At 43.1% G+C, this 69,506-nt stretch overlaps 1 protein-coding gene and 1 pseudogene across 1 annotated transcript; both read left to right on the top strand.

The window, feature by feature from the left end:
- Positions 1 to 10,250: 10,250 nt before the first annotated feature.
- Positions 10,251 to 45,638, top strand: SLC18A1 (solute carrier family 18 member A1). Its single transcript, XM_064368697.1, has 18 exons — positions 10,251 to 10,334; positions 13,996 to 14,096; positions 14,200 to 14,433; positions 16,425 to 16,671; positions 18,396 to 18,759; positions 19,389 to 19,447; positions 23,093 to 23,176; positions 24,434 to 24,526; positions 26,029 to 26,118; positions 26,377 to 26,420; positions 30,747 to 30,807; positions 30,890 to 30,985; positions 39,881 to 39,959; positions 40,898 to 40,949; positions 42,581 to 42,644; positions 42,938 to 43,057; positions 43,257 to 43,390; positions 44,509 to 45,638. Exons 4-18 carry the CDS (start codon positions 16,548 to 16,550, stop codon positions 44,620 to 44,622), a joined length of 1,578 nt encoding a protein of 525 aa, XP_064224767.1. The 5' UTR covers positions 10,251 to 10,334; positions 13,996 to 14,096; positions 14,200 to 14,433; positions 16,425 to 16,547; the 3' UTR covers positions 44,623 to 45,638.
- A 23,207-nt stretch (positions 45,639 to 68,845) lies between these two features.
- The window catches only part of LOC105705310 (large ribosomal subunit protein eL30-like), a 7,296-nt pseudogene continuing 6,635 nt past the window's right edge, over positions 68,846 to 69,506 (top strand).

Raw genomic sequence — 69,506 nt, 5'->3', positions numbered from 1 at the left:
CGCCTAGGCTGGAGTGCAGTGGCGTGATCTCTGCTTACTGCAACTTCCACCTCCGGAGTTCAAGCGATTCTCCTGCCTCAGTCTCCCAAGTAGCTGGAATTACAGGTGCCCGTCACCAGGCCAGCTAATTTTTGTTTTTAGTAGAGACGGGGTTCTACCATGTTGGCCAGGCTGGTCTTGAACTCCTGACCTCAAGTGATCCACCGGTCTCAGCCTCCCAAAATGCTAGAATTACAGGCATGGGCCACTGCACCCAGCAGATTATAATTTTTAAGTTTAATGTCCAAAGTTGGCACTAACAGAAATTGTAATACTTTATTGATAAGAGCACAATTGGTGTAATATTTAGAAGACCAATTTGATGGTATCTCATTCAAATATTTTGGTGCTAGGAACTTATGTTTCTCTCTCTGTGTAGATATATCTATATTTATCTATGCACTCAGTACAAATATTTTCCATACATTACATCATACGCTATATGGTATATATTTATATATGGTCTACACACATATACATTTATGTATACATACACACGTATATTCACTGAAACATTTTTGTAATAGCATAAACCTAGAAATAATCTAAATGCCCATTCACAAGTTATAGCCTATTAAGTCAAAGGTATCTCTCAAACTTTTGAAAAGAATTCAGTGGAGCCTCAAGTGTTGAGATTTAAACAACAGCAACAAACCTCCAAGAGACATTATTAAGTTTAAAATAAAAAAGCAATTGCAAAATGCCATATAGATTAATATGTGAACTGGTAGGGGAAATTTTACTTTTAATTTAACAATCTTTCTCTGTAGTTTCACTCCTTTAACACGTTTGTACTGATTTTTTCAAATATAATTCATGACAACTTTTTTCTCAAAATCACAAATCAAGTCTTCTCATGCCAAATTTTCACAATGGTACGTAAATTTCATATATGAATATCAGACGTAGTTATTACAATTTTTACCTTGTTATTTGAGGAGTAGTTCATGGCTTTTACTTTTAAAAAAACCTTATTTTAAAACTTTTTACTCTGGTATTGGAAATTAGTTCTGGTCTAATGTGTATAAGCAGAGTGGTAACCAACATTTATTTAACAAATACCTGTTGAGAAAATACACATGTGTATTGGGTGCTGATCTAAATCCTGGAGATATATTTGTAAATAAACAGTCTGTCCTTCTGGCACCTATTGGAGGAAGAAAGTCAGAAAACAAACATGTAAATAAAGTGCCTGGTAGTGATAAGTATGATGACAAATAATAAAACAGGATAAGGGGAAAAGAGTGATCAAGATGAAGAGAAGATTTGAGATGATGTGATCAGGGAATGCACCTCTCAGTCATCTGAGACCTGAATGGAGACAGAAAGCAGATCATGGGAAGCTCCAGGAGACATGGGCTCAGATAGAGGGTTTGCAAGTGCAAAGGTCCTGAGACAGAGGAAGGAAAGTGGGGCTAAAATGGACACAGCTAAGCAGAGAGCATCAGAAGAGAGGGCAGGGCCAGATCACGTAGAGCTTTGGAGGCTATTCGATAGACGTTTGAATTTGATTCTTAGAGCGATTGTAAAATTTTACAGAGGAGGAACATGATCTGATTAGGCTTTAAAGGGACATCTTAACCAGGCATGGTGGCTCATGCCTGTAATCCCAGCACTTTGGGAGGCCAAGGCAGGTGTATCATGAGGTCGGGAGATCGAGACCATCCTGGCCAACACAGTAAAACCTTGTCTCTACTAAAAATAGAAAAATTAGCTGGGCGTGGTGGCACGTGCTGTAATCCCAGTTACTCAGGAGGCTGAAGCAGGAGAATCGCTTGAACCAGAGGGTTGGAAGTTGCAGTGAGCTGAAACTGTGGCAATGGACACCAGCCTGGCAACAGAGCGAGACTGTCTCAAAAATAAAATAAAATAAAATAAAATAAAATAAAGAGACATCTTGTTCTACTGGGCAAAATATAAACTGGTGCAGAAGGCAGGAGAAAAATTGAGAGGCCAGCTAGCTATTGTAATTTTCTGGGTGAGCAACACAGACTCAAACCAGATGATGGCTTTCCTACATAGTACGCTGATCTTAGCTCTGTCACAGAACTGTTGCAATAATGATATCATTAAAAAGTGGCCATTTATATCTTTCTCCTCCACTTTTCCACTCTGTAACCTCAGATATGGAATGAGGGAACTGGCAAGCGGGGTGTGGAGCACAGTACAGCTGGGAGAAACATTTCAATGAAAAAAATGATAGAAATAAGTCCAAGATTGCTGTAAAACAGGGTTACTAAGTTGGGACCCTTACAAGTCTGTGAAACCTTGTGCAAAATGTATATACATTGGACATTTTCCATGGAAATGACCCACAAATTTCTATCAGATTGTCAAAGAAGTCCAAAAGTCTTAAAGAAAACAACCAGATAAGCATCACTGACTAATTGGGAAAGGGGTTTTGCCATTTATGGAATCACAAGTGTTTAATCAATTTGCTACATGGTTGTATCAGATAATTGGTATAAATTGACACCATCTCTAACTTCTCAGACAGCTATATTTTTAACAATTGCATAATTTCTTTGTATCTTATGATTGTACTTGTGCAAAGTGCAGGTAAACCAAAAATGTTAGTCAATTGAAATTGAGAGTTTCTCAGAATTATTTAACAACATTATATAAACACTTCTCCTCGGGTTTAAAAAAAAATATCTCCTTAATATGTAAGAAAGACAAAGAATAAATCAAGTGTTATGTACATAGAAAAACACATTTAGGAAAACAGAAAATTTTTAGTTTCTCTAGTAATGAAGAAATTAAAACTAAAATAACCATGAGTTTCTACCATATCTGTTAAATTAAGAAAACTAAGCAAGTGATTTTTTTTTAAGTGTTGGCAGGATTCAGGGCTAAATGTTGCATCAGCACATTTCTGGTGGCTTTGGAAACTGGCCAGTCCTTCTGGAAAGCAACCTGGTATAGCTTAGGGATCATAAACTTGTTCACACAGTTTGCTCCAATAATTTGATTCCATAATCTCAATAATGGGATTATTAACCAAAGGAATAAATGTTTATAGCTTGTTATGGCAATGCTCTTCACCATAGTGAAAATGAAATAGTAACCTAAATATCCCATAATAGTAAACTGCACCAGTACTGTATATTTAATAGATACTGACATGAATATGATATATAGCTGGTGGAATTTGAGTATATGGAACTATTTATAAAAAATTATATTGAGTGAAAGCTAAGCACAGATATAGACCAGTTGCAAGAGTGTAAAACATGTTTGTATGTTGGTAAAAAGCAGGAGATTGTGCAGTGATGCCAATAATTGGTGCTGCAATTTGGAGAGAAAAATATTTTTTTCCTCTAACATGTGTATTAAATATCCACAAGTCACATATACTCACACAGAGAGTATCACCTGGGGGTGGGGACACTTGCATAATATTAAGGGTGAGAGGTGCTAAAACAAACTAAATATGGCCCAAGAAGGATTCTGTACTTCTATATTTGAGTCTTTGTGGATGAAATGCAACCTAACTTAATACATAGACAAAATTGAAAATCTAACTTAACAGTTTGCACCTGTAACTGAGTCTTGGCCAATCCCAGCAGTGGTATTTCAGCCACTCATACACTGTTGAGCGTTCAAACTGTGTTCAAATAAGGCAACACAGACCTGTAACCAATCCAGCTGTATCTGTATCTCACTTCTGATTTTTGCAGGTCACTTCCCTTTTTTATCTATAAATTTGTTCTGACCATGAGGCATCCCTGGAGTCTCTCTGAATCTGCTGTGATTCTGGGGGCTGCCTGATTTGCAAATAATTCATTGCTCAATTAAACTCCTTTAAATTTAATTCAGCTTAAGTGTTCCTTTTATCAGGTGCATGGGATATGGACTCTGAAGTCAGACTTACTTTCAGTCCTGAGTTGATTAGTTCTATGATTTTGAATAAAATTCATTCTCTCTAGGTCTCCTTTTTCTCATTTATAAAATGAGAATAATAGTATCTTCATAAAATTGTCATATTAAAAGAGCTAAAGATAAAGGCCAATAGCAAGGGCTAGACATGTCATAACTAACATTGTTGTAACATTATTACATGCTTCCATTTACTGATTAATAGAATATTTATGTATTAATATGTGTCAGGCTCTTTTCTAAGAGCAAAATGGCATGTCTCCTGGACTAGTTTGTATTAAGCAGGGACTATATCTTATCATTTTCTTGTCTTCTATCTGAAGTACCTAGCAAGGTAACTTACACAGAGTGCTTAATAAATATCTATTAGATAAATGAAAATGTGTTGCTTTTAAGAATGAACAGTTGTCCACCAATATTATTCTTCCATAGGGAGGGTTTTGTGGGTTTTTTTCCCCTAAGGAAGAATCATCCTACTGATACTGTACACTGGTTATTGTCTTCCTGTTATTTGCTGAAATCATACCCTTGTTTTATGTTCAGGAAATGCAGAAATCTCAGGAATTCCCCAGGAGTAAGGAATATGGTCAAAACATGAGACTCAGAATCACCAGCCTGGTTTCAGTGATGACTGTCTCCTTATACACAGTGTAACCCTGGGCCAGTCCTCAATTCCTTCTGTCTTTGAATCTAGGAAGATTTCATGTCATGCCTGCTTCTCAAGAATTTAAAAGGAGCTTCCAGAAATCAACACCTTAGGAAGAAATCCAAACTCTTATTCTTTTATTACAAGTGATCATTGGGGAAGAAAAATAGAGAAGAGAGGGGTAAGAAAATCTCATGCCAGTGACTGAATTTTTCCCGTTTAATGTATATTTCTCTTTATTTGCTGGAAAATTCTAATCAAGGAAAATATTATGAAGACACACCACAACAGATTAAATAAATAGACCTATGTGTTTTTATGTAACAAGGCATATGCCAATATAAAATCATCAATACAAAATTTCCAGCATAAGATGGGAGAGGAAGCTAATTTATTTCTTATATATTTTGCTGTCTTTGTTGTGTTGCCTTTTTTTTTTTTTTTTTTTTTTTTTTTTTTTAATGAGTCAGAGTCTTGCACTGTCACCCAGGCTGGAGTGCAGTGGCATGATCTCGGCTTACTGCAACCTCTGCCTCCTGGGTTTTCAAGTGATTCTCATGCCCCAGCCTCCTGAGTAGCTGGGATTACAAGTGCCCACCACTGCACCCAGCTAATTTTTGTATTTTTAGTAGAGACAAGGTTTCTCCCTGTTGGCCTGGCTGGTCTCCAAATGCTGATCTCAGATCATCCGCCTGCCTTGACTTCCCAAAGTGCTGAGTATACAGACGTGAGCCACCGCACCTGGCTATGTTGGCTATTTTTAGATTCTGACCATCAGATGCAGAGTGAGGTTTATAGGCTGAAAACTGTACATTAATCTCCCAAAACTGAGATCTCTGGTTCTCTTCCATATCCCATGTTAGTTTCATTGTCACTGGGGTCACAGATGTTCTGTAGAATAGAGAGGAAAGAGCAGAGGGTCCCCTATGATCAGAACAATGGCTACTTAAGAGAGCGATGCAAATGTTTAAGTATAAAAACCAAGAAAAGGCTGATGAATGGAAGGTCTCTCACTGAGGGCTGCTTTCCTGTTGCCTGGCCATCTGAAATGGGGACATGTGTCCTTGAATCTCCAAATGTCCTTTGTCACAGACCCTCTTTTGTTCCCAGATCATGACAGCCTTTTCACATCCCAAGTGTTCCAACAAAAAAGATCAGATACTTTGACTTGATGGAAAATTATTCAGACATTAAGATGAACAAAAAATAGTTAAGCATGGGAAAATTTTCACAACACAGTACTGAGTAGAGCATTCTATATGAGTGGCATACACAATATAATTTAATTATTTGTCTTCCCATATACTTGGAAAATATTGTAAAGAAATGTATACTGATATTAACAGTGATTACTCTGAGTTATGAGATGTTTTGCTTTCTTTTTTAATTTATCACATTTTTGACTTGAATATTCCTTATGCTTTTGAATCAAAAGTACAATGAGAAATAGTAAGGTGCTTCTGTTTAAAAGGGTATAATTTTCATTTTAACAGGGAACAGGTTTTATGGCTAGTGGTAAAATAAGCAATCAGGTAAGTTAAAAGTTCTATATTATGGAGGCCTGATAGAAATCAGGTCAAAAGAGTTAGTAGCAGATGACATAGAGTCAACATTAGATGAGCACTCATTGTTTTACCTCTGAGACCAGTATGTTTGTAAAATCTAGAATAGATCTTAGGACTCAACTAAACTCCCTAATTTACAGACGAGGAAACTGATTCTTAGGGAAGTAAAGGGATTTTCCTAAGTTCTAGAAGTGAGATACCAGCAGTCTAAGCTTTCTAGACCATAGTCCATTCCTTTTTAACTCCCTTGCCTCTGAAGCCACCTAGTTCTGGCTCCATTGCTTCTGTACGAATTTGGGTAAGTCTGGGAGATCCTTTCTGATGCACAGTAATTATAGAGGGTTTATTCTAACCCCATCTAAGGGAACCTTTGGAGATCGAATTAATTCTAAGACAGTTGTGGGTGTTTGATCTTCTGAAATAAAAATCTAAAGCCCGGGCTCTGACCTGGCATCTGCCTGAAGCCTCTTTTCTGCGTCAAAGATGTCCTGGGGACCACCTGGACTGATAACATCAGACAGCATCTAGAAAAAATCTTGGGACATATTCAAATTTGGATAATTTCCACCAGTTGTCATGGCAATGTAGCAGCACTGTCTCAAAGTCTGAATCTGACCATTGCCGGGAAAGGCCTTAATTCTTGGCTTATTTATGATGTGTTCATCAGAGAAGTCAAAGCACTTGAATGACGTTTTCTATCAAGTACATACCGAGTGAGCATTGCTAATGAACTCCACATTATGCTGAAAACTGCAGATGCTCAGAAGGATTGTAGGACATATTTCTGCTCTCAGTGGTAAGTACATTGGACTGAGATTGGAGAAGCAGCCTCAGGTTTACTCCTAACTAACTCTGTGCCTCTGGGCTTGGGTCGCTGTTGAGAAATGTTAAGTTGTTGAGAAATGTTAAGTTGTTGAGAAATGTTAAGTTTATGAATATTGCGAAATGGTGAGTGTATGGTGGAATGTAATGTTTGCTAGGAAGAAGGATGGCAAAAAAAACCTAACCGTGCCCCACCCTTTAAGTAGAAAACTACCTGGGGCATTCCAAAGTGGTAGGACAATGTATTAATATCATTCACCGGTTAAAACAATTCTTTTAGATATCTGCCCCTGCCCCTGTGGCTCCCTCGTGGAGAATACTTTTTAGTTTGTCTGTGATCAGTGGTAAGCGGGCATCAGCTGCCTACTTGGCATATTTTGTGTTATGAGAAAACACCAAACATCTGTTTGTTAATAACGATCACCTGTTCAGAGAGAATAAATGTGTGGGTCTGCGTCTACTCCGGGCCCTTCAGCCTGAAATGCTGTCGGCCCCTGAAGCTCTCAGCTCAGAAGGCTCCCACCCCGCCCCTGCCATAGACCCACTTTGCTATTCTATCTGGGTGTTTGCCTCTCAGTTCCTTCAGCACAGCCTGGGTGGGGGTCTCTACGGCCAAGCTGGCTCTCGGTAGGTCGCATCTTTAAAGCAAAGGCAATGTGGCTGTATAATACACTATTTCAGAGCAGCGAAAGGCTGAATTGTAGAGATAAGATTAACACACATGACTTTCCATCCAGAACAGTATGGAAGAGGATGCTGAGTTGTCTACCTGATAAGAGAAAGGTCAAAGAGGGTTGGCTTAGGTCAGGTGGTTCTCATAGCGGGTGGCGGGGGTGTGCCTGGGGAGGAGAGGTGGGCTTTTTCAGTTAGACATAAGTTGGGAAGGATTTGGATTTGAGGAGCAGTATTGGGTGGAAGTAAGTCTTGAGCAAGGCTTGCATTCTCATGGTTAGTATGAAGTAAGCGTTCTGAAGCAGTTCACAGTGAATGTTGCATTTAGAAGAGGAATTTATTTTAGGGAACTTAGTGTTTGGAAATTCTCTCAACAAAAAGAGGAGTTCAGTGAGAGCAGAGTCAGTGTTTTACTATTTTTGTGATAAGTAAGTGCATAAGGTAAATATTATGTGCCTACTGTGTGCCAGGCACTCTTTTAAGTGCTAATTGTTCATTTATTTCTTGGATCTTTGCAAGAACACTGTAAGTCAGCAAATGTAAGTACCGAGCAATCAGGTAGTTTGTCCAAAGTCTCACAGCTAAGTGAATGGCAGACCTGAACTGAAACTAATCATTCAGATGCTCCTTTTCTGTGTCTTAGTATTTCTAATAGGTATTTGTAGAAAACATGGCGTTTGTCTCTAAGAGACATTAACATAAATATCCATAATTTCAATGGAGCAGACATTAATTTCCTGCTCCATTGAAATTATGGATATTTCCACGGACTCTCAGGTCACCCACCATGATTTTTGGGGTGGTAGATTTTCTATATCTTGCACATAAATTAAAGTTAACAAGGAGCTATTGAGATCAAGGCTAAGATCTCAAGAATCTGTGGTGGATTTTAAGCTTCTCAGCTCTGCCTGTGGAATTCTGCTCACACAATCAAGGATGGGTGGGTTTGGCCTGCGTTCCAAGTGGAAGGTGGAATTTCCTCATTCCCATTCTGAAGCACCAAGGCTGTAGGAGGTGCATGTCTCCTTCAAAGCTTCTAATACCTCGCCAGTCTTATGTGATGCTCAGAGAGGCGAGCATGACTCCCCATCATTACCAACAACAACAATCAGCAGTTATTGATCACCACGGCTGGGCCAGATGCCTGGCGCTAGGTGGAATACCAAGATGGGTAGGATAAAATCCCTGCCATTAAATAGTTTAGGCTCTAGACACAGATGACTGGAATCCAGGGCAACATCTCCCACATGTCACAGAGCATGATATCTCTGCTTCTGGATCTGGCCAGTCAGCTGCTTTTTTTTTTTTTTTTTTTTTTTGAGATGGAGTTTCACTGTTATTGCCCCGGCTGGAGTGCAATGGCGCCATCTCAGCTCACTGCAACCTCTGCCTCCCAGGTTCAAGTGATTCTCCTGCCTCAGCCTCCCAAGTAGCTGGCATTTGTATTTTTAGTAGAGGTGGGGTTTCTCCATGTTGGCCAGGCTGATCTCAAACTCCCAACCTCAAGTGATCCACCTGTCACAGACTCCCAAAGTGCTGGGATGCCACCGCCTCCAGCTGCCAGTCTGCTTCTTAACCATCTCCTGCATAGCTTCAAGGTGAAACGAAGGGAGGGAGGTAGAAGTTCTGGCCAGCAGATGTAACTGTGGCTGCATTCCCCATGGGAAGCAGGCTTGAGTCAAACTAGGCAGAGATGATCCACTCTGACAGGCTGACACTGGATAGTTAGAGAGGGTTTTTGAAATGGTATGCAGTCATCTCTCAGTATCTATGGAGGATTGGTTCCAGGACCTTCTGTAGGAGCTAAAATCCATAAATGCTCAAATTTCTGATACAGAATAGTGTGGTATTTGCACATCTTCCTGTAGACTTTAAGGCATCTATAGATTACTCATAATCCCTGATACAAGGTAAATGCTATGGAAGTAGTTATGGTACTTTATTGGTTTTTTATTTGTGTTATTTTTTATGGTTGTATTGGTTTTTGTTTTTTTGTTTGTTGGTTATTTAGATTTATGTTGTTATTTTGTTGTTTTCAGACATGGGTCTTGTGCAGTGGTGCGATCATGGCTCACTGCAGCCTCGATTTCCTGGGCTCAAGCAATCCTCCTGCTTTGGCCTCCCAAAGTGCTGGGATTACAATTGTCTGCCACCACACCCAGCCTGTATTGTGTTTTCTTTTCCAAATATTTTTGGTGTTGTGAAAGGATGCCAGTTTTGGTGGTGGGTCAGGGGTAGGGCTTGAATTTCCCTATCTGTAGTCCACTGACTGACTGCTGTGTTTGCTACCAGTGTTCCTACGATATAACTGTTCAGTGAGATTCCAGCTGATGTTGATTTTGCTTTTTTAGAGCCTCTTGTTTTCTTGGATCTGAAACCAGCACCTCCCTTGCTTTACAGACGTAGCATTCCTGATCTTTATGGAGACATATCCTCTCCTACAGGGTCCACAGTGCCCTGTAGATCATGGCCGTAAAGTTTCATCCCTGACTCCTCCTCGGCTTTCTTTTCAGAAGCCCATGACTTCCGAAACAAAGTCAGTCTCCAATTCAAGGCTGGGATGATGGCATATGCTGAATGTAAGAAGTTGGAACTGATTGTTAAATATTTGAACAGCAAGGGAAACAGGAAGCAATGAGAAACAAAATCACCCTCCAGCTCTGAGTCACAGGACCATCTCCTCTGGCAGGCCCTGTCAGCCACAGCCCAGGGTACGTGTAATTGGGTTATAGATATTATTTGGCCTGGAGAAAAAGCTGTCTGTCTGAGGATGTTGTATGCCAACCACTTTAACTGGAAAGATAACAGAACCACTATCAAAGAGTCTCAAACTTCAATTTCAGTCTGAGAAAGGTCTCAACAGGATGCTCTGGCTAGAAATTATTCTTTCTTTGCAAGGGCTCAGAGTCCACCAGTACACCTACATATAGATTGAGCTCTTACTTTTTACTGACAATGTTTCATTTTTAAATTTTGTTCACTATTATTTAAATAATAAATTAAAAATCTTCCATAATTTTGCCATTGGGCCTAACCACTTACATGATCACAATGTACATAAAGTATTGTTTTTGTATTTTTAATTGCGGCAAAATACACATGACATAAAATTTATCATTTTAACCATTTTTAAGTGTGTGAATCAGTAGTGTTAAGTATACCCACTTTATTGTGCAACTGACCAATCTCCAGAAGCTTTTCATCCTGCAAAACTAAAACTCTATACTCATTAAACAATCACTTCCCATTTTCCTCTTCTCTCAGATCCTGAAAACCACCACCCTATTTTCTATTTCTATGAAATTGACTCTTGTAGTTACCTCATATAAATGGAATTATATAGTATTTGTTCTTTGGTGATTGGTTTATTTCACTTAGCATAATGTCTTCAAAATTCATCCATGTTGTAGCACAGGTCAGAATTTCCTTTCTTTTAAGGCTAATATTACATTGTATATCACATTTCATTCATCTGTTGGGGGACATCTGGGTTGCTTTCACCTTTTAGCTGTTGTGCATAATGCTACTGTGAATTTACATAAAGGGTTTTTTTTCTTTGTTTTTTAAGACAGAGTCTGACTCAGAGTCTGACTCTATGACCCAGGCTGGAGTGCAGTGGCACAATCTCAGCTAACTGTAACCTCTGCCTTCTGGGTTCAAGTGATTCTTGTGCCTCAGACCCCCAAGTCGTTAGGACAACAGGTATATGGCACCAAACCTGGCTAATTTTTTTTAATTTTTAGTAGAGACAAGGTTTTGCCATGTTGGCCAGGCTGGTCTTGAATTCCTGACCTCAAGGGATCCACCTGCCTCGGCCTCCCGAAGTGCTGGGATTACAGATGTGAGCCACTGCACCTGGCCCCAATTTACATAAAGTTTTATATTCTACTTTTTTTACCTTCTGCCATAAGTGTGTGTATATATGTTATTATATATGTAATCTATAAATATAAATTGCATATTTATTTATATATATAATTTTTTCCAGCTTTGTATATATAGTCTTCATAATAATCTTTTTTAAAAATCTGTTTTAATGGCAACATGACAGTCTTTTGTGCTCATGGACTTGAATAATTTCTACAGTTGGACATATAAGATGTTTCTAGTTTTTCTCTAAATCCTATGATAAAAATTTTGTACCTATGATTTCCCTCCCCCTGCCCATATTTTAGCATACCTTTTTAGATAAATTCCTAATAAGTCAAATTACTGGGTCAAAAGCAACATACATTTTATAACTTAAAAGGCAAAAGATAGAAAGCCACATTGCTTTCTAAAAGAATGGCATTTGCCTAACTACACTAACGGTGTGTGTGAATTTCCATTCCACTATACTCACAGCTTCATTTTTTTTTACATTATGTGATTAAAGGGAGGAATATGAGAGCTCATTCATTTTTAATGGACAGCACTTTGATTATTAATAGTGATGGGCATTTGTGAGGAAAGCCCAGACTTGGCCAACCTGTGAATACCAGCATGGTTACAGTAAACTAAAAAAAATAAAATATACATATATATGTATGTGTATATATATATATGCATATATATGTATATATTTGAACTACTATGTATTATGAATATAATATATGAACTGCAAAAATATATCTATTTGATATGGGTATGTATTAGAAACATGCCCAAATAGTAGGTAATCCATAAATGCTAGCTACTGTTATTGTTGCTGTTATTATTATTGCCCAGCATATGATGATTCTTGGTCTGTACCTGTTTTCCCAGGTCCTCAGTTTCCCCAAATCATGATTTCCCAATTTTTGGGGGGCATCCCCAGTTAGGTGGTGTCTCAGAACAGCTTTTCTTCCCGGTGAGGCCTTTCTACTGCCCAAGCCCTCTGCCTCTGGCGCCTTCTATGTGGCACAGCTGTATTCTGCTGGTAGCTGTCACCCCTCAGAGTTCCAGTACTTGGGGCAGAGGTACATAGTGGCAGAATTGTCACCTGGGCTTCAAAAGGGATGCTGCCTTATGCCCAGAGTCTTGCCAATATCTTTATTAACACAGCTCCTTCATTCTTTGACCCTAACCCCCTCTTGCCATAGAGGCTCAGGCCACAGGGCCTGCATGTAAAGGGGGGCTGTGTGCCATGCTCCCTGTAGGGAGCGGGGCAATGGCACTCCAGAGATGTCCACCTCCTAATCATAGAACCTGTGAGTACGTTACCTCACATGGTAAAAGGGATTTTGCAGATATGATTAAGGATCTAGAGATGTGGAGATGATCTTGGAATATCTGGGTGGGCCCAGTGTCATCCCATGAATCCTTAGAAGTGAAAGAGGGAGGCAGAAGGCTCAGAGTCAGAGGGAGAGTTGAACATGCATTGCTACTAGCATTGAAGGTAGAAGTGGCCAGGAGCCAAGAAATGTAGGAGGTCTCTGGAAGCTGGAAAAGGCAAGGAAACAACCCTCCCCCAGAATTTCCAGAAGGAATGCAGCCCTGCCAATGCCTTCATTTTAACCCAGTATGAGGTATTTCGGACTTCTGACCTCCAGAACTTCAAGATACTAAATACGTGTTGTTTTAAGCCACCAGTCTGTAGTAATTCGTTACAGCAGCAACCTGTAGGAACTAATACACTCTGCTGATGTCTTTATTTCCTCTCCCTAGTTCTCTCTCTAGGTTTACATTTTAAAACTCTTTCCTTCTAGGCCAGGAGCTGTGGCTCATGCCTGTAATCACAGCACTTTGGTAGGCTGAGGCGGAAGGATCACTTAAGGTGAGGAGTTTGAGACCAGCCTGGCCAACATGGTGAAACCCTGTCTCTACTAAAAATACAAAAATTAGCTGAGCATGGTAGCATGCATCTGTAATTCCAGCTACTCAGGAGGCTGAGATGGGAGGGTTGCTTGAATCCAGGTGGCAGAGATTACAGTGAGTCAAGATCATACCACTGCACTTCAGCTTCGGTGACAGAGCAAGACTCTGTTTCAAAAAGAAAAAAAAGTTAAAAATAAAAAACTCTTTCCTTTTTTAGCGTTAAATCGAAAGTCCTCTGGTTAATTCCCACAATTAGGAGGGCCCACCAGTTCCACAAATAGGAAACCTCTGCACTGCTCTTTCTCATGAATTGTATTTGCTGTTTCATAAATTGTTTATGTTCTTTGAGCCACCAGTGATTTAATGTCAGAATAATATAGATCAATAGAGCCTCTCAAGATCCTACAATGCGGTGCACTGTCTTCTGTAGCCAACTATCCAGTCGTCCATACAAGAAGTATTTATTGGCTGCCACCATGTATCAGGCATTGAGCCAGTACTGAGATGTGAAGACACAGTGCACTGTCTAAGGCTTTACAGAGGCCATAGATCTTGGATTTTTATGGCTTGAGAACAACATGCATTGTTTCTTTCCAGGAAGCTAATTGGGGTACATGGAGCCTCTTTGACTAAGTAGCAAGGAACGGGAAATGCACTCTGGTTTCTTCTTGGCTTCCAGTTCGTGTGTTCAGACCCAGGTAAGAGTTAAAAGAGTTTGATGATAGATAAGCACAGATGCAAAACAGTGCAGTCTAGTGCTTCTTTGCTTAGGATAGTATCTCCCCTCTCTATCCTCTCCAGTTCTGCCTTCCTGCCTTTGACGCAGGGAAATAAGGGTCTGAATAAAACCTGTTGGAGGTTGCAATTAAATCTTTGTGGACAAAGGGCACACACACGCAAATGTACACAGCATCCTCAGATAACAGGAGGCAATAAATCCATCAGCACATCCACATTCAGAGAACGGCATCCCTGCTGTCTTGCTAACAGCTGCCAGTACCTCCCTGAGTGCCTCACACCGAAATGGGATCTAAGGTAAGATTTTTCTCTCTCTGGACAAATTTAATCTGTCCTTGTCATTTGTATCTCTCTCAGAGGATTTTGACTGTAAATAAAGTTTACTGTTGATTTGTTGGCAAATTATTGGTTTTGTTTGTTTTTGTTCTGGGATTTTGGTGTGTGTGTGTGTGTTTTCTGTCTTTGTAGTACTTACTTCATTCACTGTGTCTTTTACTTTTCCATCATTTGTCTTTTATTCTTAACCATACGTATCCTAAGTCAATTTGTATTCAGAAATACCTAATTTATACAGAGAAGTGAAGGATCTTAAGTAATTGCATGCATTTGCTGGTTAAAACTTAACTGATAATTTGGTTCAGTTAGGACTTTGGTCACAGTGAGAGGGTTCTTCTAGCCCTGGGCTTAGAACAGAGTAGCTCAGTGCTTGAGATACACCCAACATCTGAGGGTGACTATTGAACTCCACTGATAATTATTTTAAATTATTTACTTTAATTATAAAAGTAGCTCATTATACAATATTTAGAAATACACAGAAGATAACTAAAGTCATTGATTATAAATAACTGGCATTTGGGTATCCTTCTACTCTCTCAAAAATGTGCCCATATATTTATTTTTAGACAATTGAGGTCAGGCTGTAAATACAGTTTAAGTTCCCTTTTTTACTTAACACTATAGTAATAGTATTTTCTACATCTTTAAAATTATTTGAAAATATAATTTTTAAGAGCTGTTTAATAATCTACCATTAACATGTTTGACTTTTTTTACTAATAAAAATAATTCAGCAATTGATCATTTTGAGCATAAATCTTTGGCTGTACCTCTGATCATTTGTATTTTGAGATAGGTTCCTTGAAGTAGAGTTGCTAAGTCAAAGAGTATATGATTTTTAGGGCTTGACAGATTTTATGATGGTAATCTATTTTAAAATTTAAATGACTGGTATTGTTTATACCACAACAGAAACCATGTCAAAGAAAATTAAATTCTTCCTAGAAACTCTTATTCCTTGAAGTTTAACAAGGCACTGTGACTTAATGCTGACTAATCATATAAAATCTCAAATAGAAAACTAATCATGAAAATCAGAATTTTATTTTCACAGACTAAGGCATCTTTCTGAGCAGGGGTTAATAGCGCAAACAAAAGAATGAGAGTGCTTCTAGAACCACAGAGCAAGGGGAAATGGTAGAGGATAAGCCTGCAAATTGAAAAGTTTGGGGTTTTATTCCGGTTTGACACTAATTGTGCAACCCCAAACAAATCTAACCTCCAGAGGCTCAGATTTCTCATCTGTGAGATGAAGGTTGGTGTAGGCCAGTGTTTTTCAGTGGGCAGCCCAGGTGACACTGTACCACGTGAAATATTTTGGGGTAGCGCCTAGAACATAGACCATACTTTTTTTGCATGCCACATAAAATTACTTTTTAAAACATGATATCAATATTTATGTTGGCTTTAAAATTTTTTTGAGAGATGGAGTCTTGCAGTGTTGTCCAGGCTGGACTCAAACTCCTGGGCTCAAGATATCCTCTCACTTCAGCCTCCCAAGTAACTGAGACTCCAGCACATGCCACCATGCCTGGCAGTATCTCAATATTTTAAGAGAGTGTATTTAGAGGAAAAGATGAAGTAAATGGTAGTACAGGTAGTCCTCAGATATGACATAAACTATCAAGGTGATAGGCAAATAAATATCAGATGTTTGAAAAACACAGGGTTAAGTCATCTGTAGAGCAACTATTTATGTCTGGATTTATATCAAGGCCTTAATTTCAACAGAATGTAATGAATTACAGATTGATTTCAAGGAAATTAATGTCTCAATATAAATCCAGAATCCAGACATAAATAGCTAGTAAGCAATGCTCACCTAGAAGGCATCTGGGAACCAGCTAGAGTTATTGAGATGTGTAAGAAGTGAACAGTGATACAGACATGGAGATGTTTCCAAATGTTATCCTACTACTTGCAAACCTTTGCACTTTTCATTTTAATAGTGAGTTTCATTCATCTGGGCAGACTCCCTCCCCTCTTCTGTCAAGACTGCAGGAGACCTGTAGCTGTCACAGGACCTTCCCTAAGAGCCTGCAGGGGAAGACTGCCCCAGTCCAGCCCTCATCATGCTCCGGACTGTTCTGGACGCTTCCCAAGGGTTGCTGAAGGAGGGGAGAGAGTCTCGGCAGCTGGTGCTGGTGGTGGTATTTGTCGCCCTGCTCCTGGACAACATGCTGCTTACTGTGGTCGGTACGTTTGGGGGTCTTTGTGCTGAGGGTTAATTTGTTTGGGCCCCAGCAGGCAGCATACACCCTGCTTGATTTCAACAGTTAATGCATCTTAGAATTTTCCTTTTTATGCTCAAAAACATACAGAGGTTGTTGAGGACTGGGAAAAAAAAAATGGGCAGAAAACGGAATCTGAAGTTTGTCAAACATAGCTAAAAGACTCCAGAGGTAAAGAGAAGGGGTCCAGAGAGGGTCTGACCGGAGAAGAGGATGGTCTGGAGCCAGAACTGCTTTTCTTCCTCCCAAAACTGTCTTCCCGAGGTACTAATAATAACTCCAAGTGCCTCTGGGACAGTGAGCATCTTCTCAAGGCAGTGCCTTTCCGGCCTCTGCTCTATAAAAATAGCATATTTTGTTTGGATATCTGATTTCTTTTCAAGACCTTACCTTCTATGTGGTTCTTTCCCTTGAAATCCTGCTTTTTTTAGTTGATACTCTTCTAATCATTACATTAAGTTATACCTGTGTATAAATGGGCACTAAGAGGTTTCCCCTCTTGGGTAAAATATGTGTGTTTTTTGTTTGTTTGTTTGTTTTGTTTTGTTTTGTTTTGTTTGAGATGGAGTTTTAGTCTGTTGCCCAGGCTGGAGTGCAGTGCCATGATCTTGGCTCACTGCAACCTCTACCTCCCAGGTTCAAGCAATTCTTCTGTCTCAGCCTCCCGAGTAGCTGGGACTATAGGCACCTGCCACCATGCCCAGCTAATTTTTGTATTTTTAGTAGAGACGGGGTTTCATCATATTGGCCAGGCTGGTCTTGAACTCCTAACATTGTGATCCGCCTGCCTCGGCCTCCCAAAGTGCTGGGATTACAGGTGTGAGCCACCACACCTGGCCAAATATATGTTTTTAAATAAGGATCTATCTGAGACAAGTTGTTAATACAGTACAATCACTTCTCATTATTCATGGTTCTGTCATTACAGTTATGCTCTATAAAGTTGCTGCAAATAGTGGATTAGTGAATACGGAATCATTGCTCCCAGGGGAAACACACACATACACACACACACACACACACACGATTATAATCTTAAATCTTAAACACCCTGGTAAATCTTATTTTTTTTATAAAGAGAAAAAGAAGTTCAGAAATGTTAAATGACTTGCCCAAGGCCTCTCCACTAACAGGTGCCAGAATTGAGATTCAAGCCCTGTCCAGTGGTACCAGAGTTGAGGCTCCTCTGACCACCTTGCCCTGCCTCCTCCCATCCCCCTCCTCTGGCCATGTCTGTATGAGAGTTGGACATGTCTGTGTGAGAGTTGGACGTGTCTGTGAAATGTCGTGGTAGCTCAGTGTGTGTTGGTTTGGGTGGTTACATGTCAATCTAAGTGAGTAAGAAAATTAGCCAATGTGGAATCCATGAACAATGAGGACTAACTGTATAAGGTTAGAATTTAGCTACTTTAGCTAATAAGATAACTTGGGCAGGCACAGTCTTTTAGGAGGCTTTAAGCCATGCCACTTTAGACACCATCCTTGGGCATAAGACTGAACCTCATCATAGTGCCCCTGAACCACGTAGTGGTAAGATGACATCTGTCCTTATCCCCCATCACCTGATCTCCTTGACTTTCAGTGGTAAGATGCTATCTTTCCTTAGCACTCCTTACCTGACCTCCTTGACTTTTGGTGGTAAGATGACATCTGTCCTTATCCCCATCACCTGTCCTCCTTGACTTTCAGTGCCAATTGTGCCAACCTTCCTATATGCCATGGAGTTCAAAGAAGTCAACTCTTCTCTGCACCTCGGTCGTGCTGGAAGTTCCCCGCATGCCCTCACCTCTCCTGCCTTTTCCACCATCTTCTCCTTCTTTGACAACAACACCATGGCTGTTGAAGAAAGCGTGCCCAATGGCACAGCATGGATGAATGGTACTGCCAGCACCATTCCCCCTCCAGCCACTGAAGCCATCTCAGCTCATAAAAACAACTGCTTGCAAGGCACAGAATTCCTGGAGGAAGAGAATACCCGGGTCGGGGTTCTGTTTGCTTCAAAGGCTGTGATGCAACTTCTGGTCAACCCATTCGTGGGCCCTCTCACCAACAGGTATCTCACTGGGTGCAGGGCCTCGCAGGGTACTCAGGAGTGGGAGGACTAGAAAAGTATAAAAAGGGGGTTAGAAGTGAAAAAGAAGACATACTCACTTCTCTGGTTCCCCGGGGGAGTTAGCTATTTGAAAAGCTCGTTACTCAAAGAATAACATGTTACTGATGAAATGTCATGGGCTCAGATTTTCTTTGTGATATAGTGCGTATTGAGTACTGAGAAGAGAACCAACGAACAGCAGTGTACTGTGACGTTCAATCAGTGACCTGGAGCATGGCTCGAATGGGAGGAGGGTGGGAATGTGTCAACCCTGTTGTAATCTAGAGCACTGGCTTCCCAGTAGTTGTATTTAAGATTAGTCTGATGTTTTCAAGAGATATGCACTCTGCCTAGGCTATCCTTTCTGGAAATGAGAATGTTGGCCCTAATCTATGGTCATATTTGCATGTTTGTTTATTTGCTAGTACTCATTCACGTGTTCTATTTCATCTCCACACTACATTCAGAGCCATGTTTTACCATACACCCAAATAGCTGCATTTCTGCTCCCACTTATATTTAAAAATGTCATCCAAGTATAAGAATGACTGTTGGAAATGTTTCTTTTTTTTTTTTCAATTCCCTTTTAGGATTGGATATCATATACCCATGTTTGCTGGCTTTGTTATCATGTTTCTGTCCACAGTTAGTAAGTAATTTGCTTCCTCTTTTCTTCCCTTCACTGATTACCATTGATTTTATCAAGTGAATGTGGTATAGATAGTAGGGTAGCCTCAAAAGTAATTAGGCCTCTCCGCCGCGTGTAGTGGCTCACGCCAGTAATCCTAGCACTTTGGGAGGCCAAGGTAGGTGGATCACTTAAGGTCAGGAGTTTGAGACCAGCCTGGCCAACATGGGGAAACCCTGTCTCTACTAAAAATACAAAAATTCACTGGGCATAGTGGCACATGCCTGTAGTCCCAGCTACTCAGGAGCCTGAGGCAGGAGAATTGCTTGAACCTGGGAGGCGGAGGTTACAGTGGGCTGAGATAACACTGCTGCATTCCAGCCTGAGCCACAGCATGACTCTGTCTGGAAAAAAAAAGAAAAAAAGAAAAAAGTAATTAGTCTTCTGACTAAGCAGACTTGGATATTGATTTAAATATTCTGCTATTTTTGGTATGTGGACTAAAACAGTAGTGACAATTCAGTCTAGTTAGAATTGGTCTATTCTGCTATAGAAGAACAGATATTTACTTCAGCTGGACATCATGAAAGCTGTTTGAATATGGATGCTATGGTGTGTGTATATGTGTGTGTGTTACGTATGTGTCAGTAATCCCTTGAGCAAGTTTAATACAAATTTTCCATCTATGAAAAGAAATGATATTATTTTGATATGCCATGGCAAAGGTCAACTAACAAAAAAATGGAAATTAGACAATAACATCTGGAAAATTCCAAAAAGCCTACTGCTTTTCATGTAAGGACTTTAAAGGTTAAGCTTAGAAAAGTAAATTTGCTAAAGAAACAAGAGAGGGAAAGACAGATAGTCTACCCAGGATCAGCTAAATGTTTCTAATAAAACCTACTTTCTTTCTTCCTCCTCTTCAACTTTTCTTCTTTCCCAGCATAGGACTTGATTCCTATCAACCCGATATTTAACAAGAATTTGTTGCATTCTGGGCTGGAAGCCTGCAAAGTGCAAGAAGTTGAGATGTGAGGTTCCCTCTGAGAACTGCATCTTATTTGTGAAATTTTAGCCAACTTGAAGAAATTCAAGTTAGCACCATTCATGGAACTTCTAGAAGCTCAGCCTATGCTAGACAGCAAACTTAAAAAATAATAAGATGCCCTATTTCATCAAATGAGGCTTAAAATTTATTCCATAAAACTTTACGCAGTGTGTGTGTAATGCCCAGATGACTACAGTCACATAAAGAATGAAAAGACATGATTCCAGGTATCAGAAGTTTATGATGGTTGCCTGGGGAGATGTGAGACACACACTGAGAAGTAAGAGAATGCCATGTGCTAGTGGATCTCAGACTTTTTAGCATGAGGTCCTTGGCTGATTCTCTGCTAAGAATTCATGGTTTAAAAGCTTTTATTATCTACCACACTGTATATATTAAATAATTATTATTTCCATAAGATAGCAGTGTTGCTATACTGAGTTGGCCTAATTCTAAAAACAACAACAAAAAAATACATTTCATATTTAGGGTATCCCTGTAGCATTGTCCACTGTTTTAAAAAATACTTGAAAGAGATTGTTGATGCCCATTACTACCCTTAACCCCTCCACCCCCCAACTAGTAGCCATGCCTAATGTAATCAAAAGTGAAACTGTGGCTCATGTAAAGGTTGCAAGTGAAAAGAAAAAAAAAAAAAAGCTTTGGTTTTCCTAAATAGAATGACCAGCTCTCCTGGTTTGCCTGGAATTGAGGGGTGTCTTAGTCCATTTAGTGTTTCTATAAAGGAGTACCTGAGGCTTGGTCATTTGTATTAGGAAGAGGTTGGTTGGCTCATGGTTCTGCAGGCTCTGCAAGAAGCATGGCACCAGCATCTGCTTCTGGTGCTGGCCTCAGGAAGCTTCCACTCGTGGTGGAAGGTGAAGGGGAGCTAGTTGTGCAGAGATGAGAGAAGAAGCAAGAGAAAGGAGAGGGAAGTACCAGGCTTTTTTTTTTTTTTTTTACCACCAGCTCTTGAGAGAACTGTAGAGTGAGAACTCGTTCACCCACTAAGGGAGGATGATCAACTCTTCATGAGGAATCCACCTCCATAACGCAAACACTTTCCACTGGACCCCACCTCTAACACTGGGGATCAAATTTCTTTTCTTTTCTTTTTCTTGAGATGGAGTTTCACTCTTGTTGCCCAGGCTGGAGTGTAATGGCCAATGGCGAAATCTTGGCTCACCACTATCCCCACCTCCCTGGTTCAAGCAATTCTCCTGCCTCAGCCTCCCTAGTGCTGGGAATTACAGGCATGTACCACCACACCTGGCTGATTTTGTATTTTAGTACAGACGGGGTTTCTCCATGTGGGTCAGGCTGGTCTCAAACTCCCGACTTCAGGTGATCCACCCTCCTCAGTCTCCCAAAGTGCTGGGATTATAGGCATGAGCCACGGTGTCTGGCATGGGGATCAAATTTCAACATGAAATTTGGTGGGAACAAACAGCCCATATCCACACTTTAGTGAGGGGCTTCCCAGGATGTAAGACTTTCTGTTCTTGTGGTTTTTTTTTTTTTTTGACTTTCAATTTTAAAAACAGGGAGGTTCTGGGCAAACCAAGATGAGTGGGTCACTCTGTTCTCAAAGAACTTTGGAAGACTAGACTGAAGAGACTGGAAATAACAAAGCCTGAGAAAAGATGCTGGTGGCCAGGAAAGGGAGACCAAGAACGTGCATCTTTGTCAGACAAGGAGTAGTTCAGTGTGATCATGCCTGTCGGGAAATAATGGGAGAAGATTATAAACACAACCGAAGACATCTGTAATGAATGGGCAAAGGGATTAAAGTTCTTCCGATTCAGACACTTTAAGGAGATTATTCTTACTCTGGGAGATGTTGTTCTGGGATTGGAGTTGAGACATGTCTGGACTTAACTACCCTGACCACCAGCACCCTCTGATTTAGTTTTTGATAACATATTTCTGTTGGTTCTCAGTTTCATGTGTGTTCATCTTCAATAGACTGACCCTCTTCAAGGGCATGAACTAAATGTTATTTTTATTTTGCATTTGCTATGCAGTCTAGCAGAGCTGCATGTTCAGTAAATAAATTTAATAAATGCTGATTCTGTCTGATTAAAAGATCTTTCAATATAAGATAAAAAGAAGGATCTGATTGTATCACAAGATATTATTTTCTACCCGATTCCTATAGTCCTCAAAGCACCTACTTATTGTCACTGTACTCCAGATGACCCTGTGGGACCCAGCAATGGTAAAGACCAGACCTGGGTGTTGCACATGTAGGATCCAGGAGTATGGTCTAAGAACCAGTTTCCAGCCCAGGACACTGTGCTTCATGGACATCCCTGATTTCTGTGGACAGAATGTTGGGCTCTTGGCAAGAGATGTAGAGACTCGGTCTTCCTTCTGCTGTGTGGTGACTTGGTTTATACTTTTGTGGTTTCTCAGTTTTCTTGCCATTTAAAAAGCGGTTCTGATTGAGGAGTGGGAAATTAGAAAGACAACTCAAAAAACAGGGAACAGTCATCATGCTTTATTAAAAACGTATGCATCATGACTCATATCTGCAGTATCATAAGCATGTTCCCTGGCAGCAGGGGAAGCAAAGGCAATTTGCTAACTGCCATTATCTTGCTATTCTTTTTTCCCAGTGTTTGCTTTTTCTGGAACCTATACTCTACTCTTTGTGGCTCGAACCCTTCAAGGCATTGGATCTTCTTTTTCATCTGTTGCAGGTAACACTGACAACTTCATTATGCACACACACACATGCACATATGCATGTGCACACACACATACAAACATCTCTTACTACCTCAGACCCTATATTTATATGAAGAAATTAAGGAAAACATCATCTGTATAGGTAGAAATTGTGATTCAGAAATAAGGGAACTGGGCTGGGCACAGTGGCTCATACCTGTAATCCCTGCACTTTGGGAGGCCAAGGCAGGAGGATAGCTTGACTCTAGGAGTTTGAGGCCAACCTGGGCAACATAGTGAGAGCCTGATCTTTATAAAAAATAAAAATAAGTTAGCCAGGCATGGTGGTGTGCACCTGTGGTCCCAGCCACTTGAGAGGCTAAAGTGGGAGGATGGCTTAAGCCTGGGCGGTTGAGGCTGCAGTGAGCCATGATTGTGCACATGTGATCACTCCACATCAGCCTGGGTGACAGAGCTAGACCTTTACTTAAAAAAAAAAAAAAAAAAGAGAGAGAGAGAGAAAAGAAACAAAGGAATTATAGAATTGCTGACAGGGTCCATAGAACCCTGAGCCTCATGTAAATTCCTGTTCTAAGATTTCGATGCAGGTAGCTCAGGTCAGAACAAGCCTACAGTAAAACCATGAAGGCCAGGCTCTTATTTAATGCCACTCAAGGGTCCTTTTTCTGTCCTCCTCTTAGTACTTTATAGGAATAATCATGTTAATACTACTGGTAATACCAGCACAGTTTTCAAAGTATAGCCGAATACAATATCTAATGCATTCCTATGAAGTGGGTATTTTATGCCACTTTACCATGACTACGAAGGCCTGAGAGTCCAGCTGATGTACAGCACCAGCCCACACTCTCTTCCAGGTCTCCAGTGCTTTCTTGCTCTTCCCTGGGCACCCCCATTAGATAGAACGGTCTCTGTCTTCCTAGGTTTTCCTTTCCCTGACCTGCTCTGTAACCCCTCATTCAGGGAAAGGTGCTAGGAAATGAGAAAAGGCTGTGAAACGTGGTATAATCAGACAATGGATTTTCTGTGTTATCCTTCCCAGAGGCCTTCCACTTTCAACGGCATCTTAAACAGCAGTGAACAATGCGAGGTTTTGGAAGACTAGGAAGGGAAGTACTTAAAAAATACCATGGGTTAAGTTTTGTAAAACCCCTGGAACTGAAACTCTAGCTAAGATTGTCACTGAAGAGATAACAGGGTAGGACCAAGGGCTCTGAGAGGCAGACAGAACCCCCAGGGGTCAGCTGCATCTGTCACTCTCTGTGCAGGTCTTGGGATGCTGGCCAGTGTCTACACCGACGACTATGAGAGAGGACGGGCCATGGGAATTGCGCTGGGGGGCCTGGCCCTGGGAGTGCTGGGTAAGTGGCACCTGCAGGAGGATGGGGCTCCAGGAAGTAGGTGTTCCCGAGGTGTGGAAGAGTATTTTCCTTCCCTCATTGGCCCTATCCTATTTCAACTCCTTCAGAAGTATCACTGAGAAAAGGTGAAATTTCCTTCTCTGTAAGAAGCTGGGAACACATAAGGGCCGGGGAAAGGTCCAGAAGCCCAGCCTGCTGGAGGAAGTGAGCATTCTCATGTTAGAGGCCACTGTCTTGCCTTCACTCCCATGCACACACCACCAGAGCCTGGCCGTTGTCAGATGCTCTGCTAAATCTGTCACATGCATAATCTCTTTTATTCCTCACCACCACGAATAAAAGGAGAATGATTGTCCCCATTATAGAGATGAAAATAAGAATGGTGAAATAGCCATCCAAAGTCACACAGCCAGGACACACAGGAGCCAGGATACAGACTTAGATTTTCTGGGCTCAGAAACAAGCTCCAAACCATAAAATTACCCTTTCTTTGAGGCTCATCCCTCATACTATTTAACTGGTAAGCTACTTACTTTCACGTATTACACACCAAACACAATGCCAGCACAGTAGGGTGGGAAGCCCCAGGCATAGTTCCTGCCCTCTAGGAATTTACAAGCTCATTGAAAACACCTGAAATCTCTTCCCTGGCCTATGCCCCACCCTCAAGCCCCATGGGGAGCAGAGGAAACAGAATCCCTATTATTTGTTAGTATCCATCAACCCAAATGGCCAATCTAAAACTGGTGCATTTTGGACTCCTTTATCATATCCCAAATGAATAAGCTCCCAAAGGAACAAACTTGTTAGATCCTCGGCAGTCACTCCGGGCTCCTTGTCACTTCTAGGTTAGAATTTGGCAGCAGCTTCCCTCTTTTATGTTTCCTTCTTCTACCACCATGCTGCCTGAAGAATCTTGCTGAGTCCAGAGCAGGTGGTGTTTCTCCCTTGATATTTCTCCATAGGCTGCAAAGCCAAGTAGATGACTTGTCTGCATATAGAAGGCTCCTGCCTATGCAAGGCTCTACTTTTCTCCTCTCAAATACTCATAGTCTGGTAACACTCACTTTCTTCTTTTTCTTCTCCAACAACATGCTTTTTTCTGACACCTCTGTGTTCTTCACACAAGCTTCTTCCCCTCCAGGTACTCTGCACTTGGCAAAGCCCTCGTGGCTGCCTAGACTTCCTGAGACATCTAGTGAGCTTTCATCGCATGCAATATTTTACTGTCAATCAAATTTTCACCATACTTTAATTATTTGGGTCCCTCCCTACACACACACACACACACACACACACAGACACACACACACACACACACACACACACACTTCCTCCACTGAGAACAGGGGTCCTGTCTCCATCTCTGAATTCCCAAAGCCTCACGTGGAGCTTAGCCACTGTTAGGCGTTCTACAAATGCTCATGGGGTAAATGTGGACAGTTCTCACTGGATGGGACTTACCCTCACCTCTGGAATCTGTGTTTGCTTTGCCTTTCCAGTAGGAGCGCCCTTTGGAAGTGTAATGTATGAGTTTGTTGGGAAGTCTGCACCGTTTCTCATCCTGGCCTTCCTGGCACTACTGGATGGAGGTGAGTTACCATCAGAGCCTCCAGCAGCTAATAGCCCACGTCAGGTTGGGAATGCATTATGCTGTGGTGTCTGTTTTGAGTAAGAATGGGTGGTGTGGACATGTTTTGATGGATCAGGGGCTGCCCCATTGCAGAAAAGAGATAAGAAGCTCAGGGAGTTAAATTTATACGTAACAGTTTGATAGCACTATAGCTGTTACTGGAGCCCCCAGCTAATCAGTAGACACACTGAACTGTCTCACCTTCTTTCTTTCTTAGCACTCCAGCTTTGCATCCTACAGCCTTCCAAAATCTCTCCTGAGGTAAGCAGACACAAAGCTCCATTGCTAACAGATATACAGGATGGCTGAACACAGGAGCCCAGACATGCCTGCCAAGCCATCAGAAGAAAAGTGAAGAGGAACAGAGTCAGGGAAAGTGAGAACTGTGTCTGAATTCTAGGACAGGGTTACATTTCGGGTAGCGTGGGGGATAGTGAGGTATTTGGCTTGCTGTTGGACAAAAATGGTTGAAGAGTCTTGTGCAGAATCAAAGAAGCCATAGAGAATATACATATATGGAGATCTCCAGATACATATGAATAATTATATGTGTGTTTGTATATATATTTGGATATCTCCAGATATATATGAATATATATATATATGGCATGAACCATCGCCCTTTCTTTCTCTAACAAACAAACGTTATTATTATTACTAATTTTTTGAGCCAGTTGACAGTAAATTGATTATATCATTCCCTTACCACTTGATACTTTAGAGAGTTTTCCCTAAGAACAGGATTATTTCCTTATGTAATGACAATAGAGCTATCAAATTCAGGCAATTTAACATTGATGCAATACTTTAATTTGCAGTGCCTACTCTGATTGTGTCAATTATCCCAATAATGTCTTTCATGGGAGCTTTTTGTTTTTAGTCTCTAGTGCAGGGCCTGGTCCAGGATTGCGTAATACATTCATGCATCACATCTCTCTAGTTTCTTTTAATCTGGAAAAGTTCTCAGCCTTTATCTTGCATGACGTTGACATTTATGAAGACCACAATTATCTATAGGGTATTCCTAAATTTGGTTTGTCTGATGCTTCCTCTTCATACTGTGGCCTTCTGAGTGTCACGTCTGGAGGTATATAATGCCTGTTCACCTCTCAGTGGTGATGTCCGTTTTGATCAATGGGCCAAGGTGTTGCCTGTGTCTCTTATGTAGTTATTATTTTTTCACCTTGTAACTAATAAATAACCTGTGGGAGATGTTGTAAAATCATATAAATCTCTACTCCTCCTTAAACTTCCTTTCTGCCTAGATTTGTTATCCATTGATGATTCTTGACTGAACCAATCTTTAATGTTTACAAAATGCTGATTTTTCTAGTTCACCAATTCCTCCAAATCATCAGTTGGCACTTTGCTGTAAGGAATGGCCATTCCTCCATGGCAGGCAGATCACTTGAGACCAGGAGTTTGAGACCAGCCTGGTCAACATGGAGAAACCCTGTCTCTATTAAAAGTATACAAAAAAATTAGCTGGGTGTTGTGGTGCATGCCTGTAATCCCAGCTACTCTGGAGGCTGAGGCAGGAGAATCCCTTGAACCCAGAAGGTGGAGGTTGCAGTAAGCCAAGGTCATGCCACTGCACTCCAGCCTAGGTGACAAAGTAAGACTCTGTCTCAAACAAACAAACAACAACAACAACAAAAAAGGAATGGCTATTTCTTTCTTACTCTCTTTATACATATATATTTATAAATATTTAGACCTAAATAGGTATATAATAATTTTATGTCAGTGTGATTATATTCAGAAAAAAAACCTTTAAAAATAATAATATATTTATCTGATTATTGTCAGTGTGGAATCATGGAGTCCTATTTTTGTAGTTTATCACTTTTCTTACTTATTTACTTACTTAATTTTTTTTTTTGGAGACAGCGTCTTGTTCTGTGACTCAAGCTGGAGTGTGGAGGTGTGATCATGGCTCACTGTAGCCTCCAACTCCTGGGTTCAAGTTATCCTCTTGCCTCAGCCTCTTGAGTAGCTGGGACTACATAGACATATTGCCACACTCAGCTTATTTTTAACATTTTATAGAGATGGGGTCTCCCTGTGTTGCCCAGGCTGGTCTTGAACTCTTGGCCTCCAGTCCTTAATTATTCTGATGCTTAAATTGTCCTAGATTTGGCAAGTCAAAGGCCTTTAATTGGTTGCTGTGACATTTTAACATACCTTCATTGTTTTTTTAGTAATGTTTTACTTTTTGATACAAAACTATATCCTATGTTCTTCTTGTACTTTCTCTGCCTCAGCCATGGAATCATTTCTCCAAGGAGCCCAGGTTCTTATTAGTAGGGGATAATGTTTAGAAACCAAACTATGGGCATTCGATGTTCCCTTTGCCATTGGGGTCACCTTATTTCCCTGCCATCTGAGTGACAGAGCTAATACACACACACACGAGTTCATACTGAGACCTCCACTTCCAGCCCAGCTCCACAGGATTTTTCCCTGCTTTCCCCTTTCCATACTTGTATTCTCCTTCTTTCAAAGTGAGAAATTTGGCTCCCCCTATTATACATACAGGTAAAAAACATTTACCTGTATGTATAATGGGGGGAATTATACAAACAGGTAAAAAACATTCACCTGTTTGTATAATTCTGTAATATGTACCCATGGTACTACAAAGAACAAACCTACCAAGTATTAGTCTGCTCAAGCTGCTAGAATAAAATACTACAGATTGGGTAGTTTAAACCACACATATTTATTTTCTCGTGACTCTGGAGGCTGAACGTCCACGATCAAGGTACTGTTGAGGGTTGGTTTCTGGTGAGGCCCCTCTTCCTGGCTTGCAGATAGCCACCTTCTCACATGGCCTTTACTCATTTTGTCTGCACAGAGAAAGAGAGCTCTGATGTCCCTTCCTCTTTTTATAAGGATGCCAGTTTTTCAGATTAGAGCCCCCACTCTCATGACCTCTTGTAACCTTAATTGCCTCCTTAAAGATGCTGTCTCCCAACACAGTCATATTAGGGTTAGGACTAATTTGACCAAGGTTTGAGGGGGTACCCAATTCAATCCATAAGACTGAAATAATTTTATTTTTTGAATATATAGAACATTACTACTTAAAATTAAAATTATTCAAAGGGCTATACTCAGACAGTGTCAATCCCTCCGCAGTCTTTCTCCCCTTCCCCTCACGCATCCCTACCACTCATGGATAACCAACTTTAATGCTTTCTGGTTTGTCTTTCCTGCATCTTTGTGTTTTTTTCGCAAAACAGTTTATGTGTTTTCTTATTTTTCCTTTCTTACATGAAAGGCAGCACACTGTGTATTTTTTTTGCTTTCTCCTTTTTTTCTCTCAATAATATGTTCTAAAAATTACTCTATTAGTTCATAGACTCCTTCCTCATTGTTTTCCAGCTGTATGGTCTATACATACACACAAAATTGTGTGTGTACACACAATGGTACACAATTGTGTGTGCACCATATTTTATTCCATGTCTTATGTTTAGGTAGTTTTCAGTATTTTGCAGTGACATCTAGTGCTGTAATTTGCATCTGTGCATTTTTATAATCTTGGCATTAATCTTTAGGGTCAATTCCTAGAAGTGGGGCTGTTGGGTCAAAGGGTTTATTTTATTTTAATGTATATTATTTATTTTAATGTATATTCTAATGATTTACATCAGTTTCTTTACTTTGAATTATAATGGGGTGAGAGCATGATTTTTTTAGTTTTAGAATCTCTAAATTTCTCAATCTACTATTGTGTGTATGCAGAGAAGTTTATCATACCAAAATGATCAAATCTGTTACAAGACAGAATGTAGTAAACACCATAAAGGATTAGAACATAGCATTCAGGGTGTTTGAAAGAGGGAGAAGTCCCAGCTACTGAGTTGGGGAACACTCTGGAAAAGAAGGAGCCGTTTAAGCTTGACCTTAGAGAGTGGGTAGAACGTGGAACTATGGAGAAGAGAAGGGCCTGTAGTTTAGGCAAAGGTAATAATGATGGCTGAGGGACTGCTGGAATGCATGGAAGGAGGGTGGGGCGACCAAGTTTAGATGAGAGTGTGACCTGGATGTTTAGGGTAGAATTGTAACCCGCTTCTTCTACCTTGATCCAGTGTGGCTCAAAATGATCAGAATAAAGAATTCAGAAATCTTGAGAGGCTTTTTGAGTTACGGCCTTTATGCTCACTTTTGAGATTCGGTGCTCTGCCTGTGGTTCTCCCGGGACAAACATTAGTGCCAGGGAGATCCAGTGGAAACCAGGAAGCCAGATACCTATTGTCCAACCCTGGCCTTGCTACCAATCCACTCTGACCTGGTTGATGGTCATGTGAAGGCAGGAATCATGGCTGGAATATGTTGCTTCTTTAGCTGTGACTACTGCAGTGCCTACCTTGCACACAAGAGGGGCCCTGCCTCCAGCTCCCTTTGTGGCATCAGGCAAGTCACTTTCTCTCTCTGGACTGGGTTTCCTGGTCTCTGCAGTAAAGGAGCTGCCATAGATGGTCTCTAAGCCCCTAATTGCACCTTCTCAGATTCTGTGAAAATAGGAGAGATACCTGCACTGTACAAATGGGCATTATTTTTTTTCATCCATGTTCTCAGAGTGCCAAGGGGACTCCACTCTTTACGCTTCTCAAAGACCCTTACATCCTGGTGGCTGCAGGTAAGCTGGCGATGACCTCCTATTGAGCCAGGGGTATCTGGGCTTCAGGCAGCCACGGCTGCTCACAGAACGATCTCCTCAGGGTCCATATGCTTTGCCAACATGGGAGTTGCCATCCTGGAGCCCACACTGCCCATCTGGATGATGCAGACCATGTGCTCCCCCAAGTGGCAGCTGGGTAAGTGACCTCAGTCCCCTGCTTAGGGCCTGGCAGGAGGAGGTGAACCATGGGTGCTTGCTTTCAGTGCCACACAGGGACAACGTGCTTCCTTTGTAGAATGACTTCCCATGTCCACACCCGTGAATCAAGCCCAAGTAGGTGTGCGGTCCCTCAGAGAAGCAGTCTGAGAAAGGGAAGGGCGGGAGAGGATGAAAGGGGCTATAGAGAGGTCACATACCTGGTTGTGTAGTAGAATGATTAACAATTTCCAGTCCAAGGATTCAGGTTTTTGTTTCAGTTCCTTTGATTGTCTATGGAAACTTGTACAAATGCCTTGAACTGTCTAAGCATTGCTTTTCTGAGTGCTAAAATGAGCATCAAAATACTATCCAGTTCAAGGGAAATTGGATGAATAAATGACATATGAGGTGGAAATGCTTTGTACTATGTACAATATTAATGAGCACCATTACGATCCATGTTCTTCTCCCTTCAACTCCTCAACCTCAAGACTACCCTTTGGCTATCTTTTTTTTTTTTTTTTGACCTCTAAAAGGTTGTTTATGTAGCATTCACTTAGGAAAAGCTATGGGCCCAGGAGAGAGAGGTTCTAGTTTCCTCTGTTTATGTAAAGACTTAGAGAGGAGCTTGGGGAGGAGGCTCTAGCCCTTCCCAGGAACCCCCAGGAAAGACGACAGGGAAGGCTACGTGCAAATTGCTCCATCACTGCAGGGAGGAGAGGCTTACAGGGCCAGAAGGGAAGCTGATAAGAACCTGATATAGTTCAGCATGAAATAAAAAGCACTAAATCTAATTTGGGGGTGGGGGGGACAATTCTAAACAAGACTCCCAGCTGCTCTCCCAGTGCCAAATTGAATTTTTATGGGTTGCAAGTGCTTCTGACCATGATGATTAATTGAGTTAGTTGCTGTTCAGTGCAGATGACGCATACTCTGCCCCAAGGCTCTGGCCACTGAGGCTCTCGATACTGGTGAGCTGCTACAACACAGAGTATCCCCAGCAGCCTAGGCACCCGCCTCAGTTGCCAGTTACCAATTACTCCATTACCAGTCACTTAGTTACCACCATCTTTTACAGCTTTCCTCAATGTTATCTGGTCTGTGAAGTCGGACATCAAAAGTTGTCCAATAGTTACATCAGAATCACCTTGAGAGTTTGTTAAAATTTTGATTGCTGGGAGCCAGTGAGCAGTTCAGTCAAAATAAGTTTTCATTACTAGTAAGTTTCCAGGTGATGCTGATACAGCTGGTCAGTGATTACACCTTGAAAATTGCTGCTGTACATAAAGAGCACCCCTCAACGTTGTTTAGGGGGACAAAGGAGTCCATGCTTTGGAAAGTCATGTATAGTCTGCCACTGAGTGCTTGCCGTGTGGCCCACCATGTGCTAGGTAGCATAATCAAGGGGAGGAAATAGCCCAAGTCCACTGGGTTTGAATCCTGACCAGGTCACTTACTGATTGTGACCTTGGATAAGTTATTTAACCTCTTTAACCTCTGATATGGTCTCAATGTGTCCTCCAAAATTTATATGTTGGAAATTGAATCCTCAATGCAACAGTCTTGAGAGGTGGGACCTCTAAGAGATGATGAGATCATGAGTACACCCTCATGAATGGATTCAGGCCATTATCATGGGAGTGAGTTTGCTAAAATAAAAAGAAGGTTCAGCCCCCTTTACCTCTCTCTCATGTGTGCTCTCTCCATATGATGCCCTTTGGCCATGTTATGATCTAGCAACCAGGCCCTCCCCAGATGAACAAACAGATGCTGGAGGCTTGCCCTTGAACTTCCTAGCCTCCAGAACCCTGAGCCAAATAAATCTCTTCTCTTTATAAATCACCCACTCTGGTATTCTGTTATATTACAGCAGCTGAAAATGGACTAAGATGGAAAATGGGTAATGAGAAACAGGGCTGCTGCTATAACAAATACTTGAAAATATGGAAGCAGCTTTGGAACTGGGACATTGATAGAGGCTGGAATAATTTGGAGGGGCAGGCTAGAAAGAGCCTGTATTGCTGTGGGCAAGGCATTAAGGGTGATCTAGTGCGGGCTCAGAAGAAGAGGAGAGCTGCAGGGAAAGTCTGAATCTTCTTAGACTTTGGTTAAGCAGTTGTGACCAGAATGTTGATAGAAATGTGGACGGTAAATGTCATTCTGATGAGGTCTCAGATAGAAATGAGGAACAAAGTATTGGAAACTAGAGTAAAGGCCATCCTTGTTATACAGTTACAAAAACTTGGTAGACTTGTGTCCATGTCCTAGGACTTTATGGAATGAAGAACGTAGAGGCAATACACTAGGATATCAGGCAGAGGAAATATATAAGCAGCAAAGCTTCAGGCTGCTGTGTGGCTGTTTAAACTGCATATATAGTGACATGTGAGAGCAAAGAAATGACTTAAAGGTGAAATTTATGATTAAAAGAGAAGCAAAACAGAAAGACTTGGAAAATTTGCTGCCTGGCCTTGGAAAGAAGGAAAAGGTATCTTTAGGAGACACACCAAGAGTGTGGCCAGGCCACCTAAAGCAATTAGTGTGGATGAAAAGGAGCCAGGTACCATCTATCAAGGCTGTGAGAGAAAGACCCCAAAGGCATTTTAGAGATCTTTGGAGCTGTTCCTCCCATTGCTGGCCCAGAGATCTAGGAGGGCAGAATGGTTTGGGAATAAGCCTGGGGCACTCCATGGGCTCACTGTGCAGGACCACCTTGGGGTTATACTCACTGCATTTCAGTGCAGTGCCCCTTAACTGTGCCAGCCATGGCTCAAGTGGGCCCAGGTGTGGCCTGGCCTCCCCCTCACTCTGGAGGGTGCAAGTGGTAAGCCTTGGTGGTGTCTATGTGGTACAGATATTGCAGGTGCACAGAATGCAAGAACTATGGGTGCATGACTTCCTCCACCTAAATTTCAAAAGATGTCATGGACAGCCATTTCCAAGATCACCAAACTGTAGGGGCACCAGCATGATGGCCTACAAGCACAAGACTCCAACCCATGAGAGCTGCTGGGTGGACTGAGCCCAGAAAAACCACAGGGGTGGGCTGCCTGACACCTTGAGGGGTCCAACCTCCTCTCCAGTATACCCAGGATTTTGAACATGGAGTCAAAGGCAATTATTCTCCAGCTTTAAGACTCAATATCGTTTTCCGTTTTGGGTTTTGGGCTTTCTTGGGACTGTTACCCCTTTCTTCTTCCCTATTGCTTGCTTTTGAAATAGGAATGTCTATTCTAACCTTGTCCCACCATTGTTTTTGAAAGTACATACAGTTATCCCCATAGAAGATTGGTTCTAGGACTCCTTACGGATATCAAACTCCAAGGTTGTTCCAGTCCCTTACATAAAATAGCATCATATTTGCATATAATTTGCATATCTACAGTAGATTATATGGATTATAGTACATCCTCATATGTACTATATCTCTAGATGACTTGTAGCACCTAATGCAATGCGAATGCTATGTAAATAGTTGTTATACTCTATTGGTTTCTTATTTGTATTATTTTTATTGTTGTATTGTTATTTTTAATATTTTCCCTCAAATATTTTTGATCTGCTGTTGGTTGAATAAGGGCAAGGATGTGAAACCTGCAAATACAAAGGGCCAACTGTAATTCATTTTTATTTCACAGGCTCACAGCTGGAGGGAATTTGTATCTTGAATCTTACCCATATCTAATTTAGACAAGACTCTGGACTTTGGACTTTTGAGTTTATACTGGAACCAGTTAAGACTTCTAAAACTATTGGGATGGCATGAATGTATTTGGCATTGTGAGAAGGACGTGAATTTTGGAGGCCAGGGGTGGAATGCTATTTCCCCCCAAATCTGTGTGTTGGAAACTTAGTCCTCAATGCAACAGTGTTGAGAAGTGGAACATTTAATAGGTGATAAAATCATAGGGGCACCACCTTTATGAATAGATTAAAGCAATTATCTTAGGAGTGGGTTAGTTACAAAAGGTGGGAGTTTGGCCTCCTTTTCCTTTCTCTCTTGAATGCCCTTTCTTTATGTGATACCCTTAGGCTATGTTATAACCCAACAAGAAGTCCCTCACCAGATGGCCAGGCACATGCTGGTGTCATGCCCTTGCACTTCCCAGCTTCCAGCATCATGATCCAAATACATCTTTCCTCTTTATAAATTACCCAATCTGTGATATTCTGTTACAGCAGCAAAAGCAAAAGAGTCTAAGACAAACTCTGGTTTTTTAATTTGTAAAAATGTAGCTATTTTTCAGGGTTGTTTTGATCTGGTATTTTAAATGGATTAGCACAGTACATGGAATACAGGATATACTCAGTAAATAAATGGTTTTTATAATTTTAATAATTATTTTTGTTTAAATCATTTTGATAGTCACAAAATGTGTAATCCCTTACCCCTTAAAGATTTACTGTGAAAAACAGATGTGTATCTATAGACACATATTCTATTTTTGCATAAAATACTGCTAAAATGTAAGATATAGTCATATCCTAAAGAACAAGCGATATGGATTGAGAAAAATCCAATTCAGGAAATTCTGCACCATTTAAAATGATGTCAAGTAGATCTAGGAGGCTCTCACATGTCCTAGAGGTGCTTACTTCCACATATTAGATAAACAGTTGAGCAGTTTTAATTTTTTTCCCTAATTAAATATAAACAAATGGGTACAGTTTGAAATGGATTGCCACCTGTCCAGATAGCCCAGACAAATACACTTAGGTGTGCTTACTTCCCCTCCATAGAAGAGAATATTAAAAACAAACAAGCTGTCAGCCAATAACTGGTCAAGTGTTGACTTTTGATTTAATTGTAGTTGCCATGGTGTTTTTTGTTAGGCTGTGTTGTTTTTTTTCTAGGTATAGAGAGGGATTAAAAGGACTGCTGAAATCCAGAGAAACTCACTCTGCTGGTCTCAAGCAGTCCCTTATACCAGAGCCATCTGAGCAACCCCACTGAGGATGTAGGGTAGTGGAAACACCTGGAGTTAGAGTGAGACGGACTGGACTCAAGTCCTAACTCTGTCACTCACCAGTTATGACGATAATAATCAAGACCAGTGCTTGTAGGGCACTTACTCTGTGGCAGGCACTATACAAAATGCTTGATACGTACTATTTCGTTTAAACCTCACAACTGGCCTGCCTGGTCTGGTAGAAATTATGATGATCTCCATATTTCAGAGATTTCTTGATCTGACTCAATTTCCCAATGCTCTTTCAAATCCTGGGTCTCTTATCAGCAAGCATCCTATGCCCCTATCCTTGTCTCTGAGCGTGTCTTTCATCTTCTTGCCCTACGGAGACCCAGATGTTTTCTGTGAACGTTGTTTTTCTGCAGCATCTAGATGGAATTTCATGTTCCACACTTTGCTCTCTTTGCTGCTTCTGAGTCATTTCTTCTCTGTTCTCCTTCAAAGACCTCAACTCCTTTGAAGATCATGTTGTTAGATGACACCAGCCGACCCTTCTTTGTTGCAATCATCTAGTGACTCCTTAATTACCCCTCCTCATTCATTAAAGCTGTCGACATCTTGCGCATGTTCTTTTCACCTCTACTCCTGTCACCATTTTTGGTGACTTCAATATCCAGGTGGGTAACTGGATCTTGGCCTCCTAATTCCTTAATCTATTCTTTTGCAATGATCCTTTTTTCCTTTCTGCCTTAACCAATTTAATCCTATCTATGTCCCCACCTCGTGTATTAGTTCATTTTGCATTGGTATAAAGGAATATCAGAGGCTGGGTAATTTATTTTAAAAAAGAGGTTTACTTGGCTTATGGTTCTCCAGGCTGTACAAGAAGCCTCGCACCAGCATCTACCTCTGGTAAGGGCTCACAAGGCTTACAACCTTCGAGGAAGGCAAGGGAAGCCTGCATATCACATGGCAAGAGAAAAAGCAAGAGAAATGGGGGGAGGTGCCACAATCTTTTAAACAGCCAGCTCTTGTGTGAACTTACAGAGCAAGAAGTCACTCATTACCATGAGGATGGGGACAGCATCATGCCATTCATGAAGGATTCATCTCTATGACCCAAACATCTCCCACTCACTCCCACCCTTAACATTGGAGATCAAGTTCTAACATGAGATTTCAAGGGGACAAATATCCAAGCAATATCACCTTGACATCAGTATTAATTATATTTCCTCTGAAATCTCAATTCCAAACAATCCACTTATCATCTTATATATTCCCTGCTCAGATGTTCTAATGGTCCCTATCAACAATTTTTGACCAATCTGGGATCATCAGTTCATTGGCCTCAGTGATTTTTCTTCCATCACTACTCATGTCCTCACTTATTTCTTTACTCAATGTGGATTCAGTGGTCCATGGTTAATGTCACTCCTCTGAAACTTCTCTCTCCCTTTGGGCTTGTCATTTGGCAAAGACTTAACTCTAGCTAAGCTATCTTGTTGCCTACTCCTTGCCTATAACTAAGCCATGGCGTGGGGCTGCCAAAAAACACATAACCAGTCTGTTTGGTCTCACTTTATATTTATGGCCACAAATCTAAAGTGGGTTTCACACTGTCCAACAATCTTTCTATAAGTCCCTAGTTATGTTCTTCTTTTTTTCCAAAATAACTATTTTCTATTTCTTTGTTTTAACCTCATATGCACTCCCATCCTTCACTATCATCATTCTCAGCTGTTGACTTTGCCATCTAGTCTTTGAGAAAACGGAAGCAATGAGAAGGGAACTCTTATGTTTCCATCACTAAATGTACCCAATTTCCTGACGCTGTGCCCACATTCACAGCCTTCTCTCTAATTGTGTTGGAGCATCCCAGCCCTGATCAAAGGTCAGACTCCTCTTTTGGATTCAATCTCCCCTCACCTTCTTCATTGGCTGCTCCTCATCACCTGTGCTATCTCTGCCTTCTTTGCTAACTTTTAAGGGTAGGAGTCCCCCAAGGCTCAGTCCTTGTATCTCTATTCTTTATTTAGTCTTTCATAGGCAACCCCACCCATTTGCACGGCTTTAAGAACCACGTGCAAACCAATGTCTCAAATTTCTCTCTCCTTGGAGTTCCAGATTTGCACATCTAACTGCCTGACAGCTCTGCTTGGATATCCAATAGTCACTTCAAACCTCTCATGCTTCCCCCACGTTCTCGCTCTTCCACCAGTTTTCTCTATCTCCAGCTACGCAATTGATTAAGACAAAACCCTAGGTTATCCCTGATTTCTCACTTCCCCTCCTCCCGCTACATCTGTACCCAATCCAACGGAAAATGCCACCAGCTCTACCTCCAAAACCTCCCATTTTATTCACTTCTCCCCATCACTTTTCTGTGGGATTCCACTCTTGTTCCATGAACCCATTCTTCCAACGGACTTTAGAAAATATAAATCCAATTATGTCATTTCCTTCCAAAGCTTCCATTGCCCTTGGAATAAATTCCAGGTTCTCTCTAGAGGCTTCATTTTCTCACCCTCCACTTTCCTCTGATGTGTCAGCCACGCCAATATCCTTTCTACTCTTAGAACAGACTAAATGATTTCTTTAAGGGCTTTTAATTTACATGAGGTGCTTCCTATTTTCTGCTTGAAATGCTGCCTTTCGGTTATTAAGGTATCAGCTTGAATGCCACTTCCCCAGAGAAGCCTTCCCCAACCCCAACATCCCAGGGAGCCCTTCTGAGTCACTCTGCCATATCACCACATTCAATTTCCTGCACATAACTCAACACTTTTCAAAATTATCTTTTTCTGTGCATTTGTTTCCTTGTTTGTTGTCTGTCTCCCTCCCCTGGAGTATAAGCTAGCCGAGAGCTAGAATTTTGTTTGTCTTATTCACCTCTGTATTCCCAGCCCCCAGAGTACCTGGCACATGGCAAAAGTTTGTTAAAGTGAATGAATGAATGGATGAGACTCAGAGAGGGTAAGTAAAGTGTCCAAAGTCACAGAGCTAACAAGTCGTCAAGCCATGATTTGAATGCAAAATTTGGAACTTTGCTCCAAAGCCCATGTTTCCAGAGTACTTCCCTGTGTTGTCACCAAAAACCATGTGGCTAGACTTCAATTTACAAAATATTTTTACATGCATTATCTAATTCGCTCTGCACTGTAACCTGGTACAATGTAATCATAGCTTTGCTGTTTCCAAATGTAGAAATCAAGGCTCAGAAAGGTTTAGTAATTAATCCAGGCTCCCCCTCAGAGCAACAGAAGGGCAGGTAAATAGCAAGGCAGGAATTCACTTCCCAGGAAGTATGTATGGGTATATGGCACCCAACCACACCACCTCTGAAGCTCACATTCTCATGCTGATAACCAAGGGTATTTTATACATGAGAATGGCTCACCAGGGTCATTAATTGGGACTCTAAATGGGGAGGTGGAAGCACATTAAATATACTGAGGCTAGGCCAAGTGCAGTGGCTCACATATGTAATCCCAGTACTTTGGGAGGCCGAGGTAGGCAGGAGTTAGAGACCAACCTGGGCAACATGGCAAGACCCCATCTCTATTAAAAAAAAAATAAATAAAAAGAAGAAAAAACAAAACAAAACTAGGTGTGGTGGTGGTCACCTGTAGTCCCAGCCACTCTGGAGGCTGAGCTGGGAGGATTACTTGAGCCCAGGAGGTCGAGGCTGCAGTGGGCTGAGATTGTACCACTGCACTCCAGCCTGGGTGACAGAGTGAGACCTTGCCTTAAAAAAAAAAAAAAAAGTACTGAGGCTAAACAAAGCCCTGCTCCTGAAGAAAGCAGAGGTGTGAGGTCCTGTGGGCAACTACTGTGGGTTTGCAAAGATCCCCAGATCATAAAACACAGTGGCTTGGGGATCTTGGAAGGTTACAGGGGTGGACTTCACTGTCTTGTAGGAGACTAGGCATTTGAGAGTAAATTGGACATGTCCTAAGTTAAACATCTGTGTCCTTCCCCAGGTCTAGCTTTTTTGCCAGCCAGTGTGTCCTACCTCATCGGCACCAACCTCTTTGGTGTGTTGGCCAACAAGATGGGTCGGTATGTAGCCTGGGGATCTGGGATGAACAACAGAAATGTAAGATCAGAGAGCACCTGTCCCTGTTCCTGGAATGATGAACAGCTTCCCCATGGTTGAAAGTTTAGGACAAGTACACACTGATAAAAACTTCCCATCTGGAGGATGGATAGTGGTTGGGTGGTGAGGGCAGTATGGAAAATGGATAGTCTTGAGCTTTGAGCTGATTGGTATAGCAGAGGCAGTGGAAACATGAGGGGTAGCCTTTACTTTCCAGCCATTTACTGTCCAGTTGAAGAGATAAAATGACCACAACAAAGAACAGCTATGAAAAATGCAGTACTTTGGGAAAGTGGTTTTCAAATTATGTTCCATGGAACCCTGGGGAGTTCTACAGAGGCACCCCAGAGGCCACTGAGAAGGAAGGGTTGGGTGCCGAGAGGTATGGGTCTAGATTCTGTTCCTCCACTGTAGTGAGGACAACTTTAATTTTATCTTTGGAGTTCAGCACCAAGATTTTAGAAGCACTGCCATAGGACATCAGAGAAGGAAAGAAGTTTGGTACTTTCTGTGGTTTTTGAGATGGACCTCAAGGACCAAATAAAATATGGACAGGTGGAAGGGAGTCTGAGCTGGGCAACAGCATGAGTTAAGTTTGATGGCTACTTCCAAGGGTCAAGTGCCTTCTGAGTCAGCTGATTCCTCCTGTAAGGGAAGGAAAGATGTGTCTGTGGCACCTCTTCTGCATTTACTATAGAGAGGGGGTGGAGCCAGTGGGCACAAGGAAAGGGCAGGGAGAGAGCTCAGTTGGGTACAAACTGGTCATGTAGGGATGCAGTCCTCAGGTCCTAAGGGGTTTCTGGGATTAGGGCTGGTAGGACAGGCCAGCATGGTGGTGATGGGGTGCAGACGTGGGGGAGCTCTCCTCTAGCAGTGTTTGATGATGGCTCTTTTCTTCCAGGTGGCTGTGTTCCCTAATCGGGATGCTGGTAGTAGGTACCAGCTTGCTTTGTGTAAGTATAATGAGACCTGGGGGAAGGGGAAGAGAGAGAGAGAGAGAGAGGAGAGAGAGAGAGAGACCCAGACATTTAAAGACTACTTTCCTTTAAAATCAGCAGTCAGCTTGGCAAGGACTGTCAGAAAGACTGTTTCTGAGTAGGCAGGAATTTAGCACTGGGGGAGATGCCACCAGCTGCACTTTCCCCTGTCTACTGTTTACCAGCTGGAAGTACAGCTAGAAGGCTATCCTCCTAGGGTCCTGGAGCCCTTTGACCCTGAGACATTCTCCAGGTCAACTGCTTCCCATTGAGGGGAAGTGGGAAAGGAGAGGGAGAGGGCTGTAGAGCAGCTGGAGCCAGAGGTCTGAGGCTCTGTGTGTGGGTACACGAAGTGATACATGTTGGTATCCATTTCTGGGGGCAGCAAAATGGTGCATTTTATGACTTCATTTACTCATCCCATCTGACAGATCCTCATAAGTCCCCAGGGAGCCATCATTTACGCCCCAGTCCCTGGCACCAGAGGCTTGATAGAAGAAGAAAGAAAGAAGGACTCTCCCATTTCCAAGAGTCCTCCTCAAGCTCTTGAAGCCTTAATTTTCTCTTCTCCCCAGTGGAGATGAGAAACACAGAAACCTCCTAGGATTGAGGGAGAGAAGAACAGGGCTACAAGGCACCGTACACTGTGCTCAAGACCAGCTGGTGGTCCTGAGCAGGAGCATGGGATCCAGGTTCCATGGCAGGTTTGCCACTTTCTATGCATGTGACTTTGAGCAGGTTATCTCATCTCTGTGTGCTCAGTGTCCTCATCTATGTCGAGAAAGTTCTGATGGTGTCCACAGGGTTGTCGAGGTAATCCACATAGACCACAGTGTCCAGCATGTGGTGAGCCCATAGAGAGTCTCAGCCAATACTATTGATAAATTATACACATTTCTTGAGACACGAACCCTAAAAATTGTTATCAACTAGTAACATCTAAACAGTATGCTAAACCCTTGAGAGGTAAGGGCCCTGGAGTAGCAGATTTGAGTGACAGGTGCCCAGAGAGGGAGATGAGAAGCCTACAAAAGAGGGAAGAAAGAGTTTTTGTTGGGAGACCAGGAGGGCAATGGGAATGAGTCTCACAAGCTTCCTGACACAGCACCCAAACCACACCACCTGCCCCATCTAGCTTACAGCTAACTGGTTGTTGGGGTCTCTTCTCTGTCTTCTTTCTCCAACAGCTACCATGTTAGAAGTCTAAACAAAACCTTTGGGTGATATCAGTAATGGAAAACAGAGGCAACTTTATTCCATGAAGAATGAGGCCAGGAGTGTATGTTTAGGTGGAGAGCGGTAGAGGAAGGGGAGGAAGTATCCATGTTAGAGCATAATGGAGTTGAGTCTGAGGTCCAGATTTGATCTTGCCACTCATTAGATCTGTTAACTTTGGATAGAGTAATAAGCACAATGTCACTGGTCAAGTTGTCACATCCTTAAATTGGAGGTGTAGATTCTTCTGTGAGGAGGTGTGAGTACGGGAGGATGATGTATGTGGCCAATAGTGCGCTCTGAATAAACGCATGTCATGTGAAAACTCTTTGAACCTTGCTCCCACCTGACCCATCTGGAGTCCTGATGACTCTTCCTTTTTCTCCTTGCAGGTTCCTCTGGCTCACAACATTTTTGGTCTCATTGGACCCAATGCAGGGCTTGGCCTTGCCATAGGTAAGAAGTGCCCTCAAAGGAAACAAGAAGCCCCTGAATGTTAGCTTTGGGTCTGATGCCTTTCACCCCCTCCCTTTTCTCATCAGAGGAGGTAGGTGGAGAGATAGAAGGAGCAGGAGGGCAGCTGGCAGGGATATGGAGAGATGAGCTCCTAATTCCCACCTGGAACAGGTGTTGGTCTGAGGGAGAAGACAGTAGGCAAAGCGAGTGGACTAATGGAGGCGCAGAGGAGGGGATGTGGGTGGGGCTGACTGTGGGTGAAGCTGACTGTGTCCTGTTTGCTCTGGCCACAGGCATGGTGGATTCCTCTATGATGCCCATCATGGGACACCTGGTGGATCTACGCCACACCTCGGTGTATGGGAGTGTCTACGCCATCGCTGATGTGGCTTTTTGCATGGGCTTTGCTGTAGGTATGTTGGCAGGACCCAGTGCCCCACTTTCCCCTATCTACTGTTTACCAGCTGGAAGTGCAGCCAGGAGGCTATCCTCCTAGGATTCTGGAGATCTTTGACCCTGAGACATCTTCTGGGTCACCCATTGCCCTAGCATAGCATCTTATGAGTGATGGAGGCTCCATAGACACTTGTGACTTTGATGTGTCTCTCCCAGGTCCATCCATTGGGGGTGCCATTGTGCAGGCCATCGGTTTCCCCTGGCTCATGATCATCACTGGGGTCGTCAACATCATCTATGCTCCGCTCTGCTACTACCTGCGGAGCCCCCCAGCCAAGGAGGAGAAGCTTGTAAGGAGCTCTGACTGCTAAAAAAAAAAAAAAAAAAAAAAAATCACTTCTGTTTCCTTCCATCATCTCTCTCATTCCATTTCATCCTGGGCTGTTATTTCCTTCCTCTATTCCTGTGTTGATACTCTGTCTGCTTTGCCATGTTTCCCAATACCCTTTCATCTTCATATTTCTTTTGTGTGCTCCCTTCATTTCCCTTCTCTAAGTAATCACGTCCTCTTTTTCTGGGGCTGTCAGGAAGGGTCTTAAGTAGAGAAGGGAAATGGGGGCAGAGGACCATCAAAGATATCCTGTAGTTACTGTTCCTAGCTTGCTAGTTACTAGCAAGGTGTGAATTACCAAGTTATCTCCTTCATAAGTGGGCAGAATTCCATTGGCACATCTGTTCATTCACTCTAGTGCACCATTATCCTTACCAGGTGACCTTTTTAAAAGTACAAAAACTGGGGCTGGGCGTGGTGACTCATGCCTGTAATCCCAGCACTTTGGGAGGCTAAGGCGTGGATCACAAGGTCAGGAGTTTGAGACCAGTCAGGCCAATATGGTGAAACCCTGCGTCTACTAAAAATACAAAAAATTAGTTGGGTGTGGTGGCGTGCACCTGTAGTCTCAGCTGCTCAGGAGGCTGAGGCAGGAGGATCACTTGAACCCCGGAGGCAGAGGTTGCAGTGAGCCAAGATCCCACCACTGCACTCCAGCCTGGGCAACAGAGTGAGATTCCATCTAAAAAAAAAAAGGTGGGGGGACAAAAACCCCAAGGAAGAGATCTACACCATAGAATTTTCTTTAATAACGCACTTTTGTCTTACTGCAGCACAAGCATCCTGAGGGCCTTGATTGGTTTGGGATGGCTACAGAGGCTGCTCAAGGGAACCAAAGAAGACAGGAAGGTGTGATAGGGAGTGGTGTTGATTCCACTACCACTGTTAGATTCAATTAAAAGCATATGAGATACTTGTCCCGACAAGGGTTGATATACTAGGTACCTTGGGAGGCCAGTGCATGCGGTTTCTCGAGTTCTCAGCAATGCCAGCCTCAGATGAGCTAGTGGGGGAACGGGATGGGGAGACTGGTAAAAAAAGATGTGCAGTGGCTTCTCTTCTTGCCTTTCACTGCAGGCTATTCTGAGTCAGGAGTGCCCCATGGAGACCCGGATGTATGCAACCCAGAAGCCCATTAAAGAATTTCCCCTGGGGGAGGACAGTGATGAAGAGACTGACCATGGGGAGTAGCTGCAGAAGGTGCTCCCTGAATTTCATGATGGCTCAGTGACCACGTCTTTCCCTGGGACCAGATCACCATGGCTGAGCCCAGGGTTCAGTGGGCTTCACATCCCTGTCCCTGGGTGTCTTCTTTCTTCCCATGGACACTGTCCTTGATGCTCTCTCACCTGTGTAACCCGTAGCTCTCCCTCTATGCCTCAGTGGCCCATCTTTTGTGGGAGGACAGAGTGATGCACCCTCCCAGGCTGCTGTGAGGTTGAGCTGTGACGGATTCTGCAAGAGGTGACTCATTTCATGGAGGCGGCAGTGAGCAATGTGTGCCTGGAACCAGTGGGGCGACTGACAAACCTCGCTTATCTGTTGCCTGATTTTCTTTGGCATAGTCCCAACAGATTGTAAGAGTTTTATCCTCTGTTCTTCAACATGTCTCTTCCTGGGTTTTCCCAGCTGAGTTGAGAAAATGTTCTCAACATGTCCTTTTGCCAAGTGCCAGCTTGAAGAGTTTTTTGCTTTTTTTTTTTTTTTTTTTTTTTTTAAATAAAGTGAGTGATTTTTCTGTGGTTAAATCTACAGCTGCAAAAAGGGCTTTACCCTCAGTAAAAAGCATCTTCTATTTTTGTTATTATTCGGAAAGGGGAAGAGCCCATTTCTCTTATGCTGGAGTTATTGACATTCTGTTAACCTCCCCTGTGTGTTGCTACCTTTTCTGAACCTCTTAGACTCTTAGAAATAAAAGTAGAAGAAAGGCAGAAAAATAATTCATGAGACCTAAGATTTCATGGGAAGTAGTGAAAAGCAACTGCCTTGAAATCCCTTCCGATTGTAGATTTCCTAATAGGAGGAGTGTAATGAGGCATTGTTCATACTTGCTAATAAATACATCATTGCCTAATTCAGATCTGGTAAACTAGATTGTGTTTTATGGCAAAAGAAAGTGTGTGGGCAAATAGAGCAAGTACTTTATTCTCACACTGTGCTACCTTTTTGAAACACTTATTGGGTGACGGGATTTCAAAGAGATGGGAGACATGGCACCCCCTTAAGTAGCTCCCCATTGATTTGGGCAAACAGGATGTGCACAATATAAAAATGATTAATGCTGCAAGTTAGTATACATTTTGTGTTCAGGTACAAGGTGCTCGTAGGCTGGGTGGGAAATAATGGCAGAGATACAGGCAGAAGCAGGATGGAGAGGCCCACAGAGACAGGCTTCTGGGGTACCTGGATATCAGATTGGAGTTTTCAGACTTTATCTGGAATAACACCTGGCTCTGATTTTTGCACTGCTCTGTAGAAGTCTGCTGGCTCCAGTACAAAACCTGAATCACCAGAGCACATTCAAGCTGAACCTTTCAATGAATCTTTATCATGCAAATGGTAGAAACCTGACCTACTGATATGTTTTTAGGGGACTGGCATTAATTAGACTCACCTGATTTCCAAAACCAGCTGTATTTTAATCATCTTTGGTCAGGATGACATTTTTTTCAGATTTTGAAGGAGCCCAAAGGTGAAATTAGAAAATTGTGTATCAAAATATATAAACTGTAAGTACGAAGGCACAGTGAGTGCATGACCACTGGGATGCCTTACACAGGTGGGAGTGGGATGGGGCAGGATGGGGAGCTCTGGAAGTGATAGTCTGCTTACTCTTACATCCACGTGGGGCAGGGTTTATAATAAAGGCTGGGCTTGTTACAGAAATGAATACATTTAAAAAATGTGATTTTTTTTTCAGAGAAACTCATTCCTGGCTTGCCAACTAACTTTATTTGAACAATATGCAAAGATATGGATAAAGGGAAGCCAACTGATACAATTTGAGACTTTTAAAACAATTCTTGACAAGGATCAACTCCAGGCCAGGTTCAGTGGCTCACACCTATAATCCCAGCACTTTGGGAGGCTGAGGCAAGAGGATCACTTGAACCCAGAAGTTTAAGACCAGCTTGGGCAGCATGGCGAAACTCCTCCTCTCCAAAAAAATTAAAAAATTAGACAGGCATGGTGGTGTGTTCCTGTAGTCTCAGCTTCTTAAGAGGCTGAGGAAGGAGGATCCCTTGAGCCTGGGAGGGGGAGGCTTCACTGAACAATGATCACGTGACTGCACTCCAGCCTAGGCAACAGAGCGAGACCCTGTCTCAAAAAACGAAGACAACACCAAACACTACAAGTAAGTTAGGACACTTATAGATCAGAAGTAGGTTAAAGATCATAAATGTAGCCTATATATGGAAGAGTATAAAAAGGAGAATTCCACAAAAATAGGAAACGGAATTAGTCTTTATTAGTGGCCTTACAAATCCTATACAGAAGAGCATGCACGGTAAAATCCCCATATTCACAGGTCAGATGAATTTCTTCTAACGATGAAAATGCCACCCAGCAAGGAGGAGCTCAAAGAAGTTTCCTATGAAAGTGTCATAAAATGGCACTCAACTCCACTCCACTGTGGGACAGTTGAAGACATGCATTTTCCTCTCAGAGACTACGGCCGGGCACAGTGGCTCACACCTGTAATCCCAGCACTTTGGGAGGCCAAGGCAGGTGGATCACCTGAGGTTGGGAGTTCAAGACCAGCCTGATCAACATAGAGAAACCCCATTTCTACTAAAAATACAAAATTAGCCTGGCATGGTGGTACATGCCTGTAATCCCAGCTACTCTGGAGGCTGAGGCAGGAGAATCACATGAACCCGGGAGGCGGAGGTTGCAGTGAGCCGGGATCACGCCATTGCACTCCAGCCTGGGCAACAAGAGCGAAACTCTCTCTCTCTCTCTCTCTCTCTCCATATATATATATATATATATAGAGTTCTATATATATATATATATATATATATACACATATATATATAGAGTTATATATATATTTATATATATATATATATATATAGAACTCTAAAAATCACCAGAGGGCTAGCACTAGGGTGAGTATTAGGAAATATTTTCCCCCACTGTGTTGTCTTACTTACAGAATTGACTTTTCCAAGATAAAGTCTAAGCTACATAAAATATATATATTTTTAAATTATAGAGACAGGATCTTGCTGTCACCCAGGCTGGGGTGCAATGGTGCAATCATGACTCACTGCAGCCTCCACCTCCTGGGCTCAACATTTCTTCCACCTCAGCCTTCTGAGTAACTGGGACTACAGGTGCGTGCCATCACACCCAGTGTATTTATTAATTTATTTTAAGTTTTTTTTTTTTGTAGAGACAGGGTCTTGCTTTGTTGCCCACGCTGAAAATAGATTTCCTGGTAACATTGGACCCTGTTCCTGGAGGCAGCTCTGTAATGCTTGTATGAGTCAGTCCTCTGAGGTTTACATGAAGAAAGGGCGGTGCAGCCCTTCCACACAGCTTCCCTGGATGTGTGGCTGATTCTCTGCAGGCTTTGACACCCCAGGGCTGCTGTGTTACACTATTCAGTCCTGCTGAGCTCACCCCTACAATTTCGAGTATGGGACGGGAGAACTTTCTCTACAATGAGGGAGGATTGGAGCACTGTGGCTTTGGTACACAGCGCTCTCTGCTGTTGCTGGGAGGGGCTCAAGGAGAAATGGTCAAGTTACAGGTGGTTGAGGGAGGACTGAATCAGGAGTAAACACATCTAATCCTGAGGTCCTAGCCTAGCTCTGATGCTAACTAACATACCTAATCTTGAGATCCTAGCCTAGCTCTGATGCTAGCTAGCTGTGTGACCTGGGAAAAGTCATTTCACATCTCTGGCCTTTGGCATCAACTTCTGTAGCTCTGGTTTTCTGTGCCTCCATCTGCCACTGGCTCATTTTAGGGTAACTTTCAGTGAGCTTAGAGGCAAGACCTGAGCAAGGAGCCAAAGACAAAGGTGAGAGGTCAAAGCTGAGAGCCAGCATCACCCCAGAAACAAAAATGTCACTTCAGGTCTCATTTGTTGCTTTCAAGAAGTTATTAGAAGTAAAGTGTGTTTCATCCCCCTCCCCTTCTCGCCCTCCTTGTCCTCCTTCTCCCTATCTTCCTTCTCCTCTTCTGGCTCCCCTCCTCTCCTGCTGTCCTCCCTCCTCCTCCTCCTCCTCTTCCTCTCCCTCCTCCTCCTTTTTCTTATCCTCCTCTCCTCCTCCCTGCTTCTTCTTTCCCTTTTTTCTTTTGTCTGGAGAAGGAATAGTACAGTGTTAGCAGAGGCATGAGCGTGGCCAAGGTCTTTTAGGATTTGTCATCCAAATTGAGTCATTATGAGGTCTCTGGAAATCACAAGGGAGAAGAGTGCAGTTTGGGGATCATATTTTCCTTGTTTTAGCCACTGATTTAACCCAGGTCAGTAATTGACAATTCGTCTTCTTTTTTATTTTATTTTGAGACAGGGTCTTGCTCTGTTGCCCAGGCTGTGGTGCAGTGGCACCATCTCCGCTCACTGCAACCTCTGCCTCCCAGGTTCAAGTGATTCTCCTGCTTCAGCATCCCAAGGGGTAGCTGGGAGTATGGGCATGTGCCACCAAACTTGGCTGATTTTTTGTATTTTTAATAGAGACAGGGTTTCACCATGTTGGTCAGGCTGGTCTCAAACTCCTGAGTTCAGGCAATCCACCTGCCTTGGCCTCCCAAAGTGCTGGGATTATAGACGTGAGCCACCACACCCAGCTGGCAATTATTCTTATTAGAATAGGATTGCAAGGTTCTGGGTGTGCTGAGGGGTAGCTGATCAGGGTACAGGTCACAACAGGTTGCTGAGCAAATCATCACAGGAAAGCAGGAAGCTTTTTGTGTTCGAGTGTGACTCAATGTGTAGGTGGCCTGGTGCTCAAGGTAGATCTGTCATGAATTCATGGAATGCCAGGGAGGGGTGGGGAAGCAGTGTTACAATGTTGCAAAGCAAAGCCCTCTGGGGAATCTCCACTACATAGAAACAGTGTCACAGTGAAAACTTTATTTGTAACCGTGAGAATGACAATGACACCGTTGTAACAGGAGTGTAATTAAGATGAATGAGGTAATAAGAAACAGAGAAAGAACATAGTTTATAAACCATGAAACCCTATTTAAGACCAGACGCAGTGGCTCACGCCTATAGTCCCAGCACTTTGAGAAGCCGAGGAGGGTGGATCACCTGAGGTCAGGAGTTCAAGACCAGCCTGGCCAACATGGAGAAACCCTGTCTCTACTAAAATACAAAAAAAATGGCTGAGTGTGGTGGTGCATGCTGGTAATCCCAGCTACTCAGGAGGCTGGGGCAGGAGAATCACTTGAACCCAGGGGGCGGAGATTGCAGGGAGCCAACATCCCACCACTGCACTCCAGCCTGGATGACAGAGCAAGGCTCTTGTATCAAAATAGTAATAATAATAATAATCCTATTTAAGTGCTACTATCTACTATTAGTGAGTTCAATTCTCTTGTCCTACAGAACAGGAAACTGATGAGATTGGTCTCACTGTATTGCCCAGGCTGGTCTTGAACTCTTGGGCTCAAGAGATTCTCCCATCTTGGCCTCCCAAAGAACTGGGATTACAGGAATGAACCACTGCCATCAGCCAAAAGCCATTTTTTGATAAATGACAGCTTTATTGAAATACAACTCACATGCCATACGATCCGTCCATTTAAAGTGTACTATTCAGTGGCTTTGAGTATATTCACAGGACTGTGCACCCATCACCACCATACATTTTACATTGTCATCAGCCCAGAAAGAAAATCTGTGCCCATTAATCATCCCTGAATTTTCTTCCCACGTCACCCTCCAGTCCCAGGCAACCACTAATCTTCCTTTCTCTATAGATCTGCCTATTCTGGATACTTGGCATGAAAGGAATCATACCATATGTGGTCTTTTGGAGACTGGCTTGTTTCGTTAAGCAAGTTTTCAAGGTTTATCTGTATACTATCACATCTGGGATTAAGTAAAAATTTTTAAAAAAATTTAAAGGTTCATCTGTGTTGTGGTATATATCAGTACCTCATTTCTTTTTATTACTAAATAGTATCCCATTATATGACTATATTAAATCTTATTTGTTATCTTATTTCATTCATAGCTCATGGACATTTGGGTCATGTTCACCTTTGGGCTATTATGAATAATACTGCTCTAAACATTTGTGTGGGCATATGGTCTCATTTCTCCTGGGTATATACCTAGGAGTAAAATTGTTGAGTCCTATGATCACTTGATGTTAAAACTTTGAGGAACTGCCAGACTGTTTTCCAAAGTACTTGCACTATTTTATATTTCCATGAGCAGTGGATGAAGGTTCCAATTTCTCCACATCCTTGCCAACAGTTGTTATTGTCTGTCTTTTTAATTATAACCATCCTAGGGGGTGTGAAATGGTTGCGGTGGTTTTGATTTGAATTTCTGTGACGGCCAATAATGTTGAGCATCTTTTCATGTACTTATTGACTTTTTTTTTTAAATTGGCTGTCTTTTTATTATTGAATTGTAAGAATTTTAAAATATATATTCTACATACAAATTCCTTATCAGATATATGATTTATAAATATTTTCTCCCCTTCTGTGTGTTGTCTTTTGACTTTCTTGGTGGTGTCCTTCAGAGCACATGTGGTTTTCATTTTGATGAAGTCCATGCGTCAGTTTTTCTTATTGCTTATGCTTTTGTCATGATGTCCAACAACCCATTGCCTACCCCATGGTCATGAAGATGTACACTTATGCTTTCCTCTAAGAGATTTTAGCTTTAGCTCTTACATTTTCACATTTGATCTATTTGTATTAGTTTTTGTACATGGTGGGAGGTAAAGACCCAATTTCATTCTTTTACATGTAGATATCCAGTTGGCCCAGCACCACTTATTGAAATAATGATTCTTTCCCCATTTCATTAACTTGGCATCCTTTCTGAAAGTCAGTTGACTATAAATGTGAAAATTTATTTCTGGACACTCAATTCAGTTCTATTCATCTATCTGTCAGTCTTTCTGCTACTGTCTCATGTCTTAATGTAACTTTGTTGTTTTTTTTTCTTTAGACAAAATATCACTGTTGTCGGTCTGGGCTGGAGTGCAATGGCACCATCTCGGCTCCCTGCAATCTCTGCCTTTTGGGTTCCAGCAATTCTCCAGGCTTAGTCTCCCGAGAAGCTGAGATTACAGGTGCATACCACCACTACGCCCAGCTAAATTTTTTTGTATTTTTAGTAGAGATGGGATTTCACCATGTTGGCCAGGCTGCTCTTAAACTCCTGACCTCAGGTGATCCACCCGCTTTGGCCCCCCAAAGTGCTGGGATTATAGGCTTGAGCCACCGCGCCCGGCCTTAATGTAACTTTCCAGTAAATTTTAAAATCACATCGTTAAAAAGTGATAATACCTCAAGTATGTGACAGAAAAGAGCAGACTTTTGTGTCATCTCTTCCCACTCCTGAATTCTGTCCTCCACTTTCACACTTTTATCTATTTTATTATTTTTATTTTTTTATATCTACAAAATCTATTTACCCAGTTCTTTCTTGATGATTTACCTTTTTTTTTTTCTTGGTAACCTACTGACTTTTTTTAATGGTAGATGGAGATTGAGTATCTTTACTGGCCCATTCCGGTCCTTTAACCTTCAAACTTAATTATTTCACGATTTAGTCACTGAATAAATGTTTGCATCATAATGACCATATTAGCAATGCTTGACGCAGAACCAAGGATGGTATCTGATTTCACTTTCTTGCTCTACATTTTGTTGTTGGTGATGCTGATGTTGGCTGCTTTGTTTACTTCATTTTCCAGATTGCTCTCATCCATGTTTCTCAAGTCCATTAACAGATTTATGAAGCCCCTTGACTATCTGTTTCTGGGCATAGCAGGTAATTTGTTCCAGCCCTATGGCTCCATCTGTTTCCAGCCCTGTGTCCTCTGGACTCATTCTCGAAGCCACCTGCGTGGCCTTTGGGCTGGGTTTTCTTGTGTTGCTCTCCGAAACTGGACTCCAGTTTCCTGAATTCGGTTTTTCTTGGTGCATTTTCATCTTTTGGTGGTGGATGTCCTTCAATAATTCCTCAGATGGGTGCAAGGGCAGCATATAATTTGAGACATCAGATGTGTGTGAAAATATCCTACTCAATTGATAATTGCCTGGGTGCAGAATTCTAAGTCGAATATTATTTTCCCTCATATTTCCAATGCTTGTTCTTGCATCTGGTCTCAGCATTGCTGTTGAGAAGCCCCATGCCATCTGATTCTCCATGTTTTGAATGAGATCTGTGGTTGCTTTTAGCTGTTTGGATCTTATTCCAGGTCTTCAGAAATTTCACAATAATGAGTATTTGCTGGGGTCTTTTTTATTCATTGTGCTGCACACCCAATGGATCCTCTCAGTCTGGAAATTCATGTTGTCTGTTCTGGGAATTGTATCGTGCTATATCTTTGATTGTCCTATAGCCTTTGCTTTCTTTCTAGAAATCCTGTTGGTTGGATGTTGGATTGATTGATTAATCTTCCCTTTCCCTTCTTTCAATCATTTTAACTTATTTTATTTCACTCTGTAAGAGACTTTCTCAATTCTACATTCAGTTGTTTTTCAGAAGTTTTTTTCAGCTATCATAATTTAATTTATAAGAGCTCTAGGAATTTTCTCATGGCCACCTAATCTCATTTTACGGTTGCAATATTTTTTCTCTCTCTGAGGGTGGGTCAAGCTATTTTTTCTCCCTGCATTTATGTTTCCTCAGTTCCAATCTTTCTTTCTTTTTTTATTTTTTGAGATGGAGTCTTACTCCATTGTCCAGGCTGGAGCGCCGTAGTGCCATCTTGGCTCACTGCAACCTCTGCCTCCTGGGTTCAAGCAATTCTCTGCCTCAGCCTCCCGAGTAGCTGGGATTACAGGCACTTGCTACCACACCTGGCTAATTTTTGTATATATATATATTTTTTAGTAGAGACGGGGTTTCGCCATCTTGGCCAGGCTGGTCTTGAACTCCTGACCTTGTGATCCACCCACCCCTGCCTCCCAAAGTGCTGGGATTATAGGGGTGAGCCACCATGCCCAGCCCTCAGTTGCAATTTTTGCTCGTTTTGAGCTTTTCACTACAGAGACTTTCTTCACATGTCTTGCATGCATTGTGAAGCTTCTGGAAGTCTACACACAAGACTGGGGCTTGTAAACTCTTATGGTGACTAGTAGGAGGTGGCTCTTTTATTGGAGAATTCCCCGATATCAGTGTCTGTAGGACTTTTCTCTTAATTCCTCCAATGGAGACTCTTCCTTCTGGTGGTGAGGATGGGTAGAGTCAAGATTCTTGGAACAAAGTAGCTAGTTGGGGCTCAGGGTGGGGAACAGACTCTCAGCCCAGTCACTGTTACTGTGTTAAGTGTGGCACCGCTCCCCTGCCTCCATGGCATCTCTCACTTTGTACCCTCTGTGGTTTAATTTTTCCACACAATAAACCCTTCTACCTGGGTGGCGACTGGGCTGTTGGCTGGCTTCAGGGCATGGTGGATGGGACTGAGGTGTCCTTCTCTACACTTTTTCTTTTTTCTGATGAATCTGCCTTTTTCTCCCAGCCCCATATCTTACAACACCTTCAATTCCTATGCCTTGTGTTCCGTGATACAAGTTGACTCTATTGTTATTGGCAACTCCTTGTGCGTAGCTTGGTATTCAGACAGCTTCCTTTTGCTCATTTTCTTATCAGTTCTCATCCAACATTTTCATTCCAACAATGTCTGAAAAGCATTTCTATCTTTCATGGGCTGTTTTCTTTCCCAAGTCATTTCCTTTTAAACCTCTTCATATGGTAGTTATCAGAGCTGCTTATAAGAGTCTTTATTCAAATCTTTCCAGCTCATTTAAAGGAAAATGGGGGGAAACTACTCATAGTTTTAATTTGCTCCTAAGGACATTGGAAAGAGCCGGTTTTTGTTTTGTTTTGTTTTGTTTGTTTTTTTGAGACGGAGTGTTGCTCTGTTGCCCCGTTAGAGTGCAGTGGCGCAATCTCGGCTCACTGCAACCCTGCAACCTCTGCCTTTCGGGTTCAAGCGATTCCCTGCCTCAGCCTCCTGAGTAGCTGGGGTTACAGCTGCGCACTGCCACGCCCAGCTAATTTTTGTATTTTTTGGCAGAGACGGGGTTTCACCATGTTGGCCAGGATGGTCTTGATATCTTGACCTCATGGTCTGCACGCCTTGACCTCTCAAAGTGCTGGGATTACAGGCGTGAGCCACCGTGCCCCGCCAGGACCAGTTCTGAGCTCTTTCACTGTGAAAGAGAGTTTGGGCCTGTGGGCCTGTGTTTATTTGCCATGCTTGCAGGAAGATGCTAGAGTTAAGGGCTCTCTTTCTCTAACCGGTATGACAATTCTTCTTAGCAAGTAGCTGGGGCAGAGCCTTAGCTGAACTGCTTGTGGCACATGTAGTACACTCAGCATGCAAGGGTCGGGGAGCTGATGTGGGAATTCCCACTCTTGTTGACTCCCCACACTTGAAGCACTTTCCAGAAATTATGGTAGCAAAACCCACGCACCCCCCAACTCTCCTCTGGCTGCCTCTCAGTCCATCCTGGCCTCCAGCCCCTGCCACTCTGAGCCAAGGGGTTTCTTTCAGAAGTCACTTCCACTCACTCACTCCTCACAGGCTTTGCCTCCACCTGGGTTGAATCAAGTTATTTCCTTTTAAGTCTTTTCATATGGTAGTTACCAGAGCTTCTAAGAGGGTTAGTTCATCTTCACTCTATGTGCTCACAGCTATGGCAGCAGAGATTTCTTCATAGTCTCATAGTTAGCACATGGATGTCTCTTCCCATGTAATTTTCAGAAACAGTACAGGTTGTGTAGTGAACAGGTAGAAGAGACGGGGGCAGACTTCGAAAAGCTGAGATAACTATCATGACTCAAATTCTAGGATCTCCCTTGCCCCACCACTGTTTTCAGTCTTTTTTCTTGGGCCAAGAATGGTGGCTCATGCTTGTAATCCCAGCACTTTGGGAGGCTGAGGTGTGTGGATCACCTGAGGTCAGGAGTTTGAGACCAGCCTGGCAAACATGGTGAAACCCCATCTTCACTAAAAATACAAAAATCAGCCGGGCATAGTAGTGCATGCCTGTAATCCCAGCTACTCAGGAGGCTGAGGCAGGGCAATCGCTTGAACTCAGGAGGCGGAGGTTGCAGTGAGCCGAGATTGTGCCACTGCACTCCAGCATCTCAAAAAAAAAAAAAAAAGAAGACTTTTTCTTTTCTTTTCTTCTCTTCTTCCTCCTCCTCTCCCCTCTTTTTAAAAGTTGTGTATGTAAAGTGCATGAATTTTAAGTGTATGCTTGGTACATTTATGTGTTTGTGTAACTACCACTCAGAACACAATACAGAACACTCCCAGCACTGCAGAAAGCTCCCTTCAGCCCCTCCTCTGTCAATACCCACCCACCCCAGAGGTAACCACTGTTCTGACTTCTCTCCTTTTGCCTATTCCTGACCTTAATAAATGCTTCTCCACTTACTTGGGCCCCTCCTTATTTTTCTCACTAGAATTTTATAATTTTCTCTACCTGGACTTCTTGAAGGGGAGTCTATGACATACTGATCCTCTTAAATACATTGTTTCACTTCATCCCCCTGGGGTGGGTATTGTGGTCCCCATTTTACAGATGAGAACATCTGAGTGGTTAAATCATTAGTTTGAGGTCACATAGTCACTTACACCACAAGCAGTAGAGCCCAGATTTGAACTCAGGTGGGTCTGACTCCAAAGTCTGAGACCATTCCTTAGCAAATCAGTCTTTCAACACCTTTTGCTCATGAACAAAATACAGGTTTTTTTTTTTTTTTTTTTTTTTTTTTTTTGCCACAGTGAATTTTATTACTAATGTTTGAATGGGCTCAATAAACTTTTCTGCATATTTTAAGAAATGTGCTGTGGTACCTTCACCTTCTTTCACCTTGATTCTCTTTCCTCGGAGCCACCTAACAAATTCCCTCTCCACTCTCACGGTGAAATTGGCCTCAGGTTTCTAGTATTTGTGACTGATTTGAACCACCACAAGTAAAAAAACCAATTCCCAGTATTTCCAGAAGAGGGCAGTAGAGCCCGCACTAAATTGCTCAGACACCAAACTAGTAAATTGGATGGGACTGGACCAAATTCTGAGATTTGAGTCTTGATGCACTTTACTCGCTGTTAATTATTCTGGGCTTTACAAACACTTACTTACACATTTTAAGTAAAATTGATGATGTGGTTAGGCCCTGTGTCTCACCCAAATTTCATCTTGAATTGGAATCCCCAAGTGTTGAGGGAGGAACCTGGTGGGAGGTGATTGGATCATGGGGGATGTTTTCCCCCGTGCTGTTCTCGTGATAGTGAGGGAGTTCCCGTGAGACCTGGTTTTATGTGTTTGGCAAGTTCCTCCTTCGCTCACTCTTCTCGCTCCTGCTGCTGTATGAAGAGGATCTTTGCTTCTCCTTCGTTTTCCGACATGACTATAAGTTTCCTGAGGCCATCTCAGCCATGCAGAACTGTGAGTCAATTAAACCTCTTTATAAATCACCCAGTCTTGGGCAATGCTTTATAGCAGTGTGAAAACAGACGCATACAGTTTATTTTCTGCATTCTCTTCTTCCTTCCCTGCCTTTCCCTTACCTACATTCTGTCTTCCTTTCCAACTCCAGCCTTCCTGAGCCAAGGGTGGTTGCCTCTCACTCTGCCTTGTTTCTGAACTTCTCCCAGCTCTCAAAAGAAGTGGGTGAAAATTCTACTTTCTTCAGGCTCTGTTCCCCCCTCACCCAAGGATGATCCTAAAAAGTGGCTTACTGGAGCCGGGTGCAGTGGCAACCGCCTGTAATCCCAGCACTTTGGGAGGCTGAGGCGGGTGAATCACAAGATCAGGAGATTGAGGCCATCCTGGCCAACCTGGTGAAACCCCATCTCTACTAAAAAATACAAAAAAATACCTGGGCATGGTGGTATGCGCTCGTAGTCCCAGTTCCTTGGGAGGCTCTGAGGCAGGGGAATCGCTTGAACCCAGGAGACGGAGGTTGAAGTGAGCCGAGATTGTGCCACTGCACTCCAGCCTGGTGACACAGCAAGACTCCATCTCAAAAAAAAAAAAAAAAAAAAAGGAGAAGAAGGAGCGTACTGGATGTGTCAATGATTTACCTCAAAGTGACAGCATTCTAATGGCTGATTCCACTGCAACAAGTATTGCCTGCCACCCGGCTGGCACTAGGCAAATCGATATAGGATTCTTTAAAGAAAAAAATTAAAACAATAATAATAAACACTTACTGTGTGGTATAGCATGTGCCTGTAGTTCTAGCTACTCAGGAGGCTGAGGCAGGAGGATCAGTTGAACCCAGGAGTTAGAGGCTACAGTGAACTATGATGGTACTGCTGCACTCCAACCTGGCCAATAGAGTGAGACCCTGCCTCTTAAAAACCAAATGACACCCTAGAGTCACCCAGGCAGCCATAGCCACTGCCAGTGTCATTCTTACTATTCAGGGTGTGGGATGGCATCTCTCCAGGCCAGACTGTGGGCTGAAGGGTACTCTGTGCCATACACTGCTCTTGCCCTCCTCAGAACTTTCCACAATACATGAGCTTGGAAAATCTTGGCTGATTGGAACTTGGAGAGGGAATCCCACTGGGAGTACTCAGTGGCTGTCATTTCCCTAAATCTGGGTTTACTGTCCTCATCTATGAAACAGGGAGGTTGGTCCTTACCAGCCCAACTATTCTAGGATTCTGCATATCCTGCTTTTAGCTTTTATTAGGACCTTGGAGAGAAACACCAAGCTGGAATCAGCCAGAGTTCCTTCGGTGGACCACTGGAATGTTGTACTCACCTGTGACTGGCAAATCCATTTACTTCCTAAGACTTTTGAGTATTGACATTTTTCATGGGACTCCTCAGATCAGTGTTTAGTAGTGAAAGAGAGACAGAATTTGGGCTGCGGAGGTCCCTGGGAAGTTTCCACCACATCAGGTAAAGTGTTGGCTCCCAGATGGCACCAGGTTTGGGCTTCTGTCTGCCTCTTCAGAAACAAAAGAAGCGTTGCAGATAGCATCACTGCAAGGCTGCAGAGAAGTGGAGAACATGCCTTCTATGCTCTCTGAGAGTCAGACACTGGCAGGGCTTTCCTTGGCATAGGAGTGAAGTAAAGAAAAAAATCTGTGTTCAGATGAATGACTTGTTGGGTAGCTCTGTTGATGAAATACAATTATGTCCTGTAAATCCCATGTGAAATGTTATCATACACTTGATTCAGTTGCTTCACATCACTTTCATTCTATTACAAAACCTAACTTTTCATCGTTGATCAGACCTGAAATGAGGTTTAATATTGGGCATGGAAGATCATTAAAAGATGCGAGGGTTAGAGATTATTCATAAAGAGCTCTGGGCTGGGCAGGGTGGCTCACACCTGTAATCCCAGAACCTTGGGAGGCCGAGGCTGGAGGATCACCTGAGGTCAGGAGTTTGAGAACAGCCTGACCAACATGACAAAACCCATCTCTACTAAAAATAAAAAACCCAGCCAGACGTGGTGGTGCATGCCTGTAATCCCAACTACTTAGGAGGCTGAGACAGGAGAACCGTTTAAACCCAGGAGGCAGAGATTGCAGTGGGCCGAGATCGTGCCATTGCACTCCAGCCTTCCAGCATGGGCAACAAGAGCCCAGGCACCAGACTGAGGGCAGGGCAGGCCAGTTAGTGCCTGGTTCTTCTGCCTGGATGGGACCCAGCCTGTGTTGAACTGTGATCTCTGACACTCACAACCATGACAAGCCACCACCTCAGCCCAGCACCCAAGTGTGGCCACAGCGAGCTCTAAAGACTGACTTTGGTGTCTGTGGCCTGATCGCATCTACCTGGCGCATTCCGGCTGGAGCTGCGAGCCCTGGAAAGTCCTCAGCCCACTTCAACTCACCCTGGATCCCAGACCTGCTCACCTCTTGCCAAGGGCTACCCAAGCCTTGCTCAGTGGGCCATCTGGTGTATGCAGAGAAGAACCCAGGCTTCAGAGTCAGAAAACCAAGCTTGCTGCTCCACTGAGTCCGTGGCTTCAAGAGGGCATCACCCCTGGGCCTTGCTTTGCTCTGTGTGTGCGGGAGGAGGTTTGGATGACACTGGCACCAGACCCCTGGATCCTAATGGAGTGACATATGTGAAGGTGCATTGCATACTCTAGAGTTTGCACAAATGACATGTCCCAGGGTCTCAAGAACTTTGGGAAGATTGCCTTCCTTCCCAGAACATCTTTGTGAATTGTGCTGGGACTTCTGGAGGCAGGATTGCCATCCAGAGGCATGATGGATGCTGGGAAGGAGAACAGAGTGAAGAGACTATCAGCTTCTCAGCACCACTGGTGTTGACAGATCCAAGGTTTGCTTTAGGATGCCAGGACCAGCAGGAGGCAAAGGGACATGTTCACTGCAAACCCCTCAATGAGTCACAACAAGTCCCGCTTGGCAGAGAGAGGTGGCACAGCCTGACCCATCTGATTATCATGTGTTAATATGGGCCAAGGAACAAGATAAACATTTTATTTGCAAGGCTTCTGTGACCTTCTGCTTGCAGCTGTGAAGTCAGGACTCTGCTCACAGTGTCTTGCTCAAGGTCCACATAAACACATTATGCTCACATTTGGGCATGGCCTGCCTGGCAGAACTGAAGCCGCATACATGATGCACTTGTGTGCATAGTCTAGCTGCTGTCTGATGCTTGTAAAGTTGGTGAAGAGGATGCAGAGAGACAAGAGCCAGCATCTGTTCTCAGCTGTCTAAAAGTCCACTTGAGATCAGATTGTAGCAAGTGAAATGTTTGGAGAATGATTTGGATATCTTTCTCTGTAGCCTGGGGCAAGTCAACCTCTCTGGACCTGTTTTTCCATTTCTCATAGGAGAGCAGGAACTTCCACTTTCAAAGGGAATCATGGCCTCTTAACTCTGAAAGAAACCGGAAGGGGGTCTGTTAGGTCAGCCTCCTTCTATCCCAAACCTCCCTTCTACCACAGCCTGGACAAAAGGGCCTACCCTATCGCTTTTGCTTACATACCCTCCTCACAGGGACCTCACTACCACTCCTGAAACCCATTCTTATGTGAGAAAGCTCTGATGGTTAACAGGTTACTTCTCATTTTCAGAAGAAGTTTTGGTAGCCAGGATGATCAGGGATGTTCAGCATGAGAGACCCCTGAGCTGGCCAAGCCACTGCCAAGGAGGGTGATGCAGTAGCTGCACCCATGCTCTCCCTGGTTCTGTTGTCTGCCTGGACCAGCTGCCATCATCCCTCATCTCCACACCCCAGTTTACACTGTTTCTGCAGACAAATAAGTTTCCCTTACACTAGACAGAAAGCTTGCTATCATCCTTCAAGTTCTAGCTCAAATGTGTCATCTTCCATGAAGTCCTCCTAGATTTATCCAGGCCTCCTCACTCCCCGCCTGCATCCCTAGAACACTGAGCTCTTGCCTCTGTTATAGCAGGAGAATATAGCATAACAGTTGTATTTTAACAAACCGTCTCCCTCAGTAGACTCCGTGCTCTTCCAGGCTAATGACTGGGTCTCATATCCATGTTTTCAGCCTCAGCACAGGTCACAGCATATAGTGTGAATTCCATATTTGTGCTGACCCATCTAGTGATAGACATAGATAAAAATATATATACATATATTTTTCTTTGTCCCTCCCTCCCTCTCTCCCTCTCTCCCTCCCTTCCTCCCTCCCTTCCTCCTCCCTCCCTCCCTTCCTCTCTCCCTCCCTCTCTCCTTCCCTCCTTGCCTCCCTTCTTTCCTTCTTTCCTTCCCTCTCTCTTTTTTCTTTATTTCTCTCTCTTTCTCATTTTTTTTCCTGCTATAAGCTTTTGCATATGGAACACAGAGCAAAATGCTCTTAGAATAACTGTAGTTTTTAAGAGAAGAGTTGTTGTTTCCTGGAGGTTCAGAATTTCTCATAAAACACTTTAAAATTATGTGTGTTGGGTACATTTAAACATAGCATAGTTAGTGCATTTATATTTAGTATATCAGTGCACAAAGTAAAAACAAATTAGAAAATTTAGCTAAAAAGAACATCTGGATTTCTAAGCAAAAGAGGTAAGGCTGTTGTTTGAGTCTGACCTGCGTCCTTGCTTCCAGTCCTGCCCCAGTCAATAAACTCTTTGGGCCAGGCACGGTGGCTCACACCTGTAATCCCAACACTTTAAGAGGCCAAGGTGGATCACGTGTGGTCAGGAGTTCAAGACCAGCCTGACTGACATGGTGAAACCCTGTCTCTACTAAAAATACAAAAAATTTAGGCAGGCATGGTGGGAGGCACCTGTACTCCCAGCTACTTGGGAGGCTGAGGCAGGAGAATCGCTTGAACCCGGGAGGCGAAGGTTGCAGTGAGCCGAGATCGCACCTTTGTACTCCAGCCTGGGTGACAAGAACGAAAATCCATCTCAAAAAACAAAAATCCTTTTGATTTCTAGCATTTGCATTACCTTCTATGGAGAATGAATGATGGATGCCCTAAATTGTATAATACCCAGAAATATCTGCCTAGGTAGGATTTTTGAGGTGGGTGAGAAAAGTCTGCCTTAGAAACCCTTTACCCACAGCCCCGCCTTTGCACCTCTGGACCCAGAGGTGTGTGAGGCTTGGTCTTTGAGGAGTAGCTTGTAGTCTCGAGGCTCTCAGGGCCCCTATGCTTCATCACCTTTAGCTCCCTCCCTGTTCCTGGAAACCCAGGGTGTGCTGTGGTGACACAGCCAGCAGGGGTTCCCCAGACTCTCCAGAGCCCTGGTCCTTGAGGGCTGAGTGCTCCTGCTCCTACCAAGACCCCAGTGCAGACTTCCCCCTTCTGGAATGGTGGGGATCTTGAACTTCTCTAGAGCCTCAGTTAGGAGAATTTCAGTCGTCTCTACATACGGGAAGCCGATGGGCAGAAACTGCCACCTTGGTTCATTTAACAGTGACACCCGGAGTACGTTCTCCACATCTCTTTTGTTTCAGGATAGTTATATGACCCATAATGTGTCTCGAGGCTCTCTCTCATGTGTGCCGGAGCCTCCGTGTGGGGAAGCATGCAGGTGACAGTTGTCCTCCATGTCACCCTGCCCATATTGGCTGTGGCTGCTCTCTGGGCCCGGTTAAGATCTTTGGTTGGCCTAGATCAGAGATTGTTGCCCATGCCCCCAGAGCTCTAGACTGTTCCTAGAGATGAGCGGGCAGAGTTTGGGGTTATCCTGCTTCACAGGTTCACCTAAAAATCTTCTTTAAAGGAATGATTATGCTGCTTGAAGAGCAAAGACAACACACTGGGAACCACTGCCTCTGGGGTCTCTGGGGTCCAGCCAAAGCCTCCTTCACACCCAGTCACTGAAGCCCCAGGGTAATCACTATTTTCATTTGTTTTACTTGTTGGACATCCAGGTAAGATTGCATTTGAACACAGGGTTCTGAGGGTAAAAATCATTTAAAAACATGTAACGCTACATTTACGCAGCTTCCAGCCCCCTCGGGAACCACTTCTGTATGTAGTTATGCGTCTCTGTTCTTTTAATGCAGTTCCCTCCGTCCTGGAAGCCGAGTAGTAAAACGGTCTATAAATAGTGGGTGGAGTCAGCTCTAGTTGTAGATAAGGCACGTGTATTAGTCCGTTTTTTGCTGCTTGTAGCAGAATGCTTGAAAGTGGGTGATATAAAAGGAATTGATTTCTCTTTTTCTTTCTTTATTCCTTTTTTTTGTTTGTTTTTTATGGAGTCGTGCTCTGTCACCAGGCTGGAGTGCAGTGGTGCGATCTCAGCTCACTGCAACCTCTGCCTCCTGGGTACAAGCGATTCTCCTGCCTCAGTCTCCTGAGTAGCTGGGACTACAGGCATGTGCCACCATGCTTGGCTAGCTTTTTGTATTTTAGTAGAGATGGGGTTTCACCATGTTGGCCAGGATGGTCTTGATCTCCTGACCTCATGATCCACCTGCCTTGGCCTCCTGAAGTGCTGGGATTACAGGTGTGAGTCACCATGCCCAGCTGTAATTTATTTCTTACATCTCTGGAGGCTGAGAAATCTAAGGGGCTGCATCTGAGAGCCTTCTTGCTGGTGGGGACTAGACGGTGTCCTGAGGTGGTGTAGGGTGTCACATGGAGAGGGACTGAGTGTGCTAATATGCTAGCTCAGTCTTAGTTCCTCTTTATAACCCACTGTTCCATTAACCCATTAGTCTATGAATGGATTCGTCTACTCCTGAGGACACAGCTTTCATGATCCAATCACCTCTTAAAGGACCCTACTTTTCAATACTGCCACATTGGGGATGAAGTTTCAATGTGAGTTTGGGAGGGGACATTCAAACCACAGTAGCACTCAGTCAATGCTGCTCTTAATTCATCTCTCAGTTGAGGAAGCCTCCCTGCTGGGAAGCTGTCTCTGATGTCTCCAGGCAGAGCTAGTGATACGGTTCGGCTCTGTGTCCTCACCCAACTCTCATGTTCAGTTGTAATCCCTCATGTTGGAGGTGGATGCTGGTGGCAGGTGGTTGGATCATGGGGTGGTCAGCACCATCCTCCTTCCTCACTGTAGTGAGTGAGTTCTCATGAGACCTTTCCTCCTGCTCCGGCCATGTGAGATGTGCCTGCTTCCCCTTTGCCTTCTGCCATGATTATGTTTCCTGAGGCCTCCTTAGAGGTCAAAGCCACTATGCTTTAGTCCAGCCTGCAGAACCATGAGCCAGTTAAACCTCTTTTCTTATAAATTGCCCAGTCTCAGATCTATCTTTCTTCTCTCCCTCCCTCCCTTCCTTCCTTCCTCCCCTCCCTCCCTCCTTCCCTCCTTCCCTTCCTTCCTTCTTTCCTTCCTCCCCTCCCTCCCTCTTTCCCTTCCTTCCTTCCTCCTCTCCCTCCCTCCTTCCCTCCCTCCCTTCCTTCCTTTCCCTCCTTCTCTTCCCTCCTTCCCTTCCTCCCTTCCTTCCTTCTTTCCTCCCTTCCTTCCCTTCCTTATCTTTCTTTCTTTTCTTTCTTTCCTTCCTTCCCTCCCTCTCTCCTTTCTTTCTCTTTCTTTCTTTCTTTCCTTCCTTCCTTCCTTTCTTCTTCTCTCTCCCTTTCTCTCTTTCTTTCTCTTTCTTCCTTCCATTCCTTTCCTTCCTTCCCTTCCTTCCTCTCTCTCTCTCTCTCCCCCTCCCTCCCCCAGGCTGGAGTGCAATGGTGTGATCTCAGCTCACTGCAACCTCTGCCTCCCAAGTTCAAGCGATTCTCCTGCCTCAGCCTCCTGAGTAGCTGGGATTACAGACATGTGCCACCACGCTCAGCTAATTTTTATATTTTAAGTAGAGATGGGGATTCACCATGTTGGCCAGGCTGGTCTCAAACTCACAACCTCAAGTGATCCACCCACCTCAGCCTCCCAAAGTGCTGGGATTACAGGCATGAGCCACTGCGCTGGCCTCAGATATTTCTTTATAGCAGTGAGAGAACTAATACAGGCAGTGTTTCCCTGTCAGTGCTCCCTGAGTATCTCTGCCTTATGTAAGGTACATGATGCCATGGCTGTTTCCAAGTCAGTTTCCTTTACTAGAGTGAGAGCTCCATGAGGGAGGGAACATATTATTCATTCTCTACTCTGGCACCTGGAATGTGGCAATCAGTGATAGCGGAATGATGGTTCAACAAGAATGTCCCCAACCCAGTCCCTGGAACCTGTGAATATAATCCCTATGTGGTGAAAGGGGTTTGCAGATGTGATTCAGGTTAAGAATCATGAGATAAGAAGTTTATTCTGAGGTACTCCTGCAGGTCCAATCTAATCAAACAAATCCTTCAAAGAGGAGAAGCTTCCCCAGCTGAGGTCGGAGTCAGGGAACAACACAGCAGCTGAAGGAGGGCCAGGAAGATTCGATGTTTTGCTGGCTTTGAAGGTGGAGAAAGGAGCCATGAGCGAAGGCATGCAGGGACGTCCGGAAGCTGGAAAGGCAAGGAAATGGGCTCCCCCCAGACCTTCCGCTTTCAGAAGGAACACATCCCCGCCAGCCCCTCGATTTTAGCCTAGTAAGACTGGTTTTGGACTTCTAATCTATAGAACAGTAAGACCGTAATTATGTGTTGTCTTAGGCTACTATGTTTGTAATAATTTGTTGCAGTAGCAAGAGAAAACTAACACAGGTACAAAAACAGAGAAAATTGAACTGGATAAGAAGAAGATAATTAGGAAAGATTCTTAGGCTGAGCATGATGGCTCATGCCTGTAGTCTGAGCACTTTGAGAGGCCAAGACTGGAGGATTGCTTCAGTCCAGGAGTTTGAGACCAACCTGGGCAACATAGTGAGACCCTGTCTCTACAAATATTTTAAAAATTAGCCAGGTGTGGTGGTATGTGCCTGTAGTTCCAGCTACTCAGAAGGCTGATGTGAGAGGATCATTTGAGCTTGGGACGTTGAGGCTGATTGCACCACTGCACTCCAGCCTGGATGACAGAGTCAGACCCTGCCTCAAAATAATAATAATAATAATAAAAAGATTATTTTCTCATTTTATGTAGATCCACTAGGAGGAGCCCTGATCACACTATTGAAACCTGACTCCTCTTCTCAGGGGCATCTAGCTTTCTAAGTTCAGGGAGTTTTCTGTAGGGACATGGATGAACCTGGAAACCATCATTCTCAGCAAACTGACACAAGAACACAAAATCAAACACCGAAGGTTCTCACTCATAGGTGGGTGTGGAATAATGAGAACACGTGGACACAGGGAGGGAAGCACTATACACTGGGGTCTGTTGGGGGGAAATAGGGGAGGGACAGCGGGGGGTGGGGAGTTGGGGAGAGATAGCATGGGGAGAAACGCCACATATAGGTGAAGGGGTGGAAGGCAGCAAATCACACTGCCACGTATGCACCTATGCAACAATCTTGCATGTTCTTCACATGTACCCCATAACCTAAAATGCAATTAAAAAAAATAAAAAAAAAAGAGTAGAAAACTGTTATGCTACAAAAAGGCCCAAGGAAAAATTGTGACATGGTTTGTTCTGGTCATTTTTCTGCCCCCGTTCAGTTTGGAATACCAGGACCACCTGGAGCCCAATGCAACCCTCACACTGCTGAAACTGCATTCTGCTTGCCGGGGCTTCTCACCTTTCCTGGGGTTCCCAAGGCAACTCTCTGGTTCTAAGCCACCAGCCCACTTCTGTCCAATGAAACTGACCTGGTCCTTCATTGAACTCTGGCTGGTGACCCAGTAAACTACCTTCTATCTGCACCTCTGTCTCTCTCCCTCCCTCCTTCCTGAAAGTCCTTGAAAGAATGATTGCAACTCAGTAGCTCACTCACTCATTCATGTACTTCTATGGTCATGATCATTCATTAAGCACCTATGATGTTTCAGTTGCTCTACCAGAAAACAAAGTCAGACAAAACCTGGCTCTGCCAGCCCAGCCCCTCCTTTTAATAGAGGGGCTTTGGAAGGTAGGAGGACTCAAGTGTGGTGGAGGCACAAGGCGACTTACTCAGACTTCAGCCATTTTTGGGGAAAGGGAGCGAGGATAAAAGAAAGAAACTTGACCAGAGGAGGTGACATTTGAGCTAGACCTTGAAGTGTGAACAAGAGTAACTTCTTCTAAATGGGAGTTGGACAGTGAAGATGGGGAGGAGTGGAGGGTGTATTGAGGGCAGATAATGGCAATGGCAACTGTAGGCAGGTCTGGCAAAGTACATTCAGATTCCTGAATAAAGAGGCTTACACACCAGCCAGGGGGCATTCAGACCTGAACTTAGTAAGGGCTGCATTTGTGTCTTAACGTGACTGTCTTTGTACTTCTAAAAGATCTCTTTGACAGCCATCTGGAGGCTGGGGAAATACTGTGAGCAGGAAGACCAGCTAGGAGTCTCCTACTTAAAAGTGACATAAAAGGGGGCATGAGCAGAGATAATGGAGGCGGCAGGATGAATTTAAAAAGGCAGAATTTATAAGACTTCGTAGCTGGCCTCAGTGGCTCACGTCTGTAATCCCAGCACTTTGGGAGGCCAAGATGGGAAAATTACTTGAGGTCAGGAGTTCAAGACCAACCTGACTCACATGGGAAAACCCCATCTCTATTAAAAATATAAAAATTAGCCAAGCATGGTGGCAGACACCTGTAGTTGGGAGGCTGAGGCACGAGAATCGCTTGAACCCTGGAGGCAGAGGTTGCAGTAAGCTGAGCCTGGGTGACAGAGTGAGACTCTATCTCAAAAACAAAAAAAAGGCTTTGTAAAAATGTGGAGAGTGAGAAATAGAAGGAGATGTTAAGGCATAGAGATTCATATCTCCACCTTGGGTGATGGTTTCTAAAGAGAGACCTTTGGCTGAGAGGGAGGTAAAGAGGGAGAGACACAAGAAGGGATGGATTGCAAATTGGAGATCAATCCAGCATGCAGGCTAAGAAGAGGGGAGATCATCAGAGTGGCATCAATAAATCAGAACAAATGAGTTTATCTGAAGCGAGAAAGAAGACAGTTCAAGGAAGTGGTGGCCAGTAAATACTGAATGCCACAGAAAGGTCATGTAAGCAGAAGAATGAAAGATACTATTATAGGTAATAATTAGGAGTCACCATTTATGCATCTTAGGAATACATTGTTTTAGCAACGCCAGAACTTGTTAAAGGGGGATAAGAAAATGCAGTGGTGCTGTGATTCCACTTTTCCAAAGAGCTGGAACATCAAAGATAAGGTTATAAATAGAGGGGCAGGCAGAAGTGTGGAAAGGTTTTGGCTTTATTATTGTTATTATTATTTAAGAGACAAGGTCTTGCTCTGTTGCCCAGGTTGGAGAGCACTGGTGCAATCATAGCTCACTGCTGCCTCACACTCCTGGACTCAGGCCATCTTCCTACCTCAGCCTCCCCAGTATCTGGGACTACAGGCACACACAACCACACCCAGATAATTTATTTATTTGTATTTTTTGTAGAGATTGGATCTTGTCATGTTGTCCAGGATGGTCTTGAACTCCTGGGCTCAAGCAATCCTCCTGCCTCAGCCTCCCAAAGTGCTGAGATTACAGGCATAAGCCCTCATGCCTAGCCAGTTTTATTATTTTTGGAATGGTGAGTGTTGAATGCTTTGTGGACTGAGGAGAAGCAAGCAACAAACAGGATGAGATTGAATGCAGGTAAATATATTTACAATTTAAACACCCAAGGGAGTGATTTTGGTCTGAGTTCCTGGCACTACTGGTGAGCTCCTCAGGGACACTTTCTGGGAGCAGCACCCCTGAAGTCCACCAGGTGGGGCATCCCCTACTTCCCCTTGCCTAAACAGACAGCTGGGTTCTGCCATGCCTTAAAGGAGGACGGTCATGCGAGGCTTTGATTTCTGGGAAAGCCTGCAAGGAGGAGTCAGACAGACCTGGGTATGAACCTCAGTCCTCCCAGTAGTCACTGTAGGCAAGATGACCCCTGAGCCTCAGTTTCCCCCTGGAGAAAATGAGGGTAATACAAATAACTATCAAGGGGCTGCCGTGAGGCTGGAAACACATGTGAACCCTCCCACCCCGCTGCCTCTGAGGTGGCAAGTGAATTCTAGGGTCCTTATTTTCACATTCATGCCCCAAAGGAGATTGCTGACCAGAGAATTCTTTCTTTCCAGAGGTTGTAGGCAGCCTTGCTTGTGTTTGCTTTTTTTTTTTTTTTTTTTTAAGATAGAGTTTTGCCCTTGTTGCCCAGGCTGGAGTGCAGTGGTGTGATCTCAACTCACTGCAACCTCCGCCTCCCAGGTTCAAGTGATTCTCCTGCCTCAGTCTCCCAAGTAGCTGGGATTACTGGCATCCACAACCATGCCCAGCTAATTTTTGTATTTTTAGCAAAGATGGGGTTTCACTGTGTTGGCCATGTTGGTGTCGAACTTCTGACCTCAGGAGATCCGCCTGCCTTGGCCTCCCAAAGTGCTGAGATTACAGGCATGAGCCACTGCACCTGGCACTTGTTTTTGTGTTTCTTTGTGTCTGTGGTTCTCTGGTA

Source organism: Aotus nancymaae, unplaced genomic scaffold (assembly GCF_030222135.1).
Source record: "Aotus nancymaae isolate 86718 unplaced genomic scaffold, 86718_ANA_hifiasm-v0.15.2.pri h1tg000079l, whole genome shotgun sequence".
Taxonomy (NCBI): Eukaryota; Metazoa; Chordata; class Mammalia; order Primates; family Aotidae; genus Aotus; species Aotus nancymaae.
This window is presented reverse-complemented; position numbering and strand designations above follow the sequence as displayed.

Coding starts and splice junctions, on each gene's coding strand:
- SLC18A1 (XM_064368697.1), top strand. CDS start 16,548: ATGCTCCGGACTGTTCTGGACGCTTCCCAAGGGTTGCTGAAGGAGGGG. Junction 19,448..23,092: donor CATGTTTCTGTCCACAGTTA/GTAAGTAATTTG, acceptor CTTTTTTCCCAG/TGTTTGCTTTTTCTGGAACC. Junction 26,119..26,376: donor CCTGGCACTACTGGATGGAG/GTGAGTTACCAT, acceptor TTTCTTTCTTAG/CACTCCAGCTTTGCATCCTA.